This window comes from Coenobita brevimanus, chromosome 27 (genome assembly GCF_032717465.1).
Source record: "Coenobita brevimanus isolate Jiangsu-jjx chromosome 27, ASM3271746v2, whole genome shotgun sequence".
NCBI lineage: Eukaryota > Metazoa > Arthropoda > Malacostraca > Decapoda > Coenobitidae > Coenobita > Coenobita brevimanus.
Window position 1 is genome coordinate 13,236,593 of NC_136980.1, and position 72,089 is coordinate 13,308,681.

General features: G+C 42.9%; 1 protein-coding gene across 1 annotated transcript; it reads left to right on the forward strand.

Moving 5' to 3' along the window:
* Positions 1 to 31,827: 31,827 nt before the first annotated feature.
* On the forward strand, positions 31,828 to 39,470 carry LOC145394450 (uncharacterized). Its single transcript, XM_080268311.1, has 2 exons — positions 31,828 to 33,033; positions 39,327 to 39,470. Exons 1-2 carry the CDS (start codon positions 31,828 to 31,830, stop codon positions 39,468 to 39,470), a joined length of 1,350 nt encoding a protein of 449 aa, XP_080124437.1.
* The last annotated feature ends 32,619 nt before the right edge of the window (positions 39,471 to 72,089 follow it).

The window sequence follows — 72,089 nt, forward strand, 5'->3', positions numbered from 1 at the left end:
ATGGAGTAATACATGGCAAATGGAATTCAGTTTGGACACGTGTCATGTAATCAAGTTTGGTAATAGTGGAAAAAGACCTGATTGAGATTATACGTTAGGAAATAAAACCCTACACACATCAGAAAGAGAGAAGGACCTAGGTGTGATTATCAATAACAGACTATCTCCGGCTGACCACATCAGTGAGAAGGTACGAAACATGTACACACTGCTTGCAAATATGAGAATAGCATTCACATACATAAATGAAGACATGCTAAGAAGAATAATAACATCATTCATCAGACCAACCCTGGAGTATGCATCAGTAGCCTGGAGTCCTCATCTCAAAAAACACATAGACAAGATTGAAAAAGTTCAAAGGGCCTCTACAAGATGGATACCAAGCTTAAGGGATCTAAGCTACGAAGAAAGACTAAATAAACTGAATCTACCATCACTACAGGAGAGAAGGAAAAGAGGTGACATGATAATGCTATATAAATGCATATCAGGGAAGGAGAAAATAGACATAAATGATTACTTAAAAAATGGGGAAGCATCAGCAAGAGGACACTGCAAAAACTGCATAAGAAGAGAGGTGATAAAGACGTAAGGAAATTCAGTTTCCCAAACAGAGCAATTGATCAATGGAATGCACTACCGAATGAAATAATGTGTGCCAAAACAATTCACAAATTTAAGGATATGTACGATAAATATGGTTTAAGACACGGGACAGTACGAGCTTGACTCATTCCTGTAAAGATACATTTAGGTAAGAACAATTAGGTAAGAACACACACACACACAGAGGCGGGCAAAAACATTATAACCCCTCCTTGTAAAGGCAGGAGATAATAAACTGTTTACCTGATGAGCTAGTACACACATCCTCTTCAAAGTAGGCCCCCTCAGACCTGACACAGCCCAGCGTTCTTTCCACTGCCTGAAACATTTTTCAAAGTCGGTTTTCTGTATCTCCTTTAGGTGCTTCGTCGCATTCATGATCTCTACTCTCGGATGAACGTTGCTCAAGACATGCTGGAATGTGCAAATCGCTATCCAGACTTTCTGAAGACTGAAGTCACTGGAGATGAGACTTGAGTGTACGGGTACGACCCAGAAACCAAAGCACAGCCGTCCCGAGGGAAGCATGCAGGGTTGCCTCGGCCAAAAAAGGCACGACAGGTCATCAGCAAGGTGCAATGCACTCGCCCGTCCCATCAGAAGGTCACACTGTCAACAAACATGACTACCGAAGCGTTATCCGTCGTCTTCGTGACGCAGTTCAATGGAAGAGAACAGACCTTTGGAAAGCGGCAAGTTGACGCTGCACCTTGACAACGACCCTGCCCATCCTTTTCATCTGACTGAAGAATTTTTGGCCAAGCACAACATCCCGAAGGTCCGGCAGACTGCCTACTCACGAAACATGGCTCTGTGTGACTTTTGGTTATTCCCCAAACTCAAAACTCCTTTGAAAGCTTCCCAATTTGAGACGAGAAAAGAGATCATGATGAATGTGACGAAGCACTTAACAGGAGATACCGGAAACAGACTTTGAAAAATGTTTCAGGGATTGGAAGGAACGCTGGAATACTTGTGTCAAGTCAGAAGGGGCCTACTTTGAGGGAGATTGGTGTCCTAGCTCAACAGCTATGCTATTTATTTATTTTTTTTTAAAGCCTATGGTCGGATACTTTCTGAACAGACCTCGTTATTCATAGCTACATTAAAACTGGAAGAAGTCTGAGGAGAATGGCATTCTCATGCAAAGACGAACTTTAATAGGATGAATGAAAGAGCTGGAAGTAGGGAATAGTGAAGAATTAGCACTAAGCCATAATATGGTTATATGGCACTCTAGGAGTAGAGGGAAGGCGGGAACTAATAATAAAGAATTAGCAGCAAGTCATAATATGGTTATATGACACTGTAGGGGTAGAGGAAAAGTACAGGCCGGAAGTAAGAAGGAAATATCGAGAAGTAGGACAAAAGAGCAGAAGAGAAGAGTGAGGAAAGAACTGGAGACAAAAATGGCCCTTTTAATCGCCTCTTACGACAGACAGGGATACTTGGGAAGTATTCTTTCCCCGTCTTCCCTGGGAGGATAAAAGAGCAGCCCAGTGGTTGGGGCTGGAATACTGATGAGAGATGAGGCGCTGGACGCTGTGGTGTGGTAGTGATGGTGCTAATTGTAACTGTGGTAAGAATGGCGATAGTGACAGATGATTTTTTTTTTTTTTTATCCTATCGACCATTGGGACCGGAGCCCCTGGTCATTAAGGCAAAAATATATATATGCATATACATTGACACATATATACATATATATACGAACATATATATATACATACATACATACATACACACATCCATGCATATGAACATACACACTTTCATGCACACGTACATATATATATAATAATTTTTATTTTATTATTTTTTTTTGGATTTGTATTTTTATTTTTTTATATTTTTTTTATATTTTTAACCTTATATTACTTATAAACAAAAGTACCTAATCTAAAGAACCTAAAGCTAATCACCTAACAGACAAATCGCTAACCTACTGTACACTAAATCCTAAGAGACAAAAAACTAGACCTACACCAATGGTAAAAAAAGCCTCGACCAAGAGAGCACCATCGACTGCAGATATGTAATGCCTTTCTACATTACATACCTGCACTCATCACCTGGTGACTGTCAGTCGAGGCACAACCTAATATAGGAGACATCAATATATTAAAGGGAACCAGACGAGTCAGGAACATTTCCATATACGTCAGCTGTCGGCCCTAATTAGAATAACTTAAGCAAGGTGGTACAATGTATTTACATAATTTGTACAAAAAGTGAAGAACCTCGCCCAGCTGACCACCATCGACTGCAAGTGCCCAATACCTTCCTATATTGGACACTTGCACTCATCAGCTGGTAACTGTCAGGCGAGGAACTTGGCTTAATGTAGGAGACATCTAGATTAGAAATAGATCAATGGGAGGAGGAACTATTTCAAATATGTCAACTGTCAACCTTAATTAATATCACAGTATATACATATTCACCGTTGATAAAAACCATAACCACACAGTAAAAAAGTCACATCACTCTGATCAGTCCGGTCTCTTTCAAGAAAGCCATCAATTTATCAGTCATAATAATGTCCCCATCACCCAGGATGGTGGAAAGGGTGAAGGGGATGTCTGCTTCGCCGCAGTAATTTATAAGTGAAGCACGTTCACGAATAAATCGCCGACAGCTCAGGATGATATGACTGATAGATAACGCCGCATCACAGATGTCACAGTGCGGCGGGAATCGTTTTTCCATAGAAGGTTTCATATGTGTTAATATGGTGGCATTAAGTCGTAAGCGAGCCAACACTTTTTCTTCAAGGTGACTGGGACGGTTGGCAGTGTCCCAGCCGCCCAGATATGGCTTACAGGTTGGAATATTAAGTCTGGTCTACAGACCTTGCCACAGAAGATTTATTGATTTCTTTCCTAGAGAGAGACTCGACCGTAGATCACGAGGAACGTCCCAAGTCTCCTCGAGCTCTACATCCGACTTTGCAAGTAAGTCAGCCTGCTCATTGCCGTAGATACGACAATGACCAGGCACCCAGATCAGCTTGAATGACCTGTTGCATGAATGCAACTTATTAACGATCCGGCCCTGGATCTCGTGAGAGCCCGTAGTGCAAGATGCAATTGCCTGAAAGGCTGATTTTGAATCCGAAAATATGACAAATGAGTCATGCCTAGAATTGAGAGCATAGTCTATGGCTTTGTCAACAGCAAAAAGTTCGGAGGTAAACACAGATGTATGAGTCAGCAACCGATACCTAAGGGCACATTCAGTCGACCACACACTTGAACCCACACATTCACTCGACTTGGAGCCATTGGTGTACAAGTGGTGGGACCCCAAGTGACGAATGATGATGTTAGGAAACAAGTGGTGGACCTCCGCCTCCGGCACCTTGGTCTTAGGTGCTGGGAGCCATGTACCATCAAGAGTAAAGCCAGGTGGCTCGCAAGGCGCTATATTTTTTAACACCAACTTGTCACAGTCACTGGGGTCCACACCAAGCTCCTGAGTTAGTAAGTGGAGGCGAACATCAAGTGGCCGACACACCCCCTGCAGAAGGTGGTGGTATTGACGCAGGGGGGTACAGGCCACATTGCCGATATTACTTTTCCTAAATGTTTGAAGTCCATAGGACCAAGCCAGGTGGTCACGGCGAATACGGAGGGGAGGCACATTCGCCTCCACTTCCATACAAGCTACACGGGTACACCAGACGGCTCCCAGACTTATTCTCAAACATTTATTCTGTAGCACATCCAATCCTTTCAGCGTGGGATCGGATGCCGAGCCATACACCTGTGCACCATAGTCTACCTTTGATCGAATGAGGGACTTATACACCATTAATAAAGATTTTCTGTCGGCACCCCATGTAGTACCCGCTAGGTACTTGAGGACATTTACTGGTTTATTGCAATGAGCAAGCAAAGTATTAACATGAATTTTAAAGTTCAACCGACAATCAAAATGAATTCCCAGAAACTTTACAGAATTTTGAAAAGGTACCTCCTGATTATCCAAAGTTAAGCACAAATTAGGTACGTTACAATTAATGAAGACTACAGCGGCACACTTAGGGACGGAAAACTTAAATCCCCACTGCAAGGCCCATTGGTGGACGGAGTCAAGGGCTGCTTGAACCGCCCAGCCGAAAATTGTGCATTACAGGAAGAGTGCCATACTGCAGAATCGTCAGTGTGGAGCGAGTATTTAAGATTCCTCGGAATGGAAGCTGATGACAGAATATCATTGATCATAAGACTAAATAAAGTAGGACTAAGCACACTTCCCTGCGGCACCCCGTTTTCCTGGATAAATATATCCGATGTTACTTTACGGGGCAATTTGACAGAGAAAGTCCTGTCCCTCAAGAAATTTAAAATAAATATAGGCAAATTTCCTCTTAAACCATAAGCATAGAGCTTCATTAGTATACCGTGTCGCCATGTCATGCCATAGGCTTCATGGATGTCCAAGAACACCCCTATCATGAATTCTTTATTGCCAAATGCCTCTGCAATACAATGCTCCAAATTCATTAAATGATCTAGTGAACTTCTGTATTTACGAAAGCCACATTATTGATCATTTACCAAATTCTTCGACTCTAAAACAAAAAGAAGCCTATTATTTACCATACATTCCATGACCTTACATAGACATGAAGTCAACACAATAGGATGAAATGAAGAGGGATTCATAAGACAACCAGCCTCTTTGGGTATCGGTATGACATGCCCAAAGTGCCGTGAGTTTGGGAACGTTCGAGATGCCCAAATCTCATTGTACAATCCTAACATCTTAATCAGGTTGTCCTGATTAAGATGCTGGATCATACCGTACGTGATGGTGTCTGGTCCAGGGCTGGTGTCATTACAGGATTTAAGGGCAAGGAGCAGTTCATCTAGCGTAAACTCTTGGTTGTACGGGGAGTCTACATCTTCTGTGCCAAGGTCTATGATTTGTAGCTCAGCCATGCGTTTATGATGTTGGAAACGCGGATCATAATTGGCTGAGCTACTTACATGAGAAAAACTCCTGGCGAGGATGTTAGCAATGTCCACGTGCTTGTCATAGATGTTATTATTTACCTTCAGGGTTGTAATAGGTATGTATGGGCCTTTATTATTTAATATTCTTATAGTGGACCAGACTTTACGTAATGGTGTAGTACAAGTCACCGTGGACACAAAGAACCACCAGGAGTCATGTTTGGCCCTTCTTTTTATTCTCCTTGCCTTAGCCCGTGCTTGTTTGTATGCAATGAAATTTTCCTCTGTAGGCTGACTGTCAAAAATCCTGTATCTCCTATTGCATTTTCTTAATGCTTGTCGGCAATCCGGCGTCCGCCAATGTGCTCTATGCTTCGCATGAACTATAGAAGTCTTTGGTTTAGCAGCCTCAGCTGCGTGTAATATGGATTTTGTTATATTTTCGACCTTAACATCTATGGTCTCCCCAGATATATCTAAATTGGCGATCCTTGAGAACGATCCCCAATCTGTTTTCTTACAGTTAAATTTTGGAGGTGGAGGGTCCGAAACGATGTCACATGTATAAGAAAGACAGATGGGTAAATGATCACTTCCCAAGGAGTTGTCGTAAGGGTCCCATGAGAAATCATAGTGTATACCAGGGAAGGCCAAAGTCAATGGCCGAAAAGTTATCAGTACGATCATCTACACGAGTTGCTCTACCATCGTTCAGAAGGCAGAGGTTGGACCGTAGTATTAAGTCGGCTACTTGCTCCCCATGACCATCAATCCTCAAGCTACCCCATTGATAGTGAAGGGCGTTAAATCGCCCAACGCTAACTTATTCCCAGGCAGATGTTCAAATAGTGAATATAAAGCATCACTATCAATGAGGCCATGTGGAGGACAGTACAGAGAGCCAATTGACAGATACGTGTTATTAAGTTTTACTCTGCATGAGACAGCTTCCAGAGTAGAATTTAGAATCACTTCCGTTTGTGGGCGTGATTTGTGTGTGTATATGGCTACTCCATGACCTTCATGTCTTCTATTCGGGTGGTAGTGTTTTAACTGTGGAGGATCAGGATGATCCTCCAGGCGCGTCTCCTGTAAGGAAACAATGTCTGGCCTGTGTATAGAAAGCACGATTGCTCTATCTTATAATTTATTTCCAATACCTCTACAATTCCACTGTAATACAGTGAATGCGGCGGTTTAAGATTTACATTGGGGGCCAGTGTGCTTGGTCTTTTTTTGTCACACGCCAGCAGGCGAGCGACTACCAGGGGACCTATCCTGGTGCTTGTTTACGGAAACCTCCATATTGTCGTCTATTACTAGGTTCCCTGACTCCCCCGAGGAAGAGCTAACCTTCCTCTCCCTTGCTGGAGTGGGAACTGGAAGAACATGAGGATGAGACTGTTTTGTGAGGGTGGTCATGTTACTTTTACTAGACTTGTCAGACTTCGCTTTAGGCCATACGGATGGAGAGGCAGCAGCAGCCTGAGAATAGGTTGAAACCTTAGGGATGTCAGTGAGAGAGTTGGAGCAGACAGGAGGCCTAGATGGAGAGGTACAGTACTGTGAGTGGCAGGAGGGAGAAGGACAAGATCAGTCTGCGTCTCTACATAGCACATCACAGGACGGGACATTACCGCCGAAGCATAGGACCTATTCGGCGTGGGAGTTGCATGCAACTCCTTCACCTTTTTCCTAGCTTCGTAATAGGAAATGCCCTCAGTTGCCTTCACTGTGCAGACCTCCTTCTCCTCCTTCCACTTGGGACAGTCCCTAGAGGAAGTGGAGTGAGTGCCCTTGCAGTGAAAGCAACATCTCAGATGTACAATGGTCTGCATCATGACCTTGGCTTGCACACCTGCCACACACTGGCTGGGAACCCCAACAAGTCTTGGCACCATGCCCATATAACTGGTATTTCATACAATGGAAAGGGTTGGGGATATATTGCCGCAAATGAACAATTTCGTAGCCGATTTTTACATGGCTAGGCAGTGATACTTTACCAAAAGTCAAAACAAAAGTTGCAGTCTTTGTCCTGACACCTTCCGAAAATCTTGTTATGAAGTGGGCATCGATGACATCTTGTTGAGCGAGTTCCTCTATGATCTCTTCCTCACTCATCACCATGAAATCCCTGCAAGTGATAACACCCTTGCAGAAATTCATGGAAGTTGGGATCTTGGCTTCAACATCATAGATATGGAACTTGCGCAGCTTCAACAAGTCCTTAACCTAGGAAGAATTGCAAGTCTTTACGAGGAGGTCTCCATTTGCAAGTTTTTTTACTTGTTCCACCTCCTCAGCACAGCCATCAATAACCTTCTTCATCATGAAGGGATTGAGACTGTTCAAGGGAGTGGAACCTAGAGCATGGACGAGAACGAATTCAGCATTATGTACACTTATGTCACCGGGCAAACAAGTCTGGGGCCGTTCTGTCTGGAGGCTGTCAGTCCGTGGTTCAGTCGGGGGTCAGTCAGGACAGGGGGGGGAGGCAGTAGGGGCATCCGCCATAGTACCACTCATCCCTAACGGGGGAAGTGGGAAGGAGGAGAGAAAACAAGCAAGGGCCAATCAACCTGGAACCTATGTCTGAGGTTGCCCTCTCAAACCACTCAAGGGAGACCCGACCGTGTCAATTCACGCCCCAGAGCGATCAGTGATGGGGACCCTCCGTGGGCAATAAGCAAAGGCAAACTCAGTTTATTAGAACAGACACCTACTATTCAAAACTAACAGGGAGGGGGGGTATTTGAGAACTAGCTAATCCTAGACGTCACCAGAAGCGTGAAAAAAAAAAAAACTAATGCTGATGAGGCAGCCCTGAAAACTAGAGGAGAGAGTAGATGAAAACACGTCCACACCCTCCGCGACCATGCATCAAAGTCGACAGATGAGGGAGCGGTAATGATTATGGCTGCTGTGACTGTGACGGTGGTGGTAGTTTGGGTGATAGTGACAGCTGTGTTAATGACAGTGATTCTCGTAGTTCTGGAAGAGACAGCAGTTACTGTGGCCATGATAGTGTTGATTACGGTATTTGTGATAATGATGCTGATCATGGTGGCAATGGTAGTGGTGCAGTAGTAATGTTGAAGGCATTGCAAGTGAAAGTAATAATCAAGATCGACCACGCCGAATATCTGCCAGGGGTGACAATGATTTATATAATCTGGCAATACTGGTGATGATGGTATACAACTGTTCTTTACATCTGTGCTTATGAAACTCAAGGGGTTGTTTTTTTGTTCCGACACATGTACTTACCTTACCTAATTGTATCTTTACAGGAATGAGTCAAGCTCGTACTGTCCCGTGTCTTAAACCATATTTATCGTACATATCCTTAAATTTGTGAATTGTTTTGGCACACACTATTTCATTCGGTAGTGCATTCCATTGATCAATTGCTCTGTTTGGGAAACTGAATTTCCTTACGTCTTTATCACCTTTCTTCTTATGCAGTTTTTTGCAGTGTCCTCTTGCTGATGCTTCTCCATATGTTAAGTAATCATTTATGTCTATTTTCTCCTTTCCTGATATGCACTTATATAGTATTATCATGTCACCTCTTTTCCTTCTCTCCTGTAAAGTTGGTAGATTCAGTTTATTTAGTCTTTCTTCGTAGCTTAGGTCCCTTAAGCTTGGTATCCATCTTGTAGCGGCCCTTTGAACTTTTTCAATCTTGTCTATATGCTTTTTGAGATGAGGACTCCAGACTACTGATGCATATTCCAGGGTTGGTCTAATGAATGATGTTATTATCCTTCTTAGCATGTCTTCATTTATGTATGTGAATGGTATTCTCATATTTGCAAGCAGTGTATACATGTTCCGTACCTTCTCACTGATGTGGTCAACCGGAGATAGTCTGTTGTTGATAATCACACCTAGGTCTTTCTCTCTTTCTGATGTGTATAGGGTTTTATTTCCTAACTTATAATCCCAATCAGGTTTTTTTTCCACTTTTACCAAACTTGATTACATGACACGTGTCCACATTGAATTCCATTTGCCATGTACTACTTCATTCATGAAGTTTATTTAATTCTTCTTGTAGCTCTTTACAAGAGTCTGTGCTAGTAATTCTCCTTTGTATTTTTGCATCATCTGCAAACATATTCAGATAGCTCTCATTTCCAGTGTTACTGTTTATATCATTTATATACACTAAAAACATGATTGGTGCCAGCACTGAACCCTGTGGTACTCCACTAGTCACTTCTTTCCATGATGAGTAGTTTCCTCTTAGTACTGTCCTCATTTCTCTTTTTATGAGAAAGTCTTGCATCCAACAAAACAGTTTGCCTCGAATTCCTCCTTGATAGTACAGTTTCCATAAAAGTCTTTGGTGTGGTACTGTGTCAAAAGCTTTCTTGAAATCTAAATAGATACTGTCCACCCATCCTTCCCTTTCCTGTATTGTGTTTGTTACTCTGTCATAGTAGCTCAACAGATTAGTAACACATGATTTTCCTTTTCTGAAACCAAACTGTCTTTCTGTTATCATACTGTGTTCTTCTAGATGATTTACCCAAGCTTATCTTATAAGTTTTTCTAATACCTTGCTTACAACACTAGTCAGTGATACTGGTCGGTAGTTGAGTGGATTTTGTCTATTTCCTTTCTTGAATAAGGGGACAACATTTGCTTTTTTCCAAATATCAGGTAGTTTACCTTGACTCAAGGATTTCTTGAAAATTATAAATAATGGTTTACTTAACTCCTTTGCACATTCTCGTAATACCCAACATGAAATTTCATCAGGACCACTTGCTTTTCCTCTGTCTAATCTACTTAACTCCTCCTGTATTACTTTTTCTGCTATTTGTATATCTGGTAGTATGTGTGGACATGCGTGTTCCACATAGTCCCTCTCAAAAATTTTTTCTTCTGTAAAAACTAATTGGAAATTCTTATTTAGTGCTTCACAAATATCTTTCTCTTGTGTATAAGTGATTCCCTCGTGCGTAATGGATTGTATTATATCTTTTCCTTTGGTTTTGCTTCTGATATAGCTGTAAAACAGCTTTGGTTGATCACTACTTTTCTTTATTATATCCTCCTCAAACTGTTTTTGGGCTTCCCTCCTTATTCTTGTATAGTCATTTCTTGCCTGTCTGTAATTATTATACGCCCTTTCACTATTGTGTCTTCTGTATCTATTCCACAACAAATCTCTTCTTTCTTTTGATTTTGTACATTCTGTATTGAACCATTTCTGTATTTTCTTATCTGCTTCTTTGTGCTGTGGGATGTACTTCTGGACTCCTATTTCATAAAATTCACAAAAATTTTTATATACAGCATTTAAATCTTGTCCTCTAAGCTCATTTTCCCAATCAACTTCCAAGAAATACTTCTTTAGGCCTTGATAATTTCCCTTTTTATTGTTTAGGCTCTTTTTGTAACTGTCATTGCTGTTTACTGTGTCATATGCTATCCTGAAGTTGTAATTTAGTACTGCATGATCGCTTTTGCCGAGTGGAGGGTGATATATTAAACTGTCAATATCATTTTCTTGCTTAGTAAATATTAGATCTAGCACTGAAGGTACATCAAGTCCTCTTTTTCTGGTGGTTTCCCTCACATGTTGCGTTAAGAAAAACTCTTGTACGAGATCCAGGAGCTTTTGGTCCCAACAGCTTTCTTGGCTATTTATATCTAGAGTATTCTAATTCATATTTGTATTGAAGTCCCCAGTTAGTATAATTCTTACCGATTTCTCTTCCATTTTATGTAGCAATGCTCTTAAACTCTGAATTGTACTCTCTGCCAGGTCCTCATATTCGTCTCTTTCCCATGTGTTTGATCTGGGTGGCATGTACAAATTGGCTACAATTACTTTACCTTCAGATGTGTCGATCTCTACTGCAATCAGTTCTACTTGTGATGGTATATATAGTTTTTTTTTCCTTGACTTTTAGATTTTTCTTAGTTAATATTATAATTCCTCCTCCTTTTTTTAAATTTCTGTCTCCTCTCCATATATTGTATTCCTCTAAGTTTAGTATGTCATTGGATATCCTTGGTGTTAATTTTGTTTCCGTTAGGCATATTATTTGTGGTTCATTTTCTCTGACATAATCATTCATCTCTAGTAATTTAGATACCATTCCATCCACATTTGAGTACATCAACTTATCATCTTGTTTATATACTTGTCATGACATGGTTCTACTACCTTCCTCCTTTTTCTTCCATCCTGTTTGTGTACCACTTTCGTACCTGCAATCCTATTACTTTGTAAAAAAAATGTGTTCTTCTCCTCTTCTGATCTTCCCTCATTATTTGTTTTTGCTTCCTCCCTTTTCTCTTTCAGTAATTCCAGTTCCTCTTGTGTCAGGCATCTTTTTATCCATACATTTTTGAACTCCTCTTTTTCCATAGGATTCTTTGCATTTTTTAGTATCTCTTCCACAGTGTTTACACTCTGGAAAGTCACCTTTAGAGGTCTTGTCTTGCTTTTCTCGTATTTCCCTAACCTTTTGTGTTCCTATATGTCTTTACTACAGATTTCCTCTGATACTTCTTTCAGTAAGTTCATTACATTTGTCATCTCCTTTTTGTCTTTTGTGATCTTGTTTTTAACTTCTTCCTCTTCTATACCAGTGTGTGTGTGTGTGTGTGTGTGTGTGTGTGTGTGTGTGTGTGTGTGTGTGTGTGTGTGTGTGTGTGTGTTTGCGTGTGTGTGTGGACGCATTTCCAAACCACCCAGGAGGTAGCATCGTGGCTCGTTTTTATTCAGGTGGTGTCCCTGCCCTGACCTGACCTGCCAGAAAGGGTCAGGTCAGGGCAGGCATAGTCCACCGGGTGCAGGCAGTGTTGCCACTACTGCTACCCAACCTACTCTGACCTGATAAACCCAGCATTACAAAATTTAGCAGAAGCTTCTTATCTCAGAATGATGAAGTGACTTAACTGAAGTTCATTACCTTACCTTATAGTCGAGTTCCCGCCCTTATAAATTCTTTTATGAGGCCTTGCAGTGTTAACTACTGACATAAAGGGTCGCGTAATGCCAATTTTTAGGGGTTTTAGAGGGCCGGTAGCCATTTTCTGATTTTTTTTTTTTCGAGGGGGGGGGATACGGGGTCGAAATCAAAGACAAATCAGAGGAGAAAGGTTAAATTTGAACATAAATCTGAAAAACCACCTCTATTGACCGAATATGTCTTTTGTTATCTTCTCGCGGTTTAGTGGTTTACAACTTTTTTCCTCATTTCAGAGCGCAACAAGCCAGAGAGATCAGCATCCCAGCATCAGTCCTACGGCACCCCAGGCCATCGCACTCGTAATGGCTGCTGGAGAGGGGAAGTGGCTCTTGTGACTGTGGAGTGCCAAGAGAGCATTACAGACATTCAAGACCATGGCCATGCAGAAGATCGTCGCTACAAGCAAAGTGAAACGCAATGAACTGTACACAGCTCTGACAGGAAGTGATATTCTAGCTCACAAATCATGTTGCTGTAGCTATACATTGAGGAGTAAAAACAATGAACAGAGAAAAGGGAATAAATTCCCTGAGTTAGACCTGCATAGATCATATAGCCTTGCTAGGTGACGGAAGAGTGTTACCCCTTCCAGAAAGGCAGCTACCTGGGCACAGCATGAACTCTCGACCTTGTGGTCTCGAGTCAAGTGGTCTACCACTGAGCTGACCTGCCCCCTCCAGGAACAGAGAAAGAGAAAGACTGCATTGGTTGACACTGTTGTTTCCAAAAGATTGTTGAAGGCCTAATGCAGTTACCTTGATTTCAAGTAAGACTGTCTGTTGTGTGGGAGAGTGTAAGCCAAAAGACAGTAAGAACCCACACAGGTGGATGCAGGTCAGACAGTGTGCAACTGTCGATAGGGGTAGTGCTATCACGTTCAAGCAACGGTTGGAGAACCTCTGTGATGAGAGACAGGACCAGTGGGCTAATGAGGTAATGGCTAGACTCAGTGGGGTCATTGATCTGCATGCTGTTGACAGACAGTACCATGTCCCCTGTTGCAGTAGGTTCTGTATTCCCGTGACCCGCCCCTCCATCATGGCGTCTGTGGAGAAGGTGCTGAGGTCCATCATCTCGATGATTGCTGAGAACGTGACAGAGAAGTGGATGGCAAAGGAGCTGTAATCCATGTACCTCGCTGCCTTGGGCACTGTGTCAAGAAGACATTTCATAACCAGTGTCACAGCTGCACATCGAGGGCTGTGCAAGCGTAGTTGGATTTAAAACCAAATTAGGACAGTTTTTCAAAACTGTCACGATAAGCAAGTTTACTGCGTGACGAGCATAGGCACTGAAGTCTTAGTCCCCAGGCCTAGATGTCGCCATGACCTCTCTTTGGATCTTCCTCATCAGCTTCTCCAGTTTGTCTTCATCGCTCTTCATGTTGCTTATCTTGACAGTTTTGATAAACTGTCCGAGGTTGGCTTAAAATGCAACTAAACTGTTGCAGCCCTCGATGTGGAGCACAAGCAGCTTGTTGCCAAAGCAGGCTGTGACACTGGACATAAACTGTCGTCTTGACACAATGCCCGAGGCAGTGAGGTACATGGATTACAGCTGCTATGCCGTCCATGTCTCTGTCGCGTTCTCAGCAATCATCGAGATGACTGACCTCAGCGCCTCCTCCACAGGCACCATGATGGAGGGGCAGGTGATGGGAACACGGAACCTACTGCAACAGGGGATATTGTACTGTCCATTATCAGCATGCAGATCAATGACCCCAGTGAGTAACCATTACCTCATTAGCCCACTGGTCCTGTCTCTCATCATAGAGGTTCTCCAACCGTTGCTTGAATGTGATAGCACTACCCCTATCTACAGTTGTACACTGTCTGACCTGCACCCGCCTGTGTGGGTTCTTACTGTCTTTTGGCTTACACTCTTTCCCACACAACAGACAGTCTTACTTGAAATCAAGATCACTATATTAGGCCTTCAACATCCTTTTGGAAACACCAATGTCAACCAGCGTAGACTTTCTCTTTCTCTGTTCATGGGGGGAGGCAAGGTAACTCAGTGGTAGACCACTTGACTCTAGACCACAAGGTTGAGAGTTCATGCCGTGCCCAGGTAGCTGCCTTGCTGGGAGGGGTAGCACTATTCTGTCACCTAGCAAGGCTATAATTATGATCTATGCAGGTCTAACTCAGGGAATTTATTCCCATTTCTCTGTTCATTGTTTCTACTCCTCGATGTATAGCTACCATACAGTAACATGATTTGTGAGCTATAAATGTAATATCGTGACAGAGTTGTGTACAGTTCATCGCGTTTCACTTTGCTTGTAGCGACGATCTTCTGCACGGCCACGGTCTTGAATGTCTGTAACGCTCCCTTGGCACTACACAATCAGAAGAGCCACCGCCCCTCTCCAGCAGCCATGACGATTGCGATGGCCTGGGGTGCTGCAGGACTGATGCTGGGATGCTGATCATGCTGGCTCGTCGCGCTCTGAAGTGAGGAATAAAATTGTAAACCATGACGACTGTGGTGGCCTGGGGTGCCACAGTTCAGAACTGACGCTGGGATGCTAATCACACCGAATCATTGTGCTCTGAAATGATGAATAAAATTGTAAACCACTAAATCACGAGAAGATAACGAACAACATATTCAATCAATAGAGGTGGTTGTTCTGATTTCTGGTTAAATTTTCCCTTTGATCTCTGATCTTACCTTGACTTTGATCCCATATCCAAAAATTAACTCCAAAAATCAACTCCCCTCCCTCAAAACCTCTAAAAAATGTTATTACACGACCTTTATGTCATCGAGATCAAAAGTTGAACATTCAGGATTGCGGCGGCTGCCATCCTGAATTCTGAGAAATGCTCAGCGTTGCGCAAGTGGCAACCAAACTCATTTTGCTCTCATAACTACCGGTATATAGAACACATTTCCGTGAACAAAGTGTAGCTACAGTAGTTAAAATTGCAGGGTCAACATTTTTGGCAACTCGACTATTACATTTTCAGACTTAACTGAGAGTTCTTATCACTGACTAAGTGTTATGGCCGAGATGTGTTATTCTCCTCCCCCCATCTAAGCTAAAGCCGCATTTTGGCGGCCCAAGCTACAGCTTCGGATTCGAAGCTCGTCTAGGGGCGCTTGGTTTCTGTCCGCCAAAACAGAAAGCCGAAAAATTACACTTGCCGATTGCAGTGTAAACAGACCACAATCTCTTCGTAACATGAACTGGTCATTTTCCATAGAGCACAGGACAAGTATTTTACCACCATAAATGTGCATTTAGACCAAAAAACCCATGATGAAAACCCCGCTCACTTAAAAACTTATAAAAGGGTGGGGAAAAAAGTACACAACTGTGTTGAACTTAACAATTACCTGTTGCTTTACAATTTTTTTTTCCTTACTTTAAGCATGGATCTTCAACACAGGACAAGTATTTTACCACCATAAATGGGAATCTTTACTTTCAACCAGCCGGCCTTCTAGATTTTTCCACGCTACTTTTTGGCCTAAGCTACCAAAATTGGGGGGGGGGGTTTCTATATAACATTTCTGTTGCAAAATTTTTTTTACTGAACTTCTCCAGGTTAGGTTAAGATTGGTTGGTTGTTTTCAAGAGTAAAATAAAAATAATTTGCGACGGAGATGCCAGAAAAGTGCCTTAGAATGGTCGGAAATAGTGGAAAATGATAGTTAAAAGTTGTAAAATTGGGATGGTTGAAACTATAAATTTACCCTTAAATGTGCATTTGCAACCAAACAGTGTTAAGATGAAAACCCGCCTCACTTAAAAATTTCAAAAGAAAGAAAAAAATACACAACTTTTGAACTAAACAATTACCTGATGCTTTACCCAGTTTTTTTTTCTTTTACCATGTTAATAATTGGAGTGAATTCCCCTTCCTGTCCTTTTTTATATCTACCAAACTTTTGGTGTTTTCATTAGACGTCCACCCAGCTATAACAATGTTTCGCCTATTCTTACCTGTACTTTCATTCTAGAGATTACAGCAGACCTGCATTAGGCAAGACCATCACAGAGAGTTTCTACAAATCAAAATTGTTTTTCATTCCCCTGCAATAGTGGAAATATCTCGAGAATTAACCTGCTTGATGTGATATTAATTCACAATTCACAGTCTGCCCTTTTAATTATAGCAACTGAACCTCTATATGCGTATGTCATTGGTATTTGTCACCAGCAACCAGATGTAAGTATGGATAATTTCATTATATATTTACTTGTCATTGCTGGCCATTGTGAATTGCTACACCAGAGTCTTCTCCTTCTTGTTTGTCCACCAAGACTGCTCCCAATCACGCTTCGGTGAGATACGAAGACGCGCTTCGTTTCTATGGCCTTGGATTGGGCCGAGCTTCGTATCCTTTGGTCCGCCAAAACGGGGTAGCTTGGTTTCATCGTAGACCAGCTTCGAATCCGATCCGCCGCTTGGTCCGCCAAAATACAGCATAACCTAACTAGAAACCAGAAAATACTTACCTGCCCTTGGGTGATCCTTAGTCCTGTTGTTGTCCGTAAACTGTACTCACCTCCAGTTGTCCCTCTCACAAATCACATCAATTATAGACAACATGGAATTGGAAGTGTGGGCACTGAGAAGAAAGTGAGAGGCAATAGTGGCTAGGACAGCAATATTATTGTAATAGATATTTAACATTTCATCAACAGAAAACTAAACAGTAAAGTATATGCTAAGGAGAGTTGCATGTAGAAGGTGAGATTACTCTGGTAGGGACTTACTGAGAATGGACAATAGGCAACCAGTTAAGATGGCCTGACGGGAGTCAATGGGGGGATAGAGGGCACGAGCGAGACAAAGCTTCAGATGGAAAGATGCATGTCAAGCCAGATAATCTGGCAAGTGGATGGAGGACACGGCAGACAGAAGACAGTGGAGGAGGTGCACAATACCAACCAACCCAGACTGGGAATAAGGCCAAGAAGAATAACACGGAATTAGAAAGCAAACGGTGATAGTGCTGGCTTTGGTAGTGATGGTGAAAGTCGTTGTAGTGGCAGAGATGGTGATAATGTTAGCTGTGTTAATGATAATGACAGTGGTTATTGTGATAGTGATGATGAGTCTAGCTGGGGCAGTGATGGTGATGGCGATAGTTGTGGTAGCGATGGTGACTATAGTATTCGTGCTTGTGTTGGATGTGGTTGTGTTAGAGATGGTTATATTCGCATTTGAGGTAGTGCTACTATAGCGGTAGTCTTGCTAGTGATGGTGACTATAGTATTTGTGGTAGTGGTGGATGTGGTAGCTGTATCAGAGGTGGTTATATTCGCATCTGAGTTAGTGTTAGTGGTAGTGGTAGTCTTGGTAGTGATGGTGACTACAGTATTTGTGGCAATGGTGGATCTTGTAGTTGTGGTAAAGATCGGTATATTAGCATTTGTGGTAGTGCTACCATAGCGGTAGTGTTGGTAGTGATGGTGGCTGTAGTATCTGTGGTAGTGATGGGTGTGGTAGTTTTGGTAGTGGTGTTTATATTAGCATCTGAGGTAATGTTAGTGATAGTGGTAGTGATGGTAACTATAGTATTTGTGGTAGTGATGGTAACTATAGTATCTGTGGTAGTGATGGATGTGGTAGTTTTGGTAGCGGTGTTTATATTAGCATCTGAGGTAATGTTAGTGATAGTGGTAGTCTTGGTAATGAATATGATTATAGTGACTGTGGCAACTGTGACTGTAGCGGTGATAATGATGGTGTTTATGGTGGTAGCGAGAGTGATGAGTCTGACTGTTGTAGTATCAATGTTCATTGTATTAGTGGTGGTAGTAATGATTTACACAGGCCTAGCTGAAGCACTAACAATGATGTTTAAAGTTTTGCAATTGTTATTGTGCCAGGAATGGTGTGTGTGTGTGTGTGTGTGTGTGTGTGTGTGTGTGTGTGTGTGTGTGTGTGTGTGTGTGTGCTTTATTTCCCTTCAGGGCGTGGGCCATTTGAATTTTAACTGCTGTAATCTTTCAGAGTCAGTTTCTACTTATATTTAAACATATTATCAACCCAGAACATTAACTTTCAGGACATAAAGAATCCTAACTATTATCTTCTGGGATTCATCAGTCAATTTAATGTCTCCCAGGAGGGGCTTGCCCCCCTATATGGGCCACCAATGATATCCACAGGCAGTGCAGTCGGCCATGAATACTTTTTGACAGACATAAAGACACAAACAGAAACTCAAACTCCCTGCAAATACCTGAGGAAGGATTATCAAGGGTTTTAGCCAACTTTATTGAAAATAAACCTCCGTACCAGTTAAATATTATCACGAAAAACATTAAAACTGCAGAATATCTGAAGAGAAGGCTTTTTGGCTGCAAGAGAGGAAAATGTTTAGCGTAAGACTGGTGCCACAATATTGATGAGAGATGAGGTGTGGGACGCTGTGGTGTGGTAGTGATGGTGATAAGTGTAGCTGTGGTATGAATGGTGTTAGTGGCAGTTGAGGTAGTGAGGCTGTGGCAATGACAGTGGTGGTAGTGCTGGTGATAGTGATAACTGAGGTAATGACGGTGATTCTGGTAGTTTTGGTAGAGACAGTGATTACAAAAGCCTTGATAGTTTACGGTAATGATGCTGATCGTGGTTGCAATGGTAGTGGTGCAGTAGCAATGTTGAAGGCATTACAAGTGACAATAATGATCAAGACGGACCACGCTGAATATTTGCTGGAGGTGATAGTGGTTTGGATAACGTGGTAAGAGTGACCATGACAGTATTATACTGTTTTACATCTGTACTTGCGAAGCGAGAGCGATTGTTGTTTTGAGCTGTGTGTGTGTGTGTAAACTAACAAAATCGCTCAAACAGTTTGTATTTGATTATAATCTCACTTGGTGGAAAGGCGGAGGGCTACCCAATGATTAAACCTATTGTTTTGAGACAATAAGTCAAAGGACGAGGATGCAGGGCTAGGTCATAATCTGACCTGGCAAAATCAGCATAAAATATTTTATCCAGCTTAGACCAAACTTTGTGAAGGGATGAGGGTAAGACAAGAATGCAGTTATTCAATTTTGAAAACAATCAAAGGTCATGATCACACGGAAAGGGGAAAGGCCAAGGTCATATCGTAAGGTCAACTCAGACAGTTTTGATCGGATCTGAAACAAATTTATGGAAGGGTTAGCAAGAACGAAGGAGGTTAATTTTGAGAACAAACTGTCAAAGGTCAAGTCACAGTCCAAGGTCAAAATCTGACCCGTTTGTTTCTGTCTAACAAAGTAAAACTGTATTGATGTGATTTGCATCAAACTTGTTGGTTTAGTTGAGGATCACACATGAGGCTTATCTTTTGTTTGATAAAACCATAGATTAACCCTGCCGGGACGATTATCTGTAAGGTAGTTGACTTCCTCTGAGTCATTGTTTTATAACCAACGTAAACTGTACCTCATATGAGGCTTCAGGCTTGACCCGTGCGGACCATCATTGTGCCTCATTATATCGTCTGCAGCTCGGCAAGGGTTAAAGGACATGGCCACATGGCAAGACTGGCTTCAACAGATTTTATCCCAGGTGTACAAAATTGCTCCAGGGCTCAGGTTAAAGCATGCATGAAGATATTCGATTCTGAGAACAGTTTTACTCTAATAAGAGCCTTAGTTGGTAGAAGGATTAAAGGCCAGGCAAAAGTGGAGTGCTTCGAGTTTCAAAGTAATATTAAGTCAGAGGGTAAAGTAAAGTAGACCAAGGGGTGGGTGTGGGTGTTGCACTGTATATAATAATAATAATAATAATAATAATAATAACTTTATTTAGCCTCAGACATATTACAGTATATCAAGACATATCAACGTAATACAGATAACAAGGCTGAGCTCGTGAAATGTTTTCATTTTTTATGGGCTCCATGATAATATGTTTAGGAAATTTGGCAACTGTGTTCTGTACATTATTTAGGTTTCATAGAATTACTGAATCTAACATTGTGGGCGTTTTAGAAACTGACACTGACTTAGTAAAAAATTTCTGCATTTCCGCTTAAATGTCAAGAGGTTGTTGGCTACCTTTCAGTGTCTTCCGGCAACCTATTCTATAGATACTTCCAGAGTAAGTTACGAATCTGTTACTGAGGTTAGTATTTGGTCTTGGGGTCTAAGAAGGTTTTTATTCCTAGTGTTGTAACTGTGTATATTGTCAATTGTAAAAAGGTATTCATTTAGTACATTGCCTTGTTGATAAATTTCATGAAGTTTTAAAAAGTGTAATTCTTTAAATAAAGGAGCTGTGTGATCTAAAAATCCTACTTTAGATACAGTTCTGATGGCCTTCTCTTGTAGTAAGAATATTGGTTGTAAGTTTATTTCTGTGACTGAACCCCATATACTGTAACATTACAATATTGCTAATACGGATAAATCAAACTATTATATAAACAGAGTAATGCTCCTTTGGAAAACAGATGTTTTACTTTATATAAAATGCCTAAAGATTTTTCTTTCTTTTATGTACTTGATATGTTCAAAATTCCAATGAAGCCTATCATGAACATAAACTCCAAGGAATTTTGCAGAATTACATCTTTGTATTTTTTGTCATTACCTAATATAATAATAGTGTCATTTTCAGTATATATTTTACCAGTAAATATAATATAATGTGTCTTACTTATATTGAGAGACAGTTTATTTAGTAATAACCACTGTGATATTTTTAATAATTTATCAATACAATCATGGAGTATTTTTAAGTTTGAATCTGAACAGTAAATATTTGTATCGTCTGCTGATAATACAAACTTGAGCAGAGTAGAGCTATTTACCAGACCATTAATATGTATAGAATACAGTAATGGGCCAAGATTCGAACCTTCTGCTACACCTATTGAATTACTTTCCAAATCTGACTTCACTCTGCTCAGTTCTATATAATGTAGACGATTTGGCAAAAAACTTTTAAATCATTTCTATGCAGTTTCCCTACCCCTGTTTCAATGTAGGAACTAAACAACAGAGGAGGGGGTCCCTAGTTCCCTCACTCCGCCCCTTTTAGTCGCCTTTTACGACACGCAGGGAATACGGTGGCAGAATTCTTCCTAACACAACCTGGCCGTAGAGTGGTAGTACCACCCCTAGTGCGGCCAGATTGTGTCCCCCCCGCCACAGGGGGGAGTGTGTCGTCCTGTCCCGGTTACCTCCTTTTCTTTGGGGGAACAAGCCTAGGTATGTAGATAGAGACAGACAGATCCCTGACCCCATAAAAGAATAGTTTATTCATTAAAATTTTATGATCAATTGTACCGAATGCCTTTCTTAGATCTAGAAACACCTCAATAGTGAACTGACCTGTATCAGTAGACTGGACAACACACTTAATCAATTTTAAAATAGCAGTTTATGGCGGGTCACCCTATCGAAACCCATACTGCTCATCCATCAAGAGGCTATGTTCATTCAAGAAGGCTGACAAACGGTCATACTAGTCGCTCGATAACACTACCGAATGTAGGCAAGATGGAATTAGGACGATAATTTGATACCTGAAGAGGATCACCACCTCTGAAGATCGGTATACTTTTAGCTAATGTAAACCAGTAGGAAAAATACCCTTTAAAAATAATAGATTAATTAATTGCACTAGTTTAGGTGCTAATATATGTATTATTTATTATTTAGTGTTTTTATATGAATGTTGTCATATCCTGGACTGGTAATTATTAATTCATTAACAGTCTTTATTATTTCATTAGTTGACATGGGTGACAAATTAAAACTCGGATATTGGCCTCTTAAATATTGCAAAAGGGTACCATCACAGGTTGGTAAATCATTTACTAGGCTTTTTCCTACTGAAGAAAAATATTTGTTCATATAATTACATATCTTTAGAGGCTCTGACTCAGTAACGTTAGTGTTCATATAATTACATATCTTTAGAGGCTCTGACTCAGTATCGTTAGTGTTCATATAATTACATATCTTTAGAGGCTCTGACTCAGTATCGTTAGTGTTCATATAATTACATATCTTTAGAGGCTCTGACTCAGTATCGTTAGTGTTCATATAATTACATATCTTTAGAGGATCTGACTCAGTATCGTTAGTGGTCATATAATTACATATCTTTAGAGGCTCTGACTCAGTATCGTTAGTGTTCATATAATTACATATCTTTAGAGGCTCTGACTCAGTAACGTTAGTTTCCTTTATGGATTGAATCTCATTCTTTGTGTTAGCTTTACAACACAACAGTTCGTTCAACACTCTCCAATTCTCATTACTATCGCTCTTTGCCTTATTGAGCCTATTTTCATAATATTGCTTCTTTGCTGTTTCTAATTTCTGGTTAACCATATTCCTATAAGTACGATACTCGTCACCAAATGTCAGAGGCTTTTTAGTAAACTTAGTATACAATTTATGTCTAATTTTAATACATAGTTTCAACTCATCAGTCGCACAATTTTTTAAAAACAACATTTTGTTTGATCACTATCGTCTTCCAAGGAAAACAATCGTCCAGAACACCTTGGAGACAGTTTGAAAAAGATTCATAATTATAATTTATATCATTGGTTATTTGGAAATCTTCTATACCTTCATCCATTGTTGAACAAAAATCATCATAAATATATCTATAATTTCTAAATGTGAGTTTGACCTGATTATTTCTCTTATCCATGGCTTAACATTTATAAATGGTGTGAAGTGATCAGATATAGCTGACAACAGAATACCGCTGCATAACTCTGCTTGAATATCATTGCACCAGATATGGTCAATTAAAGAAGTGCTAGAAGTTTCAACTCTTGTCGGCTTGTTTATACATGGATAAAAACAATGACTATAAAACACATCAACAAATTCCTGAACAATTTTACTGTTGTCATATTTGAGCAAATTTAGGTTAAAATCACCCATGATATAGCAAGTCTTTTGAGCTGATTTAATATTACTTAATAATTCTGAAAGAAAAATAATGAACGAATTTATGTCTGAGTTTGGTCTATAAACAACGCCGACAAAACTGGTAGTTCTAATAAATTTACATTCAATAAAGAGGGATTCCAGGGAGTTATTTGCTACACACATGTTTGGAACAAGTCGATATCCAGAATCGTTGTTCACATACATGGCAACACCATCTCCTTGCCTGTTCCAATTATTAGTATATAATTTATATCCTGGTATAGAATACAAAAGCTCGATATCTGAGATCAGTCTCGTTTCACTAAAAGCAATGATCTGTACATTATTCATAACTGATGATAAGTGGTTTACTATGAATTTCTCTAAATTACCTGTATTTGGTATGCTTACAATATTGTGAAACCAACATTGTAGGTTCAGATTCGTTATGCAGAAATATTGCTTCAAAATCAGATATATCATAATAATCAGACGTTGCAAGAAGACTAACATTGCGAATAATATTAGCATCAGGACCATAATCACTTAAATGTTCACACGTTTCATTCAGCTTAAGAGGCTTAATTATCATTTTATCATATTGGTCAAAATAAAGGTAGTTATGATGTAATATAGTGCACTGAACTATGCAGCTGCTGATGGTGCTGATGACGCCGATTTTGGCTTTAGTGATGATGGCAGTAGTCGTAGTGACGACGACGATGACAACGATGGTGGTGGTGGTTCTGTTGGTGATTTACGGTAGATTAGTACTGATGTTAATATCCTTAGGTAGTCTCAGCCTCAACCTCCTTTGTAGCTTGTCATATTGCAGCATAATGCAGGAAAAAAAGGCAAAAGAAATACAATTAAAAAAGGGAGAACTAAGAAACAAAATGAATAACAAGGTGAACTTATGTGAACGAAAAAATGAGAGCATAGAGAATGTCAAAGAAGAGGAGACTGGAAGCAGAACGTAATAAAGAATGTAAACAAGATTGAAAACCAAGAAAATGCTTAACCCGTCCCATTCCGGCTGATTTCTCACCAACGACCCCTCCCCTCCCCGATCCTAGCCAATTTTCGAAAAATATATTTTTTTGTCTCAAACCTCTGCCTTTTATAAGAAACATTGGAAAATACCAAAATAAGTGCTTACATGAGCTTATAAGTGAGCTATACAGGTCTTCCTCCGAACACCTGGTACCGTCTTTTCTGGGTGCGCTCTGTTGCTGTCACGTTTTCTATGGTAGGGGTAGCTATTGCAAACGACTCAGACTAGGTAGATATTTGTTCATTTGGTACGAATTAATATGTAGTACAAGAATATATTGGTTTTCACACAATAATATAGGCGATAGAAGCATTGTTTCACTCACCAAACACATCAAAATCGCCAAATTCTTGCTTAGTTGACTCACTAGGACTGTTGTTTCCACTTTCATTCTATTTTTCAACTTGCATTATACTTTTCCACAAACATTGTACCATTTTCCACGTTATGTAACTGTTATCACATATTTGTAGGCCTTCCTATTATACTGAGCATTGTATATTGCATGCCCACACAGTATCAGTAATGTACTAAGGTGTGGTATCCTATTCCTTGAAACAGGGCTCTACACACAATCCAACGTTGCACACTCGTACATCATGTCTTTTCTCTGAGTGGTTGCTCTGACTTTGGAGTGACTGCATACGTGACAGCAGCACTGGGGTCTAGGACGGTTCACTTGGAGAGGGATGGTGATGGGGAAGTGGCCCAGAGAGGAGTAAGGGAGTCTGGCCTGCAGTGGCGGGGCGCGAGTGGTGGTAGGGCCTGTCTTCTGCATATTTCGAGATAATTTCCCAGGATGGTTCCCTCACAAACCCATCAAAGGTCTAAGAGGCACCCATAGTCAAGGCGTGGAGGTAGTGGGAATTGAGGACAGTGATGTGCAGGAAGTGGAAGAACAGCTTTTTGTACCACTTCATCGTGGTCCTGGCACAATCCACACTGGAAATCATGGAGTCAGATTGGTCAACTTGCCTCATATTGACATTGTAGTCAATTACTGACTCCAGTTTCCAAATGTGGGGCCTCCTCTCGCTGCGGTAATCCATGGAGTTGGTGTGGTTCATCAGGAGGCAGTGTACCATTGATAGCAGGAAGACTTCCCTGTCATGGTTCCAGATGGTGGCGAGGATGTTATTTGCCTTGAAAAATACCACCTCGTTCTTGTCAAGTTTCCTTTCAACCCTGACTACCTGTACCGTATATGCCAACAATTTTTTTTTTTTTTAATGTGCAACAGACTTTGGTGTCGTGAAGAAGGAGGTATCGAGCGAGAAGGGGGCTGGTGTACAATCTGTCCAGGTACAAGACGTGACCACAATGAAGGTACTCCTCAATCATGGTCTTAACCACGGCCCCAGAGAATCCTATACTCTGATCTGTTATGTCTGTCTGAACCGGTGTACAAGACTATGTCTTGCACATAACCAGTCTTACGGTTGCACATAACGAAGATCTTGAACCAACTTGGTGTCTCTTGTTGGGTATGTACTGGCGAAAAGAAATACTGCCTCTCCAAACACGAAACTCTCGTCTATGACAAGGTCCTTGTGAGGATAGAAGGATGAGTGGAATTTTTCCTGTGGGTGGTCAAATGCCATCCTTATTCTCCTCATTCTATCATTGTTATTAGCATTAGCAGGGTCCTCGGTATCGTAAAAGTGGAGGCGGCTCAAAATTTGTTGAAATCTATTACGACCAATTACCTTGCCAAAGAAAGCTGTGTTGGTCATTGTCACGAATTTGAGCGAGTGTATACATACAAATTCGTGACATTGTACTTTAGTGAGAAAACCACAAACTCTAATGGAATTCCCACTGGAGATCATTCAGTTCAACCGTTCTCGTATTCACTTCAATTGGGATGGTTTTCAGAACATTTGTCAATGTCTCACAAGTGACCATTCTTACCCACGACATTAGTGCTTTCACTGAGTGATTTATTGTAAGCCTACATTGTTCGCCCTCTTTCCGTTGACTGTTGAGTTAGGCCACGCCTACGTCTGGCAAACATGGCCAGCCCCTACCTCTTTTCCCCTTTTGAATTTAGTCAGCTTTGAGTCGCCTTGAGGATAGGACCGTTTGTGCTCAAGGTAGAGCAGCACTTACGTTGTACAGCGAGTTCCTGTACCTCCACCTAGTCGGTGAATTGGCAAAGCGGGCTTAGCGAATAGCAGCATTTTGATGTTCATCACAGGCGCCCAGACTACTCGTTTGGCTCCCCTCCACTGACCAGTATTTCTGTTCATTTTTTTTCTAGGCTTAAGTTAACCTGCCTCATCCCGACGTTTTCTGGGCAGTGGTACGCCCCAGTCCCGATATTTTTGGACCTTTTTTTTTTTTGGCTCAAACTTCCACTTTTGGTGAGAAACATCGAAAATTCATAGAGAAATCGCTCACCTGAGGTTTAAAATACTCGATCTAGGTACGAGTACCTCCTTACCTGACTGGGTTTTCTAACAGGCTGGCACCAAAGAAAACGAGTCCTATGGGAGAGTAACTATTTTATCCACTCATAAACAGTATTTATTTATTTACTTGGTACGAATTTATATTTAGTACAAGAGTATAATGGTTTTCAAAAAGCAAATTTGGCATTATAAGCATTGTTTCACTCACTAACTCATCACCATTCATGACCTTTTTTTCCCCACATTACCTGATCATCATTTCTGACTGTTTCTTCCTCTAATGCTATGTAAACTTTGTCCTCCACATTGTCATCGATTGGGGAATCACTCTGGCCCTGAATGTCTTTATTGGCCAGGTCACTAGTAACAGGTGAATTGCCGAGACAATGGCGTGCAGGGGGGGGGGAGAGGTTATGCGGTGTAAGGCATTGTCCCTGCTTGGCATCTTGTAGAGGAATAGAGGAAGGTGTCCCATGTATACGTGCCAAAAATCACTTTCGAAATCACTCGCGAAAATTGAAAATTGTGCAAATTAGGGACCTTGCAATGTTGCCGCATTAATTCACGTCTCCAGGATATGAGTGCACATCATGTGAGGACGTGAATTCATGTCTCCGGGACGCGGCGGGTTAAATTAGCTTTTGAATGAGTGAGTGAGTGTATTCTCCTTGTTATTTTGAATTCATTTTTGAGATTCATATAATGTAAATTTATTTCATTGTAATCAATTAATTTACAGGTCTTTTCTTTGAGCTTAATGTAATTAGACTTGTGTTTTATTTCTCCACATTAAGCTTATTTTAGTTGCAACTCCTAGTTTGCACAAACTCTTATAGTATTCATAACTGGTACTTAGGCCAATTCCTTTGTATCAAACTTAAATCCATTGTGCCAGACAGGAGCTAAGCACCAACAAGAACCTGTTTATTATTATTAGCATTAGTTATTGATTGTCAGGGGGGGGAGTCACTTTCTCGAGAGGCTAACAGTACTACAAACAGCACTCCCGAGTAATTAGTCTCTGCTGTGTACTGTTGAGAAAGTTTATAAATTCTCGTCTTAGAGAATTGGTGAAGTAAGCCGGCATAAAGTAAAACATACTGCTAGATTTTCAGAAATTAATTCCTTGTCTCTGTTTTCAAGTAACTTCTAGCAACCTTAATTCATAATTTCACATCCCCCCCGTGAGATCTGGCGACCTCGCCAGGATATTAACTCCTAGACTAAAGTTATTGAGATAATACTCACTCACTCACACCTAGGTATTTATTATTAAAGTCTGTTGGCACTATCTTACTGGTGGTTATTGATTCATTTCTATTAATTTTATGTAATAGTTTTCCCAGTCAGATGTTTTTTTTCTTATTTTTTTTCTTTACCAGTTTAACTAGATAAAACTGGTCAACACCAACCTGTCCCTATATTCTTTACTTTTGATTATTGGCATTTCTCTGCAAAATAGCAGTCAGAACTCAGTCTTTAGTCTACTCAGCCTTAGTTGAGTTAACATTATGGCTACTAATATGTATGTACAGGAAGCCAAAGATATGGGGCTCACTGACCCCGATCAGATAAAAGAATATGTGCTCTCTTGGTTTAGTTACGAGCAGCAACGTGAGAATGATGCCCTTGAAGAGTGTCAAATTCAACATGAATACTAGCGAGAACAATGCGAACACAAGTGAGAACAACGCGAAAGAGAATATGAATATGAACGAGAACAACGAGAGAGAGAACGAGACCACGAACGTGCCGAGTGCAAGGCACGTGAGAAACATGAATTTGAGATGCTGAAGTTCAAGCAAGACTCCTTGTCTTCAGACACATCTGGTGCAGCTAACCCAAGCTCCACTAGTGCTCTCCCTGCACATGTTCTGGCAACCCCACACATCAAGCTTCCTCCATACAAGGAAGGCGAGTGAATCAAGCCATTCATAGCTCGTTTCGAAGACATGGCTCAGCTGTACCAGCTGGATGAGGCAGCTAAGCGGCTCCAGTTTCTTAGCTTGTTTGAGGGCCCTGCCCTCGATATTCTCCACAGAATTCGTGAAGACAATCTTACTTATGAGATGATGAAGGCCACACTCATCAAAGCATACGGTCTCACAGTTGACGACGCCAGAAGTCAGTTTATGAGAGCGCGTTTACAAGAAAAGGAGACTGCTGTTCAGTTTCTTGATCAGCTCACTGCTTACTTAGTTGAGTGGATGGAGAAAGATTTAACTCCTCCCACACGAGAGGGGATAATTGACCTTATGCTGCACACGCAGCTAGAAAAGTCGTGGCCTGCTGAGCTTATGGCTCAGCTTAAGATCTGCCAGGTAAGGGATGCCAGCCAAATGGTGGAGAAGGCTGATGCATTCTTCACTGCGTATGGGTATCAAACTCATAAGCAACACACCTGGAACAGGAAAGCTGACAAATCTGGGAAACCGTCTCAGACTGAACCCGAGCATCAAGGCCGTTCTCAGAATAATGGCCAAGGTCCAAACAAACCGCAGAAGAAGGACCAGGGACAAAACACCCAGAAACCTGCTGGGAAGGGGTACAACAAGTACCCTAACCAGCAGCACTATCAGCCAGGCAATCAAAGGTCGGAACAATTCTTTTCAGCACCAGCCCCAGTGTATCGGAGGCAGGAGGCTAACGCAGCCTTCATTCCTCAACAGTGGTACGGTGGTGTCGTCCCTAGCAGTATAGGTACTTCCCCACAGTTCACTAGTTCCCCAGCGACAGTGAACTCTGCTCCACAGGTGGTCAACGCTCCATCTCCCCAGACAGTGAGTACGACCTCTCAGGCATCTAGTTCTCAGGGTACCATGTTTGCCACATCATTCATTCAGCAGCCTCATCAGTGGCTGTCTGCTTCCTCCACAGGCCCTCCTACAGGTAACAATGCCTTCCTTGTTCAGCCAGGGTTTGTGGGAGGCATTCCTGTGAAGGTCCTGAGAGACAATGGTTCCTCAGGTTGCTCTGTCAGGCAGAGTCTAGTTCGGCCTGAGAAGTACATAGGTCGACGGATCCAAGTTCAGTTTATTGATGGATCAGTGAGATTGTTCCCTGAAACACATATCCAGGTGGCATCTCCATTTTACACTGGTACAACACTTGCTGTTGTCATGCCAGAACCTTTATTTGACCTTATTATAGGCATAATAGCAGGTGCAAAGTATAGTTGCACCATAGATGACATTACTCAGACTTCGGCTGCAGTAACACGAGCCATTACCAAGGCTCCAGACCGTCACCCCGGTGACCACTGCATTGCCGCAAGATCTGATTTGTAGCCAAGATGTTGTCCAAGAACAACATTCTGACCCAACACCTGCTGCTGTGCAGAAGAAGCAAAAGGGTAGAGTGATAAAGTTTTCACGGGGAGGTCAGGCCAGGTTCCTTTGTAAACAAGGACGACTCTACCGTGAGTCACGAACATCCCAGGGTGAGGTTTGACTGCAGTTTGTCGTTCCCACTAAGTATCGCCAAGCAGTGTTAGAATGGGGTCATTGTTCAGCCTCAGGAGGTCATATGGGCAAAAGGAAAGCCCAAGGCTGACTTTTTCTAGCCAGGAATGGGATAAGAAATAGATAGTTTTGTGCGTTCCTGCAATGTGTGTCAACGTACCATGAGTCAGGGATGCGTCCTTCCTGTGCCATTTGAAACCACACCCGTAATCTCTGAGTCAGTTGAAAGAGAGGGCAGTGGTGATGTGGGTGCAGACCTGATGTCTCGCCCGTTGGCCTCACAGGACACATTATGTCCAGGGCCTGTACATACATGTATACCATAGGTTAAGGGGAAGTTCGAGACCCCCGTAAGGACAATCCGAGGCTGTGTTTGAATTACCTTGTGGAGTATCTTGAGCTGTGGGCCTCTCTGAGGATTCCCGGAGAATGCACATTATCCGCATGAGTGTTCACACCTCATCAGGTGTTAAAATGTGACCTTCTCAAGATTGCTTAGGGATTCTCAGCTTGCTGTTATTAATCGTAAGTGTAGAGTTAGGTTAACCAGTAACCTACCCGTACTCAGAGATTTGAGCAATCCAAGGACTGGCACATTTCCTGGTTAATAATGTAGGTTTAACCAGTAAACTGCCCGTTCTCAGAGATTTGAGCAATTCAAGGACTGGCATGTTTCCTGGTTAATACTGTAGGTTTAGCCAGTAAACTGCCCATTCTCAGAGATTTGGGCAATCCAAGGACTATAGTAGGACTCGCGTACGTTTGCGGCTGTGGTGTGGCCCGCACCTGTGTACAATGGTGCCACGTTTCCCCAACTTGCGATGTGAAACGGAAGCTATTTATGTACAAGGCATCACAAATTCGATAAATTCAGATGAATAAAACTTACACTTGTGTATTTTGATGGATGAATCAACAGTAATCTTATTATGCATAAAATATTTATACAGTAACACAGAAACATGGCATACATATTGTACAGTGTTGCTAAAAGAAATTGTGGTCACTTTTAACGGTTTTTAGTGTAGTTTTAGGGTGGGTAATAATATCACAGTTATGGATATAAGATAATGAGCCTGAAAAAAGAAGAAATATGCCAATATCCAAAGTAAAAGAAATAATTCATGTAATTCTTGTGAGTGGCAACACTTACACACCCAGTCTGGCCTAAGATAAAGTACGTACCCCTCCGTAGACCCAACCATAGCTTGTACAGGTGTTGCTAGGGAAAAATGCTCACATTTACTGGCTTTTACCATAATTTTAAGGGCGAGGAATAATCACATTTATAAACATAAGGTAATATGTAGGACAAAATAGTAGGCATATGCCAATACCGAAGTAAAAAAAAAAAAAAACATTATTCACTCGCGAGCGGCAACACTTCCACACCCAGTCGGTGGCCTTGACAGCATAGCTTCCTAGTGGTGACCTCGTGTCACTTCCTTTATGTCCTCTGCACAGACAGCATGGCAGCTCAATCAGCCCATTCCTCGCCTCTACACAGCCAGGCTAAAGAAATTGTCTTCAATGTAAGGCAGTATTTTCAGGAGGAGAAGGAGAAGGGAGTAGTTCTTCATGGCCTATCAAAGGTCGTCTCTCGTACAGCTGCAGCAACAAAGATTAGCGAGAGATCAGTTGAAAAAATCTCTAAAGATGCAAGAGAGAATGAGGAGATTCAATGTCCCAAGTTTAAGTCCCCCAAGAAAAGGAAACCTGTAGCACCAATGACCGATTTCTTTGATAACTTTAATGAAGGCGTGCTACGAAGAACAGTTCTGAGTTTTTATGAGAGGAGGGAAATCCCAACACTTGAAAAAATTTATGCAGAAATTAAGATCAATCTTTCGTATCCTGGCAGCCATGAGACATTAAGAAGAGTTCTGAAGAAAATCGGTTTTCGTTATTCAAATGTTGATGAACGGAGATTCCTAATGGAAAGAGATGATATAACTTATGCACGGTGCATTTTCTTGAAAGAAATGAAGGAGCTTAGAAGTTCAGGCCAAACCATTGTCTACTTAGACGAGACATGGATCAATCAAAATTACTCTGTGTCCAAATGCTGGATAGACAGCAATGCAAACAAGGCCATGGGAGTGAGGGTGCCCACAGGGAAGGGTTCCCGCTTGATTTTGCTGCACGCAGGAACCAAAGATGGATTTGTTCCTGGAGCAACCCTTGTTTTCCAAGCAAAGAATGTAGGAGACTATCATGAACAGATGAATGCGGACACCTTTGAAAAGTGGTTTAAGAATCAACTGTTACCCAACATTCCATCATCTTCTGTTATAGTGATGGATAATGCATCCTATCACTCCAGAAAAATTAATAAACCACCAACTACTGCAACCAAGAAAGCGGAGATCCGAGAATGGCTGGAGAAGAAGGGTGTTACAGTGCCAGACGGTCTCCTCAAAACGCAACTCCTGCACCTTGTGACTCGCCACATCGCAGCTGCCGATACAAACTACGTAATCGATAAGACGGCCTCAGAACATGGACATAGGATTGTACGCCTACCCCCTTACCACTGCCAATATAACCCAATCGAGCTAATTTGGGCACAGGTTAAAGGCTACGTGTCAAAGAGAAATACGTTCAGAATTGCAGATCTGAAGCCACTCGTCCATGAGTCACTCATTAACGTCACGGCAGACAACTGGAAGAATGCTGTGAGGCACGCAGAAAAACTGCAAGAGGATGATGAAAAGAGAGATGTGGTGATTGACCATTACATCGATTCTTTCACTATCACTCTCACATCTTCTGATGAGGATACATCATAACTCTTCTATCCTCTTTTTCGCACTTTTCTTCCTCATGTTTCTCTCCCTTCTTTTTCTTCTGTTTTTCTGCCTTCTGTGAGAGATAGAGAAATAGGCCTATTGGGGACACCTCTTAAAAAAAAGCACGCTAAGACAAATACCTCAAGCGTGGTGTGGAAATGATGTCAAATTTACAATATATACAATATTATGTAAAAGAAAATATCAAAAATGTCTCTTGCAATAAAAGAGAGAGAGAGAGAGAGAGAGAGAGAGAGAGAGAGAGGCAGGAGAGGGGCATGCATTGAATGCATTGTCGGCATCACTAAATATAACAAAACGAAATTAACAAATGAAAGCACAATTATAAATAACTTATAAAAGAATCAAAAGTACTCAGGGTGGCTCACATTTCCCGCCAGGAGAGAGAGAGAGAGAGAGAGAGAGAGAGATAACGGTATAGAAAACGTGGCAACACTGTACAGAGGTGCGGGCCACACCACAGCCGCAAACGTACGCGAGTCCTACTATAGCATGTTTCCTGCTTAATAATGTAGATTTAACCAGTAAACTGCCCGTTCTGAGAGATTTGGGCAATCCAAGGACTAGCATGTTTCCTGGTTAATAATGTAGGTTTAACCAGTAAACTACAGGGGTCCTCAGAGATTTGAGCAATCCAAGGACTACGTTTCCTGGTTAATAATGCATCCATTAACAAAATAATAGTGTACTTTTTGTAGCATATGTACTGATTGCTAGGCAGAGAGAGAAATTGCAATTTAATAAAAACTGTTTGTTAAACTGACACTTTTGATGCTCCACCTTGATTGCTTTCGCAGGTGCAGCTGGCAGGTTTAGCAATTTTGTCGTGCAGATCAGCTAATCGTCTCTGCCGCATGCTGCCGCCTCTTCTCCTCTGCCTCGTTGTCTCTATTTACTATTGATTTGTATTATATAATTTTACATGGAGGCACAGTTACACCACAACTGTCACACCTACACCGTGTGTTAAATACATCACACTACATAACAATTAGTTGTTAATGTAAATGTAGCAAACTTTTTGCTCAGTTTGACCTGAGTACAGGATTTTTTACTGTCATCTAGGAATTTTTTCCTCAAGCTTGCTTCTATTAACGTAAATACGAGGTTTTTCACTCATTGGCGACTGTGATTTTCTCCTGTAGCAGGATAGTACACACACCACAGTGTGAATCTTGTGTGACTGAGTTAGGATTTATATGTATGTATATCGTAAATTTTTTCTGAAGAAAAATTTAATTTTGATGCGGCGTAATGTCACGAATTTGCGCGAGTGTATTCATACAAATTCGTGACATTGTACTTTAGTGAGAAAAACATGAACACTAGTGGATTTCCCACTGGGCATCACTCAGTTCATCCGTCCTCGTATTCACTTTGATCGGGATGGTTTTCAGAATATTTGTCACTGTTTCACAAGTGACCATTCTTACCCACGACATTAATGCTTTCACTGAGTGATTTATTGCGAGCGTATATTGTTCACCCTCTTTCCATTGACCGTTGAGTTAGGCCATGCCTACATCCGGCAAACACGGCCAGCCCCTACCTCTTTTCCTTGTTTGAATTTAGTCAGCTTTGAGTCGCCTCTAGGATAGGACCTTTTGTGCCCAGCCTAGAGCAGCGCCTCTGTTGGACAGCGAATTCCTGAATCTCCACCTAGACAGTGATGTGGCGAAGTGAGCTTAGCGAATAGCAGCGTTTTGATGTTCATCACAGGCGCCCAGACTACTTGTTCGGCTCCCCTCCACTGACCAGCATTTCTGTTCGTTTTTTTTCTAGGCTTAAGTTAAATTAGCTTTTGAATGAGCGAGTGAGTGTATTCTCCTTGTTATTTTGAATTCATTTTTGAGATTCATATAACGTAAATTTATTTCATTGTAATCAATAAATTTACAGTTCTTTTCTTTGACCTTAATGTAATTAGACTCGTGTCTTTTAACTTTGGGGGATGAAGTACGTGAAAGGGTACAGCAGGGAAGGAAGGTTGTTGGTACACTGAAAGCAGTGATGAGAAATAGGGAGGTGAGTATGGAAGTTAAGAAGTCACTGCATGATGGTATTGTGATCCCTACCCTGACGTATGGAAGCGAGGCGTGGACCTTGCAAGAGGGGAACAAGTCAAGAGTGAGAGCAGTGGAAATGAGTTACTTGAGAGGAGCATGTGGAGTGATGTGGAGGGACAGGTTGACGAATGAAGAAGTGAAGGAACGTTGTGGGGTAGATGTGGATGTGGTTGAGAAGATTAGGAGAAATACACTGAGGTGGTTTGGACATGTGGAGAGAATGGAGAATGAAAGACTGACTAAGAGGGTGTATGTAGGTGAGGTGGAGGGAGGGAGAGGGAGGGGTAGACCGAGGATGAGGTGGAGGGATGGAGTTGAGAGGTGTATGAGGGAGGGGGGGTGAGTTGGGGGGAGGGTAGTCAAATGGTAGGTGACAGAGTGACTTGGAGGCGTTTTGTCTGCGGCCACCCCTTGCGGGATTAGGGCGTCGGGCTATAGATAGATAGTTTTATTTCTCCACATTAAGCTTATTTTAGTTGCAGCTCCTAGCTTGCACAAACTTTTTACAATATTCATAACTGGTATTAGGCCAGTTCTTTTGTATCAAACTTAAATCCATTGTGCCAGCCAGGAGTTAAGCACCGGCAAGAACCTGTTTATTATTATTAGCATTAGTTATTTATTGTCAGGGGTGGAGTCACTTTCTCGAAAGGCTAACAGTACTACAAACAGCACTCCTGAGTAATTAGTCTCTGCTGTGTACTGTTGAGAAAGTTTATAAATTCTCGTCTTTAGAGAATCGGCAAAGTAAACCGGTATAAAGTAACACTTACTGCTAGATTTTCACAAGTTAATTCCTTGTCTCTGTTTTCAAGTAGCATCTAGCATTCTTAATTCATAATTTCACATCCCCTCCATGACAGTCATAGGGTCCGTAGACCAGTATGCCAGAATTTGGTTTTTATTTACAATACCCATCAAGAGAACCAGGGCAAGAAAGAGGAACATCTCATGTGTGGTTACTGGGTAGTCATACTGTTGGGAGTGCCTGCTCATTGTTCTTTCATGCTTGCTTTCACAGTGCTCGATGCTACTGAAAGTGTTGGTCTGCTTCACAACTTGTTCCACAAACTCCTTGCTGAAGTATATGTGGAAGAAATCCAACTTGGTGGAGCTCTGCATGGAGGCCAGGTGCTGTACATCCAGACCGCCATTCTTTTGTCTCCATCATTGCCTACATTGGGGTAAGGAGGAGAGGGTAGTGGGGGTGGTTGGGGAGGTGGAAAGAAGTGCCCTTCCCCACATGCAGTCCTATTCCCTCTCATTTTTCCTTTTCCCTTTCCCTTCCCTTTGCTTCCTTTCCCCACATTATGGGGTTGTGGGAAGGAAGCGTGGGAAGCTTGCTGGGAGAAAGAGGCGTGGCTGCTCCCCACCTGCTTGCTCCCCTGGTGCACCACATGGTCACCCAGGAGCAGCCTCCCTGCCACCATCACTTTCCCTTTCATTACTCATGCCTGCCCCACCACTTGCCCCATTAGGTCCCCATGGCGAAATCCTCTCCCTCCCCAACCACGAGGGAACACCACGACCAGCGGCTCCGTCCTCGTCCTCGTCAGACCCTGTGTTCGTAGGCTGGAGAGAGGTGTGTGCACATGGTTGGGGTTGGTTGGGGTCCAGGCAGGCCTTCCCTAGCCCTGCGGTACATTACATACTGCACCTTCCTTGGCGATGGTACCTCTTCATCAATATTGCTTGTTTCTTCCTCTGGCGCCATGTAAGCTTTGTCCTCCACATCATCATCAACTGGGGAATCACTCTCACACGTGAAGGTATCAAGGGCGGCTTGAATTCGTCGTTGAAGAGACCGCGGCGTAACATGTCTTTACAGGCCAGGTCACCGCTAACAGGTGAGTTGGCGAGACAATGGCATATGGGGGTCAAGCGGGGTCAGGCAGCGTTGCCGCCTGGTGGCTGGTAGAGGAAGGTCTCCCGCATATGCCTACTAAAAATCACCCATGAAACTTGAAAAATGTGCAAATGACGGACGTTGCACTTGCAGAATGTAGTGGCACGTAGTTGGGATTGAGTACAAACAAAAGTTGTGGTGTACCCATACATTGTCGGGATGCCGTGGGTTAAAGTAATTGAAATGGAGAAAGGAGGAAAGATAAGGAGAAAGAACAAAGGAGTGAACAAAAACCAAAGGGAGAAAAAAACAAAAAGAAAAAAATGGTAAAGGATTAGAAAAAAAAAATGGTCCACCAGAAGAACAGGAAGAGGAATAATATAAAGGGAGAAATCAAACTCAATATAAACAGAAGGGTCAATATAAAATTGGAAACAAGTACGAAAGAAGAGAAAATATGGAAACATGGGAGATAGGAAGCAAAAAATAAAAATGAATAGGGAATGCAATGAACATAAAAAAAAAAAAAGATAAGATTTATATTAAAGCAAAATTAAAAAGAAAGAACGAGAGAAAGCAAAAAAAAAAAAATTAACGGGAAACAAAAGGAGGAGAAACTACCAAAGAGAAAAAAAAAAGAAAGGGCAGATTTGAAAAACAAAATGAAAAAAATAAACGCTGCAGCAGGTCAGACACAGTAAAAGTGGAGACACCTTTGTCAGAATCTCAGGCCGCTCCATCTGGCTTCACCTTGGCTCCTACTGCTCTTGCAGCTTATTTTCTGTAATATACTGAAGATACGAGAGAGAAGGAAAAAATGAAAAACGAAAGACAACAGGCAGAAAGATTGGGAAATAATGAAAGAATGAAAGGAAGACCTAGAATAAACTGTTTGGATCAAAAGATAACAGAGAAGGAACCAAGAAAGAAGAAAATGAAGGGGAAAGAAACAAGTGTTATTTGGATGAAAATGAACAGGACTAGAAAAGGAATGAAACAAAACCAGAAAGAAGATAAGGAAGAAAATAAGAAAGACTGAAGCTAAGGTATAAATGGTAATGGTGTTAAGTGGATAGCTTTATCAGAGTGCCAGGCCGCTGACCTTACTTCATCTCGCCTCCAACCTCTACTGTAGTTTGTGATGCTGTAATATAGCTGACTTAGATCTAATGTAACTAATGGTGGTAGTGGATGTGACTGATGATATCTGTGGTGGTGGTGGAGGTTTATGTTGATGGTGTTGGTGATATAGGTTAGTTTTGATAAGAATTATGATAACTATATGAAAAATAATGATGATGATGGAGCTCATAATGATGGTGGTGGTGGTGTTTGTGGTGGTATGATGATAGTGATGTCCAGTAGGTTAACACTGGTAATAACTTTCCTCAGCCTCGCCTGGTACTTCTCGTGTACCTTGTGATGCTGTAACATAGTGGAGGAAGGAGTGGTGAAGCAAGAGAAAGAAAAAAAGGGGGTGAAATGAGAAAGAAAACAAATAATAAGATAATTAAGTACAGTAACAGCAAGATAAAGAGAAAGTACAGAAGGATTAAATGACAAAGAACTGGAGATAGAGGTATAATAATTGAAACACAAAAAAATTATAGTATAAGTAATAAAGAATAAAAAATTTGTAGAGAAACTGAAAGACAAGGAAAAATGATGAGTAGAAAAGAAAATGCAAAGGAAAAAAAGAACAGAAAAAAAAAAAGAGGAGACAATGAGAGAGGGAGAAAAAAGGAGGGGATTAGGAATGATGGGTCGAACTCAAGACATATGTTAGAATCGGGGACCGCTCCACCTTACTTCGTGCTGGCTCCTCCTTCTCTTGTGACTTTATTTCTGTAATATAGCGACGAAAGAGACGAGGGAGATAGACAAAGAAAACCAAGAAGTGAGAACAGAGACATTAAGAAAAAATATAGGAAAAGGAGAAAGGAAGAATGAATAACAGAAAAATAAATCAAAATGAGAGAAGGAGAAAGATGGAAACAACAAAAAAGGAAAACGTGGCAATAAAGTTGTTTATTAATAGACAGAAAAAAAAAGAGCGGCAAGGATGAAACAAAACGTACAATAAACGAGCAGGAAAGCAAGAGGGGAAACAAGGAAAACTATAAACTACTTAGAGAACGCACACCTCCGCCAAGGCCATTGTACTTTTGGATTAGAAACCAACCTCCGGTCATCACCGTTGACGGAGGTAATTAATTCTATGGGCATAATCTACCCTCATTTCACAGTCTCCCAGAAGGCATGCCCCCTCCCACGCCACCGAAATTATGGTTTTTATTCCTGCATCCAAGTCCGGATCCACCTCAGAAACTAAACAACTGTTCCTTGAACCAGTGTCCACCTATCCACCAGATTTCATCGAAATCCTATAACAATTTGGTGAGATATCTTGTCCTCAGACAGACAGACAAACTCAGATGGTCAGACAGACACGGGTGAATGCATAACATTGCCGAGGTAATGAGATATAAATGACATAGGTGTTAACTCAGTACACCTGCAGTAAAGTCCCAGGCCGCTCCACCTTACTTCATCTCACCTCCTACCTCTCTTGTAGCTTGTGCTGCTGTAATATAATGGAGGAAGAAAGGAGCAAGAAAGAAAAAGAAAGGAAGTAGGTAGCAGAAAGAAAATTTGGTAAAACATCAGAAAAAAAGAATACAAAGAGAAAGAAAATGAGAAGATAAAGATTGTCAGCTAGATATCATAAGCAATAAATTAAAGAGGTAAAAACACGAAATAAAAGAGAAAAGAATAAAAACATGTGGAAGAATGGAGGGATGAGAGAGGCGCCGAGAGGAAGATAGGAAACAAAATGAAAATAAGCAGAAAAAGGAATGAACGACAACAACAAAAACGACCTGGCAAAATGTTGTAGGGTTTAACTCTAGACACCTTTGTTAGACTGCAGGCCGTTCCACCTTCCGTCACTTTGACTCCAGCTTTTATTCATGTTTATTTACTTCCGCCAGGAGGTATATGTTTTACCCCGCTTTAGTTTGTTTGTTTGTTTTTCTGTCTGTCTGTCTGTTAGCAGGAGTACTAAGAATGTTATGAATGGATTTTTATGAAACTTTTTAGAGGGGTGGGGTATGGTCCAATGAACAATCAGATACATTTTTGTTGTGATCTGGAAATATTTGTTTGTTTCTTTACACTGTATCTCCAAAAGTTCTCAATGAATTTCAATGAAATTTTGTGGAAGAGTGGGCTCATGGGCCAAGAAAGAATCAGTTAAATTTAGTGGTGGATCCGGATTCGACATTGTCGGAGGTATGCGCTCTCTGAGTTCTGCTCCAGCTGTTGTAATATAATGAATAGTGACACACACACACACACACACACACACACACACACAGAAAGAGAGAGAGAGAGAGAGAGAGAGAGAGAGAGAGAAAGGACAAAAAAGAAAGAACAAAAAAGGAAGAAAACGGAGAGAAAGATGTAAATTTAGAAGCAAAGAAGATAAAGAAGGCAAGATTGAAACAAAACATAAATTAACGGAAGGAAGAAAGAAATAAAGAAAGAGAGAGGAAAAGAAGGGCAATGAATTATGTGTGGTAAAAATAATAACTGGGATCACCTGCAGTAGAGTCCCAGGCCGCTCCACCTTACTTCATCTCCCCACCTACCTTTACAACCTTGTGATGTGCTAATATAGTGGACAGAGAAAGAAAGAAAGAAAGAAAGAAAGAAAGGATGTAAAAAAGGAGTGAGAATAAAGAACAGAAGAATAATATGAAGGAAAGGAAAATATGCACACGATGGGATTGAAAAAATAAAGAAAATAAAGAAAAGGAGATAGAAAGAAGATGGATAGAAAACAAGACCATTAAGACAGAGACAAAAAACGAGAAAGAAGGAAACAGAAAAGAAAGAAAAAGATAAAAGGAAGAAAAGAAAAGGAGGGACTGTGATGTGGGTGAACTGGGTGCAGGTGTAGTACAATGCCAGGCCGGTGCACCTTACTTCATCTACCCTCCTACCTCTCCTGTAGCTTGTGATGCTGTAATATACCTACCTATCTTGGTGTTTATGACTTAATACTCTGCACACTTTAACTTGGCCTATAATTGCCATCTATCCATCTTGAATGCTGAGCCGTAACAGGATATTAACACTAGGATATGCTGCTATACTCTGCCTACTTCAGCTGGACATAAAATTACCATCTTTACATTAATACTAGACTATGGTATTAATTATATGTACAATATTATGGAAAATATGAGGTGAGGTAATAATGTAGCTGATGATTTCTTATAAACTGGACGTTGTGTTATTTTCAACCATGCTTATTCCTATGTAAACGTTAGTGTAGGTAATATATAACCTTGAATAACTATGTATAGCTGTGACAAGTCCTACGTGACTTTATTCGCTGAGCCAGGTCTCGCCACTCGCCTGGATTTTGCTGAATGTGTGTCTCTTGAAGCTGGGGCGTGGAGGGCCTCGTTTCTCAGGTCAGTTCTAACCAGGCACCACCCAGGGCGCAACTGTGTTCCATCCAGTCAGAATATAGAAGAAAACTAGCGACAGACTTTGAGCTTACCCTTCTTTCTATGACTGTTTCAGTACAAGATGAAAGGAAATTTAAAGTAGTGACGAAAATGGAAGACGGAAGGTAGAAAAAGGGAAAAGGGGGAGAAAACAGGAAGAAACAAATAAAAATGTAAAAAAAAAAAAAAAACGAAAGAAAATAGGAAAGACAAGAAGGTAAAATGAAAGACAAGCATTTTTTTTTTTTTTATGAGAGGAAGAAGGAACCAAAGGCAACGAGCCCGCAAAACTGTTCCTTCCAAGAGAAAAACAAAATAAAAGAGAGAGCCAAATTCAAGATCCGATCATTTCTAGATGCCTGGACACACTGCGTTTGAAAGACTTGAGATCATAGGAAGCAGGAAATACAGACACAGGGAGACAGTTTCAGAGTTGACCTGTTGCATAAATGAAGGACTGGGAGTAGCGGTTAACTTTTGCATTAAAAAATTGGACAGAAAAGGGATGAGAGTTTGCTGCTAGACGTGTGCTACGCGCGCATCGTAGAGGTGGAGAAATGCCAGCAGACAGTTCAGAGGACCAGTGACCATTGAAGTAGCGATAGAAAAGAGATAAAGAGGCAACAGTGCAGCGAAGAGACAGAGGTTGAAGGGAGTCAGTAAGAGGAGGAGAGTTAATGAGACGAAAAGCCTTTGACTCCACCCTATTGAGAAGAGCTGTATGTGGGGAGCCTCCCCACACATGAGAGTTGTACTCCACACAGGGGCGGATAAAACCCCTGTATAGAGTCAACAATTGTGCAGGGGTAAAGAAGGAATGGAGTCGGCTTAGCACACCCAATCTCTTGGAAGCAGATTTTACAAGAGATGTAATATGATCTCTCCAAGATAAGTCCCGAGTAAAAGAAACCCCAAGCATGTTCGAGGATGATGCAGGATTAAGCTGAATATTATAAAACATTAGTGGGTACTCCTGTGGAAGATTTTGTCGGGTTGATAGGTGCAAAAAATGAGTCTTTGATGCATTAAAAACGACCAGATTAATTTTACCATAGTCAGAGGTACGAGCCAAACCAGACATTAGGTGCGCCATAGCCTCATCACTTGTTTGTTCAAGTAACTGCTGAGATGGACGTTGAGGGAATCGAATGGAAAGGTGAAGGGTGGAGTCATCAGCGTCTGAGTGGATAGGGTTAGATGTAAAGCTTAGAAGGTCATTGATGAATTAAAGGAAGAGAGTTGGTGATAGGACAGAGCCCTGAGGAACACCACTGTTAATAGATCTAGGAGGAGAACGATGGCCGTCTACAACAGTGGCTATAGAACTACCAGAAAGGAAGCTAGGGATGAAGGCACAGATAGAAGGATAGAAACAGTAAGAAGGCAGTTTGGAAATTAAAGATTTGTGCCAGACTTGATCGAAAGCCTTTGACATGTCAAGTGCAATGGCAAAGCTACCGCCAAAGTCCCGAAAGGAGGATGACCAGGAGTCTGAAAGGTAGGTGAGAAGATAGCCAGTGAAGCGTGCCTGACGGAACCCATACTGACGATCAGAAAGAAGGTTGTGATAGGAAAGATGCTTTAAAATTATTCTTTTAAGAATAGACACGAAAACTTTTGAGATACAGGATGTTAAAGCAATTGGACGATAGTTAGAGGGTTGGGAGTGGTAACCCTTCTTTGGGACTGGCTGAATGAGAGCAAACTTCCAGCAAGAAGGAAAGGTACAAGTTGACAGACAAAGGCGAAAGAGTTTGCCTAGGCAGGGAGTAAGCACAGAAGCACAGTTCTTGAGAACAACAGGAGGGACTCCATCAGGCCCATATGCCTTATTAGTACTGAGGCCTGTGATGGCAGAAAATACATCAGCTGAAGCAATTTTAATGTCAGCCATGAGGAAGTCAGAGGGAGGAAATGATGGAGGAACAGCATCAGAATCGTCTACGGTGGAATTGGAGGAGAAAGTCGGAGCGAAGAGATCTGCTTTATCAGTAGAAGAAATAGCTACAGAGCCATCAGAGTAGAAAAGAGGAGGGAAGGATGATGAGGTAAAGTTGTTAGAAAGGTTTTTGGCAAGGTGCCAGAAGGAGCGGGAAGAATTTGAGTTAGAGAGTTGAGAGCATTTAGTACGGATGAAATTATTTTTAGCAGAGTGAAGAACAGACTTAGCATGATTCCGGGCAGAAACGTATAAAAGATGTGATTCAGGGGTGGGTTGCCTCCAGCACCTTTTATAGGCCCTCTCCTTGTTGTGGACAGCATTAGAACAAGCGTGTTTAAACCAAGGCTTTCGTGCATTAGTCAAAGGATATGAGAAAGGAATGTATGTTTCCATGCCCGAGAGAATAACCTCCGTAATGCGCAAGGCACACCCAGATGGCTCCCGGGCATGGAAGCAATAATTATTCCAGGGAAAATCAAAGAAGTACTGCCTGAGGGCCTCCCAATCCGCAGCTCCAAAAAAGTGCCACAAACGACGTTTCTTTGGAGGTTCTGCAGGCCATACTGGAGCGATAGGACAGGTTAAGGTGATAAGGTTGTGATCGGAGGAGCCCAATGGAGAGAAAAGATCAACAATGTAAGCCGAAGGATTAGTAGTAAGGAAGAGGTCAAGTATGTTGGAACTCCCTCTAAGGCAGTCAGGGATATGGGTAGGGTGCTGTACAAGCTGCTCTAGGTCATTAAGGATAGAAAAGGTGTAGGCTTGTTCACCAGGTGGATCAGTGGAAGGGGAGAAGAGCCAAAGGTGGTGGTGAACATTGAAATCTTCTAGAATGGAGATTTCTGAGAAAGGAGAAATGGATAGAATGTGTTCCTTCGTAGAAGTAAGATAGTCAAAGAATTTTTGATAGTAAGTAGAATTAGGAGATAAGTAAACAGCACAGATATATTTAGTTAGAGAATGACATGAAAGCCGAAGCCAGAGTGTATAGAAATCAGAAGAATCGAGTTCAGGAACACGAGAGCAAGATAAGTTGTTGCATATACTGTATATACACAACAGCCATCTTTGGCTTTGAATTAAGTATAGAGAAAGTAGGAGGATACAGAAAAGGGTCTGCTGTCAGTTGCCTCAGACAGCTGAGTCTCAGTTAGAAAAAGAAGGTGAGGTTTAGAGAAGGAGAGGTGGTGCTCAACAGAGCGAAAGTTAGAGGAAAGGACACGAATGTTTCAGAAATGAAGAAGAAGAGAGTCAGACAGTGGTTCCAGGCATCTTGAGTTGTCACCGGGAAAGGGGCAGAAGGTGGGGGCATTTATGGTCCTCCCCCTGGGGACTCCAAGGCTACGTTATTGGACGCCATTTTTTCTAAAATTTTGGAAAAGGAAGTGTGGTGTGTACTGTGCATGTAGATTTGGTGTTGATAGAGAGACTTGTATTGGAGAGCATGCTGGCCTACTGTCTGTGTTACTGAGACACTGAAAAAGTTCAGCAATGAGAGATGGTCGGGAGCTAGTCCCGAGGGCTGATGAAAAACATTAAGAGACTAGAAAGCACTCATAGAGTGTCTGCCTCCGCCAGTGCCACTGCCTTTAAAAAGGATCCGGATCCTGGTCCGTGCAGATGTTGTATGGAATACATAGGATCTGGATCAGCCACAAAATTTAATAATTGTTCCTTGACGGATGACCCATCTTTCCGCAAAATTTTATTGAAATTCGTTGATAACTTTTGTAGACATATACAGAGGATCCGGATCCGATTCGCCCCAAAATTTAATCAGAACTTTCTTGGGCCATGGCCCACCCTTCCACTAAATTTCATTGAAATTCACTGAGCACTTTTAGAGATGTTGTCTGGAAAATCAGACAGACAGATGACACTGCCATAGGTAGAGCGCTTGCCGGGTGGATCCTCCTCCCTCTTCCTCCCCCATCCTTCTCTCCCTCCCCCCTCCTTTTCCCCCTCCCCCTCTCCTTCCCCCCTCCCCCTCCTTCCTCCCTCTCCACTCACTACCCCCTTTCCCCTCTTCCCCCACCACCTATTCCCTCTTTCCCCTCTTCCCTCCCTCTTCCGCCCCCTCTTCCCCTTTTCTTCCCTTCTCCTCATCCCCTCTTTCCCCCCTTCTTCCCTCTCCCCTTTCCCCACCCCCCATCTTCCTCCCGTTATTCCACCTTCTCTTCCCTCCCCCCATCTTCCTCCCGTTATTCCACCCTCTCTTCCCTCCTCCCACCCTTCTTGCCCATGTTGTGCTTCCTGCTCTCTCTCTCTCTTGATCACCATCAAACCAGTCAACGATGTAAACAAATAACGTCCAATCCTTGTGCTACTGGTTCTAAAGGCTGACAGGACCATCTGCCTTCGTATAGACCACTGGGAGGTAAATGTAGTGAACATACCGGACTTGTTTCCTGTCCAGGAAAAATGGCATCGTTGATGACATGGGCAAGACTCACTATGTTTCCAAGCTCGGCCTGCTTCAGGGTTATTACCAGGTTCCCATGACCGAGTGAGACCTGCCTGTCTGTCTTCATCACTCCTGATGTCCTCTTTTGTCATCCTACCCTTTGGAATGAGGAATGCACCAGCCACCTTACAGAAGCTCATGAGTCCCCAAACCTGTGTGCTGCAGGGCATCCGAATCTACCAAGGTGACCTAGTGGTCTGGAGGAACTCAGGGGAAGACAATGTCGTCCCGTTTTGGGCACTGCTCACTACACCACCACAATGAAAAACTGCAGGAAATCACAAAAGATGAAGTGAGAAACTGTGTGGAGCTTTGATAAGTTATAGTGCGGAAGGAACTGTTAATTCTTAAGTGGTTGTGAAATTATATTAATATTAACCTTGTCTATCAGGAACAAGTCCTTCATAATTTACCATAAATATTCCAAATGATAATATTCAGTCTGAGTGAGATCCCCTGTGCGGTTACTAAATACAATAACTAGTCTAACCTTTAATGCTACGCTAACAAGCTAATGCCAGACGATAATATTTCGCTTGAGTAAGAGGCCATAAGCTGAAGGAACTGGAAATTATCTAATTTAACCATACTCATTTTGGAGTATCACTAAGCCAACACAAACATAGGTAGTATTCCATGACTATATTTTTGTTGTGAAACATTAGTAATTCTTTTATTGTCCTGAGGTAGTACAGGTGCAGCACGAGTTTTCCAGCATGCTTGGTTCCACAGCCTTGCCAGATGAACTATTTTGCCAAACTTCCCGTGGCCACATGTGCCACATCTAATAATTCAACAGGGACCAACGAAGATCACGTATAATATTTCAACAATACACCTCTGACCCATTATCCTTCAGTGCATCCCACTCAAGTTCTAAATAAAGTTCTTTATGGAACAACTGAGCCTCGTTCATTATGAAACTACCAGATATATCCACTTCATCCGACTCTGTCGAAACCATTCCATCATCACTCTATCATGCTCAGTAATCTTACTTTCTTAGTTTTTCTAAGCCTCATTTGCTTCTTGGAATCATTGTCTGCAAAGAGTTTCTGTTTTTTTTTCCTCTCTCTTTGATTTTTTTTTTTTTTTTACATAAGCAGTCGATGAACCAATGCCACTTGTGTCACACAACTTCCTCATGGGAACACCACGGTCCAGTTTTTTCAACAGTACTTTATTCTGGTTCATTGTTTTTGGTTTTAGCATAATAAAAATGTCTTACCCCATTAAATTCCCCCCACCCCCAAGAAACTGTAAAAACACTACCGTGACCAGACAGTCGAGTGTAAATATACCTGAAGATCTGGGCGGCAAGTGCGGTAGGTCACTGGATTGCAATATATCAGTTGCTTTGGTGCGACTGACTGCCACATGCAAACAACCCAGAAACCTAATAACGCTTTATGCACATCACACCCACTTTTAAAGTGTTTCAGTTGATATTACTGATGGAAATATTCTTTATTTGACTGTATTAGTAATTAAAAATAAATGGATGTGGTGATATAATATTTTAGGAGTAACATAAAAATTACGATAAATTTGATGTGTGGAATTCGCAAAAACAGACAATGGCTCACAAAGTTAGGAGAAATATGAGAAGATGGTCGTCTGGATCACCAACAAGTGTAGCAGAATCGGTGTAAACATTGCTGATCCACTCCCTCCAGTCTTTTGGAGGTTATTATTCGGGTAATAGGTAAAAAAACTGAGTGTAAACTTGTGGCCCTGGACCAATTCACAATTACTCCCATTTATTGCTTTATTTGGTTATTGAGGGGTTTCGTCATTGCAGTGGTTTGGGTGGACCAGTTAACCATGATCAGTGAGGTTTGACTATTGGAATAGACTGGTGTTTACTCTTCACACCACCACTGACACTTACGGTACATCTTTCTTAGAAGTAATAGCTACGGTTAAATAGAAGTAAAATGAGATAAGAATAAGACAAAATACGGGGCTCACCACCAAAACATACAGTGTAAGCAATCAAAGTGATCACGCGCTAAACTCAATACTATTTGTGGCTGCCCGGTAAACTAGTCTAGTGGGCACGGGAGTTTCAAGTGCCCTCTCGTAATCTTGTCCGGACTGAAAGAGGTACAGGACCGTACGAAGCCTGAACATTGGTGTTGTAGCTGTATAATTATGTGAAATAAAGCAATGTTTTGCATTTCCTTCTCTACCTTTGCAAACATGATCCACTACCATCGTGAACGATTAGATAATATATACCTTTAATTTTAGGTATGTTCCAGTCTCTCCTAAGAGTATGATCCGTAGCAGTCACATTTCTATCCAGGTCCCTAGTTATTCTGCTGAGTGAACAGGGACATAAGGGAAACAAAGGTGTTCAACAGTTTGGTCAGTTCAAGGTTTGAACTTGGGTTCTCGTAGTTGCCAGCTGAACATGAAAGAGTGCACCATTGGCTCTGTCTGGGATGACGTCATGTTTATCAGGCAGTGATGTGTGAAAGAATGAAATATTATTTTAACCTTTGACTTCGAGGTGGCTCTCCTTAACTGGCTTATATCTCATGCCGGTAATTAAAACAGATAGCAGGTGGTAGTAACGTTCGTTCGTTCAAAGATTCCCTGCACCTATAGTTCAGGCCGTGCCATACATTAGCCCAGTCAGTGGGGTATGCGCTGGTTAAAAAACAGTAAATGGGGAGGACAGGACCTGGGGATTGCCCAGCACACACGTCGTGTCTCCTAACTGGCTTTGTGGTGTGTGTGGTGGTAGTAACGATAGGTTTGCTTTAAATGCAGTCACAAAATTAGCACCACCATTTTTTGTAAGAATTATGCTTAAATCGATGCAATGCAGTTTAAATTTGGCAAACTTTATTTTTTTGTAATTATTAGTATTACAGTTTTCTTTTTTTTTTTTTTTTGTTCACCGGATGTCATTAAGATTATGTTGACTGCCGAGAACCCTCCATTTTCCACACCGCCATCCTCGCTGCCTCCACCATCCAATCCCTGCTTGGGGTTGATGATAGTTGAATTACTGCAGACATAATGAGAAGCAGAGAAACGTTGAATTCTATCCTTTCTATGGTACACTTAAAATGTGATTGTAATTTCAACTGACATCCAATATTTTCAGGCCCTAATCACATGGTTAAAGATTACAGGAGTTCATTATGTTTGATAATTAATGTGTGATTTGGTATCGCGATTCTCATACGCGGGTTGTTTCATTATGTTAGTATTAGCGGCGATATTTTTTTATTAACTCAGTGGATTTCGTGCAAGATCAGTTTACCACTTCAGCCCGAGAACGTCTTTTTCATACTGTGTTTGCGCACCTACAACAGATGATTATTTTCAACCTGGATGAGACTGCATGGTACTGAGATGTAGTCTTCATTAACTCGTTAATTTCTTTGACCATTTCCAAAGCCGAATAAAATCAGCAACTGGTAGCTGGCATCAAAAGGTGTCATAATAGTAAAGAGATTAATTAATGTTTTATCGAAATTCATATCTCCAACCAGATCCCTACTGCTGCCAAAGATCGATGTCGCGTTCTTTCAAACTGCAGTCCAATATTATACCACTTGACCGCAACCTCTCACAGTGTTATCTACTGTGGGACAAGCCACAGCTACTGGGGATTGACGATGCTTGCGAGTTTTGGTCTACCAGTAAGTTGAATATATCAACATTGATCATTTTCGTACTATCAACATTAATACCAATTAAACACAGAAATGTACCATGATACATGACTTTGACATAATATGAAGTACTTTCTGCACAATATTATGCTTTGATTTAGCCACAAATAAGTTAAATAATTAAACACCGTAAAATTGTCGAAGGACAGTTTTGATAAGGGAAAACTTGCCATAGCCACTGCTTACGAGAAGCCAAGCTATAAAGAGACATTGAGGTCAAGGTCACTGATACTGTGCATGCCACTGTAGGCCATCACCATCTATACGTCCACTTAGTTTGGTGGCTCTCGCTCTAGTTCTTCATGGAAAATCAAGTGAGGTCCGAAATATCCAGAAAATTAATCTTAGAGAATAATCAGTCGATTGGAACCATACACCTTTCTGCGGTGTGCCCCTCTTAAGGTTTTGTTGTAGTAAAATTTAAGTTTCCTAGCTTAAGTGGTTCTTGAGATAGCGTGCTGACTCGCTTTTCTGTGTTCTTGATAATATATGGAGAACTGGTTGATAGTTTGCCAACATATTTAGCCAAAAGAAACAGACAGCAGTCCGACTAAGTCGACCAAGTTTGAAGGCTGTAGGCCAAATAACCTTTGACATACCACAATTTTTAAATGAGTAATAATAATGATAATATAATAATCATAATTAATAATAATAATAATAATAATGATGATGATAACGATAATGCTGTAAAATTGCCCAAGGACAATTTTGATAATGAAAAACTTTCCTCAGCCATTGCCTACTAGAAGCCAAGCTATAAAGGGACCATAAGGTCAAGGTCACTTATGTATTCCATCTCCCCTTAGGTCATTAAGATCCACCAAGTTTGGTGGCTCTAGCTTTATTCTTTCAAGTAAAATCAGATGACTTCTCTGCCTTCCACACTAGTCCAAAATTTTGGATCATAAACGATATCAGAGAAGAATGATCTAATCTGGACCATATTATGCACTGCATTCTGGCCATGCCCCAGGTATATGCCATAAAAGTTTCAGTCCTCTAACTCACTTAGTTCTTGAGCTTTAGGGTCACTTCTTGTTTGTTTGTTCTGGATCTTATCCGGGTTCCGGTAGTCGGATCAGGATGATATATGATCGGATCACGTGGCCAACCAGTACTATATTATGGCAAAGAATGAAGGCTGTGCATTCGTAAAAAATACGATACGATATGCACATATAAAGTTTTAGGACCAGGAAGACTACACTTGACTACACGGTAAAATATATATATAGTTGCACAATCGGGAGAAAAGTATATAAAGTGAAAAGTATATCTATAAAAAAAAAAAAAAACGAGAAAAGCAGTGAAACGGTCAAAGGTCCCTACAGTGACGGGGTGGGTTCTCTCCACCCTCTGAAGGGCGACGCAAGAGACCACGTCACTGCCCCGTGAGGGTCAAGCCTAACCCTAGCCCTAACAGAAATGCCGCCCTCACTGCCTCCTATAACCAGGCCCTAAAGGCCCCCCTTCATGGAAATGCCCCAGCGACACTCCTTCAGGGTTCGATGTCGTACTACGGTGAGGGACACTAATGGCAGACCGTGAAAAAACAAGAAAAAAACTCCCAAGAGCAAGAGCAGAGCTCTTTGAAAACAGGGAGAAATCGCTGTGCAGTGATGAAAAAACACAGTCACACAGCTCAAGCAGCACTGGCAAAGGCGTAATCACAGCTCCAGTGGCGAGCAATGGTGATGAATTAGAAGCAAGCCTCGAAGACAACACCACAACTAGCCAGCGTGGAGAGAGACAAGGGACTGAGCAAGGGCTGAAGAGCTGGGAGAGAGGTGTGAACGGCACGACAGAAGGGACAGTAGAACCTACATTTCACTTACTCAGTAATATACTGTATATATTTCTGCATTTTGTCTGAAGAATACTATATATTGTGAAACAGTGTATCTATAGCTCCTGTGCCTGTGTGGTCGACCATGGAGGCACCCCCCCCCCCTCGGCCCCCTGGGACGACTCGCCCCCTACACCAGACGACCTCTACTAAGCGTGGCACCTGTGCCACCATGCCACGCCCATCCAGGGCCTCTAACACGAACCACCGCCCCCCCACCACTGCCGCCAAGACTCGCTCACGCATCCCCGCGCCCACCCCCCCCACTGGCTTCCTCCACCCAGTCGTCCCACCCAGCGGCTCATGCGGACTCTCATTCTTCTGCTGGCCTTGCCAGCAAGCGTGCAAGACGTCCCTCGGACTCAGGCTCTGACTCCTCTGCTGGGGAATCCCCTAGTGCCCCTGCTGGCCACACTCTGGCCCTGCACTCTTCTGCCACTGCCCACTCATCCTCCCAACGCCCTCAGAAGTCCGCTGGGATCCATGAAGGCATGGAGACCGCGCCTAAGCAAGCCTCTACACCCATCCCAAGCACCTCCGCTGACGAAACCGCAACACCTACAACTGCTGGCGACGATGAGGGCTTTACTCTTGTAACAAAAAAGAAGGGTAGGAAGGCTTCAGAAAACCCACCCCCCACTGCACGCAGCACCCAGCCCCCACAAAGGGCTGCTCCCCCCTCTCGCCCATCAGTCACGGTTACGTCCCGCCCTTGCCCTCGGCCTCAATTCCCGATATTTCGGGTCCCCATGCAAGAGGGCTACCCCTCATCCTACAATGCTGTTGTAGTGCTGGAACGGCATCTCCCAGGTCTTCACTGCTCCAACGAGATGAGCCCGATCGGGCACTCTCTTGTCATCCCGCGGGATGACGAGTCCTACAACCGACTCCACACACTATGCCAGGACGAAGCCCTACCACTGAAGATCATAGCGTTAACTCCAGGGCAGCAAACTACCAAAGCCATAGTCATGGGCTACCCCCGCCACATGCCAACAAGCCTGCTACTCTCCCACAAACAGGTAGAGTCAGCCAAGATATGCCAGAAGGCAAGAAGCCGGGAGGAGACGCGGCAAGTACTAATCACCCTGCGGGGCCCTCTCATCCCAGAACTAGACCTGGGAAGCTGGGGCACATTTCATCTGGGGCCATACACACCGGAGCCGCTCCGCTGCCACAGATGCCACAGGTACGGCCACCACAAGGCGACCTGTACTCGCCCCCACATCTGCGGCATCTGTGGCAGGGAACACAATACAGACATCTGCCTCAAAAAGCTCAAAGCAGGTGAAACAGTCCCGGCACGCTGCCCCAACTGTGCTGGAAAACACCAGGCATGGCACCCAAGCTGCCCCACAAGACAGGCTCTTGTAAACCACGGACGTCTCCATCAGGTCTTCTGGGTGTAAGAACAACAGAAGACGAGCCCCAACCCTGCCCCCCCAGGAACCTTCATCTGGGGCACCCAAAAGAAGCCTGGGAACCCCCTGCGGTCGAGGACTTCCCTCCCCTGCCCACGACAAGTCCTCCCACTCTCCCCAGCCCCGTCTCTGCGAGCGCAATGCAGCCCCCACACATTCCTCCCCCCCAGCCTGCCCCGCCAACCATAACCCACCGCCAACTCGTCCGTTCTGGCATTTCAACCAGGAGAGCTCCAGTGCATCCTGAAGGAGATGGCCGAGCAGCTGATCGAAGCAATTGCACAAATTCTCGGGAAGGACTTCAATCCATCTCCACTCGGGTCAATGGTCGACATCCTCACAGACAAAGTTATCGAGAGCAAAAACAAGCATCACCAGCCAACCTCCAAGCCCCCCACCTCCATCCCTCAGCCACCACCAACCCGTCCTGCTCCTCGCAACTGCCCTCAGCCCACCAACGCTTCCATGCCCCTACAGGCCACGCCAAGAGCACAGGGAGAAGAGGCTCCTCTCCCCCCACCCTTGCAGGAACTGGACCAGTCATCCATCCTCCTAACGATCAAGCAGCACCCTGCCTCCGAGTCTTGCAGTGGAACTGCCCTGGGGCGAGGAAAAAACTTGCCCACCTCCAAGAAGTAGCCACAAAGGAGGACATCCACCTCATCCTCCTACAGGAGACCCTCCTCACCGAGGACTCCACTTTTAGACTCGAAGGCTTCAAGGGCCATTTCCTCCCCCAGATCCCGGGTGCCACTCGGGGATGTGCCATCCTTGTAAGGAGCCACATCCCACACACCGCCACACTCCTACCTGTTACTTGCGGGGAGGGCATCGAGGTGCAGGGCATCACCCTGCAACTCGGTTCTTCCTCCCTGCATGTCTTCAACCTATACAGAAGTCATGAAGCACCCTGGATCTGGGAGAGATATTTGCCCTTGCTGCCACTGAACCCACCTACATAGGTGGTGACTTTAACACAAGCCACCCTATCCTCTCCTCGCCTCTCCCTGCCAACGAAGCCGGGAGACACTTCGCCGATTTCCTCGAGGACATACCGGGCGTGTCTTTGTTAAACGACCCCTCCGAACCCACCCACTTTCGGAGTGGCAGACTGGACCTCACGTTCATCTCATCGCCTCTCACCAGCAACTCTACGTGGTCCCTGCACCCGTTCCTCACTAGTGACCTCTATGGCCTAGTGACTGAACTGCAGGTTGCAGCACCCTCACCCCCGCCGCCCCCCCCAGCTCGCTGGAATCTGCGTCGGGCTCGCTGGTCAGAGTACGCTGAGACAAATGAGGCCCTACTTGATGGTTACACGCCCCCTCTTGCCCTTGATGACAATGCCGAGAACGTCGCACAGATTCTCAAGTGCGCTGCTGCAGATAGTATTCCCCTCTATAAGCCTCCGTGCTCTCCTGTCAAGGACCACTGGTTCTATGACGAGAGAGTCCGGGAGCTCAACCACCGTCTCAACTCTGCCCGCAAGGCTCACAGGAGAGGGCCCACTGACATCACCAGGCAATACTTAGCTCACAAGAAAAGCGACGTTTTAAGGACGAGGCTTGGATAAGGTGGTGCAGATCCCTCGATTCACACTCCTCACTGAAGATGTGGACGAGGATCAGACGCATTTGCCACAACAAGCCAACCAACCCCCCCTCTCACCCTGACCCCGCAGGAGAGGCTTACTGCCTCGCTGTCCTCTTTGCTGAGAGAACCTCACCCACCAACCTTCCCCAGACCATTAGGGATGTGCAGTCGCACTTGGGGACGCCCAGAAGGGCCTCCATCGAGGCCACCTGCTCACGCCCTGATGATACTGACCATCCCTTCACGCTAGAGGAACTGAATCAGGCTCTTCTCGGCAGAGGGGACACCGCACCTGATTCTGATGGAATCACTTACTCACTCCTTGCAAGGTCGGGGCCCCGGGGGAAAGCTGCATTACTCAACCTATTCAACCGCTCCTGGGAGGAAGAAAAGCTCCCCAAATCACGGAAGACTGCAATTATCCAACCCATACCGAAACCCAAAGACCCTGCCACCATGAGACCTATATCGCTTCTCTGCTGTATTGCCAATACAGCTGAGAGGCTAGTCCACTCTCGCCTCCCTTGGAAGCTAGGCTCGCTGCATCCGAGGCTCTTTGCTTACATTCAGGGCAGAAGTGCCTCACAGTGCCTTGCCTCATTTCTGGGCGAGCTGAGAAGTGCCAGGGGCACCGCCGTTTTCCTTGATTTGGAAAAACCCTTTGAGTTAGCTAACCCTGAAGCCATACTTGCAGCTCTTGCTAAGAAGGGAGTCCGTGGCAGACTCCTCTCCTGGATCAAAGACTTCTTTACCGATCGAGCTGCATGTGTGCGTTTTCAGGGTCAACTATCCCCTTCCTACCAACACACCAATGGAACTCCCCAGGGAAATGTATTCAGTCCTTTCTTGTTCAACACTTCAATGGAAAGCTTGCTGTCGATAGACTTCGGCCACAATATAACGTTGTTCTGTTATGCAGATGACCTGGCACTAATCTTCTCCTGCAGAATGACGCACAACCGAGCCATGGCCACCTTAACCTGCCTCCAAGATAGATGTTGCGAACTTGGCCTCAAGATCAATCTCAAGAAGACAAAATACATGCACTTTGGCATGTGCCCTCCCAAACGCCCTCTTCTTCTCGGGGGACATCAGTTGGACCTCGTTTGTAGTCATCAATACTTGGGAGTGTGGTTTGACAGAAACCTGTCCTTTGCCACCCACATTCGTTATCTGCGGGAGAGAGCCGCCCCCAGGATCAATGCACTCAGAGCACTCTCCAATCGCACTCTGGGAGCTTCGACTCATGTCCTCCGAACCTTTTACACCCATACCATCCGCTCCTTTGTTGACTATTGTGCCATCTGCCTTGTAGAGTTCTCCGGTGCGCAAGTACGTGCACTTGAGGCCCTCCAAAACAGGGCACTTTGTGTCATCCTGGGAGCCCCACAGTGGACACAGCTCGAAAACCTCAGGGTTGAGAGCGTCTTTCCATCCCTCCAACACAGGATTTGGAGTCTATTGACAGCAACTGCTGCACAACTCTGCCTGCACAGACCCTCACTGCCCGTCTCGAGCTGTCTTGCTCAGGCCATCGCAAGACCACCCGACCCACACCCAAGAAAGGACTGGGTACACCTCCTCACCAACATCGTCCACAAACTGGATCTCCCGCACACCTTCAATAAAGGTCCAGACAGCCCCCACGATGCCTACTGTCCCCCCCCGCCCTGGCGGCCCCCCACTATCCAGAGCATAACCCCCACATCCAACAGTCCCAGAGCTTCCCATCCAGCTCTCCTCCGACAATACGCCATCATGAGGATCTCTTCCCTCCGGACTCCCAACACTCGGGAGTACTACACTGATGGATCGGTCTCACCTGACGGATCTGCAGGTGCCGCATTTGCAGCGAAGATCATGTCGAGACCTGGCGACTCCCTCCGGGAGCCACCACATAATTATGAAACTGAACTCGTCGCCATTCTTGGCGCCCTCCGACATGCATTACCGCTCCAACAAACGCACATCGTCATCCATACAGATTCGCTTTCGTCTATACAAGGTCTCCGAGCATGTCACTTCGCTGACAGTGTGAACCTGTTGACCGAAATTCATGATGTGGCCGATTCCATCTTTCGCCGGGGAGGCGAGATCCTCCTGCATTAACTGCCTAGCTATGTTGGCATTTCAGGCAATGAACGTCTGACTCAGCAGCCAGATCAGGGACCTCCTTATCGTAGACCACATTCCCCCTCATGCCCAGCCTCTCCCAAATAAAGTGAGCTGCAAGACAAAGAGTGCACGAGCTCACCATTACAGAACATGAAAACCTCGTAGCTGAGGGCTCGTACTCTGCCACCTGGCTCGTTAGAGCCACTGCATATAGGCCACTTACGCCCTCACCGCTCACACCCAATTCGCTTGTTGCCCGACTCCACCAACTAAGACTTGGCTACTCATGCCACTCACAAATTACCCGCCTGAACCCAACACCTTGTTCACACTGCCACCTTCTTGATGAGTGGCCATTACTCCACTACATTCTTGACTGCCCTGCCACTGCAACTCTCCACTCAGCCATCAGTGGCAATGTCATCAGACACATCTCTCGTGCCTTCACTGCAGCAGAAATCATCCTACTCTCTCCTACCTCTTTACTTCTACACGTAGTTTCCACTTACCCTCCACCTTCTTAACAACATTTCCCCTGAGCGTGAACGCCACCACCCACATAATCTTTTTCCATTTCATACAATGCTCATCTCTGACGGGCTCTTCTGCCCGTGTCCACTCTTCATGCGAAGGTGGACGAATCTACATCATCACCATCATCATCATGAAGGCTGTAGCTTACAAGGTATGCGAATGGCAACGGTATAGATCTTCCCGAGAGAAATAATATAACCGACAAAAAGAAGAAAACTTCACAAAGGGATGTGAGAAGTTTCAATAATATTGACAAGATTATACAATTTCCCACAGGGAGTTAGGAAGTCTTAATATATTCAGTCCATTTATTCTTCCATCCATCCAATCATCTGTCCATCATCTGATTATTTTATTAAGAAGATAATAATAATAATAATAATAATAATAATCATCATCATCATCATCATCATCATAATCATAATAATAATAATAAGAAGAAGGAGGAGGAGGAGGAGGAGGAGGCGGAGGAGAAAAATAATAATTACAAGACTAACCGTCAGACACAGTTAATGATCTACTTATGAGAATACTGATGTACTTATTTTTTTACTTTTTCTTTTTTTTTCAATAACTATAAAACCGTTGGTCAGACTGTCACCAAAAGGTATACAGACGTAGTCGAGGATCATGGTAAACTTCAGCTGCCAAGAAGTGCCTCATTTATGTTTTTTTTTTTTCTTTTTTCCTGCTTGTAGGACCAGTTGAAAAGTGGGGCGTCCGAATTTCGCAAAGTCATTCATAAACTTCCTTCAACTTTTTCCATAATTATAAATATTTGGAATATAATTTTATCACAAGATTTCCTTCCATGTTCATGTATATACTGTAAAATAGTTTTGGAGTAAAGTTGGTTTGAAAATTCATGATTTTGTGAGTTACTTGAGAGGAGCATGTGGAGTGACGTGGAGGGACAGGTTGACGAATGAAGAAGTGAAGGAACGCTGTGGGGTAGATGTGGATGTGGTTGAGAAGATTAGGAGAAATACACTGAGGTGGTTTGGACATGTGAAGAGAATGGAGAATGAAAGGCTGACTAAGAGAGTGTATGTAGGTGAGATGGAGGGGGGGGAAAGGGAGAGGTAGACCGAGGATGAGGTGGAGGGATGGAGTTGAGAGGTCTATGAGGGAGGGGGGGATGAGTTGGGGGGAGGGTAGTCAAATGGTGGGTGACAGAGCGACTTGGAGGCGTTTTGTCTGCGGCCACCCTTTGCGGGATTAGGGCGTCGGGCTATAGATAGATAGATAGATAGTGACTTTTTGGACTTTTGACCTTTAAAAGTAGGTCAAGGGCATTGAAAGTGGGTCATTGGGTCAGGGTGCTGTACATCTTCAATAAATTAGATAAAAATCAGAGATGAGAAGTGACACAATAATAATAGTAACTCAAAGACTGTAAATGTCAGCGACAGTTACTGATCTCCGCCTATTTGAATATTGTTCAGCTTAGTTTTTTTTTTTTTTTTTTTTTTTTTTTGGTAATAACTCATTAAAACGTTGGTCAAACTGCCACCCAATAATACACAGACCTGGTCCAGGACCGGAGAAAAATCTAGGGCCAAGAAGTTCCTCATTTATGTTCTGATTTCCCTGTATGGGAAAGCAACTGAAAAGTGGGGTGTCTGAAATGGCATAATGTCATGCATGATGACTTTCACATTTTTTCCATACAAATATTAGGAAAATAATTTTATCACAGGATTTCCTTCCATGTTCATGTATGAGGTGCTACCCAAAGGTTCCCAAAATTTGAAAGCAGGGGAGAAACTGTTTGTCTCACAGTGTGTGGATGCTATGCGTCAGTGCACACACCCTTCTTTTGTTAGTGTGTTCAGTGATGTGCAGGGTGAATGCGTTTGCTGCATGTGTGTGTGTGTGTGTGTGTGTGTGTGTGTGTGTGTGTGTGTGTGTGTGTGTGTGTGTGTGTGTGTGTGTGTGTGTGTGTGTGTGTGTGTGTGTGTGTGTGTGTGTGTTTACCATTGTGTTTAGGTTAGTTTTGTGATATTTGTGATCTCAAAAATGGAGACTGTAAAACAGCAACGTGTGTGCATCAAGTTCTGTGTCAAACTAGGAAAGAACAAGTCAGAAACTTCCTAATGTTAAAACAATCTTTTGGTGACAGTACTTTGGGGGTTACACAAACTTACGTCTGGTTTAAGTGCTTTAAAACGGATGAATGTCAACAGATGACTATGCACGTTCTGGTCGCCCTTCCACCAGTTCAGCCCCTGATAATGTGAACAGATTCGTGCAACCATTCTCAAAGATTGCAGGAGGACAATCCACGATGTTTGTGACATTGTTTGCCTATTGTAGGGAACTTGCCAACGCATTTTGTCAGGCGACCTTGACATGAGGCGAAAAGCCACTAAGTTTGTCTAGAGGTTCCTGACTGATGACCAAAAGCAGCATCGCGTTGAGTCTGTTTGGAGCTCAAGGAAATGACCAGAAACGACCCTAACTTCTCAAGTGTGGTTACTGGTGATAAAAGTTTCAGCAGCGTTCTTCTTGAGTTTCACACAAAAACTGATGCACAAACGTTGCTCCTTCACATCATTCATTTTTTAGATCACAAAATTCGCAAAGCAACCCAAACACAACGATAAGAAACACAAACACATGCAGCAAACGCATCCACCATGCACAACCCCACTTGAAACATTAACAACATAGGGTGTCAGGCACAACAACCTTGCCCAACTACATTTATGTTCAATTGTTTTCAAATTATTATGCTCTGAAAATCCGTGATCTTGCGTTTGACTTTTCAAGGTCACTCAGGGTCAAAGGTCATGGTGCCAAATGAAAGCCCATATGTGAAATCCAATATGCTGATAATAGTAAATATCTCTATTTGTCAACCTGATTCGAGTTATAACTCCCTGAATATCCGTGACACTGAGTTTGATCTTTCAAGGTCACTTAAGGTCAAAGATCATGGTACCAATGAAAAAAATCCCCTGAGACTTCCTATAGATTTATAATGGTAAATATCTACCTGAACCAGTTTCTCGTTACAGCCTCCTGAATATCCGTGACATGAGTTTGACCATTCAAAGTAATTCACGATCAAACGCCTTGGTGCCAAATGAAAGTCCATATGATAGTTCCTGTATGCTGATAATAGTAACTATCTCTATCTTCAACTGGTTCCAAGTTGTTGTCCTCTGAATATCCGTGACTTTATTTTGACCTCGATTACCTCGAACATTTAATCGCTTTCTTTTGGGACCAGTGCCAACATATCCTGCATGTTTCATATAATTTCATTCAGTCGTTATTCCGTAATGTTTCTAACAAACTAAGAAACAAAGGAACTCGACCAAAAACAATACCTCAACTGACTCCATCCAGGCGAGGTAACAAAGGGTGCATGCACCGCCACCTAGCATCCACACACCATATGACAAGCGGTTTTCACTCTGCTTTAAAATTTCAGTAACTTTTGGGTAGCACCTTATATCTATAATAGTTCTGGAGTATATTAAAGTTGAAAATTCATTATTTTTGGACATTTATGGACCTGCGACCGTCAAAAGTAGGTCAAGGTTACTATGACTTTTTTTTTTTTTTTTTTTAAATAAAAACTCAAAGTCCGTTGGTCAAGATGCCACTAAAATGTACACAGACTTGTCCAGGATCAGACAACACCTTTAGGGCCAAGAAGTGCCTCATGTTCGTTTTGTTTTTCCTGTATGGAACAGCATTTTAAAAAATGGGGTGCCCTAAATAATGTAATGTCACACATGAATGACCTTCAAATAGTTCCATACAAATGTTTGGAATATAATTTTGTCAGGGATTTCCTTCCATGTACGCATATCTATAATAGTTTGGAGTAAATTCAAGTTGAAAATTCATGATTTTTTAATATTTTGGGGCCCCTGGACATGAAAAGGTCAAAGTCGCTGAAACTGGGTCAGTGCAATAGGGTCATGCTGCAGTACATCCTTAATAAGTATGATGAAAATCGGAGATGAAAATTGGCTTAATAATAATAATAATAGATGCAAAGGTCTCCACCTATGGTAATAGGCAGAGATCAGTAATAATAATAATAATAATAATAATAATAATGATAACTAGAACACCTAAAATCGACCAAGGGGAGATTTGAAAATCTTTCCACGGACACGGTCTACTTGAAGCCGAGCTATAAAGGACCTTGAGGTCAAGGTCATTGATCTTGTGCATGTCACCTTACGTCATCACGGTCTGTAAGTCCACGAAGTTTGGTGGGCTTTCATCCTTCATGGAACATTGGGTGACATCTGGAGTGTCTAGCAAAGTTATTATTATTATTATTATTTACACCAGGCAAGCCTTCTTAGGTCATGGTCCACTAAGTTTGGTGGCTCATTCACGGAAAATTAAGTGACCCAAGCTAGGTCAAGGTCAGTAATGTTCTACACCACCTTAGGTCATCACGCTCTAAAAGTCTGCCAAGTTTGGCGACTCTGGCTTTAATCCGTCATGGAAAAAAAGATGACATCCGGAATATCTGGAAAAGTTCCAATTATTTACCCCAGGCGATCTGAGAGAATAATCAACAGATCGGAACCATGCTCATTTCTCCACTGGGTCCGTCTTAAACCTATACTACAGTAAAATTCCAGCTTACAAGCTTAAGCGGGTCTTGAGATAGCCTGGCTGACTCATTTTTCTCTGTTCCGGATAATATTCGGAGATCCGGTTGACGAATTGCCACCATATTTGGCCAAAAGAAGCATACAGCTGTCCGACTAAGTCGACCACGTTTGAAGGCTCTAGACTAGATAGCCTGTGAAATATCGAATAATAATAGTAGCAGCAGTAGTAGTAGTGGTAGTAGTACTAGTACTAGTAGTAGTAGTAGTAGTAGTAATAATAATAATAATAATAATAGCAACATTGACAAAAACAAGACAACTTCCTGCAGGGATGTGGAGTAGACTGTAGCACCAGTCGAGCAGGGCAGTACTCCCGAGGTGGATGGAAAGCTGATGACAGGGAGTGCTGGAGCTCCCGTTTTATCAGCCCTTAGGGCTAGTTCTTGACCATCCCCCTTTGCTGAAATTTTTCAGTGTCTCAGTTACACAGAGAGTAGGCCAGCATGCTCTCCAGTACAATTTTCTCTAATTATCTACACCAAACTACATGCACAGTACACACTACACTTCCTTTTCCAAAAATCAAAAATCATGGTGTCACAACACACAGCCTCGGAGTCCCCGGGGGGGGGGGGGGGCCATAAATGCCCCAACCATCCACCCCTCTCCCGATGACGACTCGAGGTGCCTGGAACCACTGTCTGACTCTCTTCTTCTTCATTTCTGCAACATTCGCGGCCTTTCCTCTACCTTTCGCTCTGTTGAGCACCACCTCTCCTCCTCTAAACCTCACCTTCTTTTTCTAACGGAGACTCAATTGTCTGAGGCAACTGACAGCAAACCCTTTTCTGTATCCTCCTACTTTCTCTATACTCATTTCAAAGCCAAAGGTGGCTGTTGTGTATATATACGCAATGACTTATCTTGCTCTCGTGTTCCTGAACTCGATTCTTCTGAATTCTCTACACTCTGGCTTCGGCTTTCCTGTCATTCTCTGACTAAATATATCTGTGCTGTTTACTTATCCCCTAATTCTACTGACTATCAAAAATTCTTCGACTATCTTACTTCTACGATGGAACACATTCTATCCATTTCTCCTTTCTCTGAAATCTCCATTCTAGGAGATTTCAATGTTCACCACCATCTTTGGCTCTCCTCACCTTTCAAGGATCCACCTGGTGAACAAGCCTACATCTTTTCTATCCTTAATGACCTAGAACAGCTTGTACAGCACCCTACCCGTATCCCTGACCACCTTGGAGAGAGCTCCAACATACTTGACCTCTTCCTCACAACAAATCCTTCTGCTTACTCTGTTAATCTTTTCTCTCCATTGGGCTCCTCCGATCACAACCTTATTACCTTAACCTGTCCTATCACTCCGGTACGGCCTGTGGACCCTCCAGGGAAATGTCGTCTGTGACATTTTGGAGCCGCGGACTGGGAGGCCCTCAGGCAGTACTTCTTTGATTTTCCCTGGAATGATTATTGCTTCTGTGGCCCGGAGCCATCTGAGTGTGCCTTGCGCATTACGGAGGTTATTCTCTCGGGCATGGAAGCATACATTCCTTTCTCATATCCATTGACTAACGCAAGAAAGCCTTGGTTTAATCACACTTGTTCTAATGCTGTCCGCGACAAGGAGAGGGCCTACAAAAGGTACCGGAGCCAACCCACCCCTGAATCACATCATCTTTACGTTTCTGCCCGGAATCGTGCTAAGTCTGTTCTTCGCTCTATGTCACGGGGTTTTTAAAATATCACTGTGTTTTTAAAATAAATGCTTAAATATTATTTAATTGATAATAATGTTCAACAATATTGAAGAGCAGAGACAATGATTGTCTTGCTAAATCAAGCAACGATTCTCTAAGAACGAGAATTTATAAACTTTCTCAACAGTACACAGCAGAGACTAATTACTCACAAATGCTGAATTAGTACTGTTAGCCTCTGGAGAAAGTTACTTCACCCCTGACAATAAATAACTAATACTAATAATAATATCAGGTCCTTGCTGATGCTTAACTCCTGGCACAACGGATTTTAAGTTAATACAACAAGACTGGTCTAAGTACCAGTTATGAATAGTAAAACGTCTATGCAAGCTAGGAGCTATGTGGGAAATAAGCTTAATTGGAGAAATGAAACAAGAGTTTACATTACATTAAGCTCAAGAAAAAGAACTGTTAAATTTATTGATTACAAAAAAATAAATTTAACGTTACACTTCAAAATCAAATAAAGAGATCGCACTCACTCACTCACACTAAAGCTAAATACTTATGCCTAGGAAAAAAACCTTAACTAAACTCTTAAGACTAGAAAAAACACAAAAAGGAAATACTAGTCGATGAATGCTGTGTATCACCCAGGGGCTGGGAGTACTGGCCAACTGTACTAGTGGAGCTTGGGTGCTAGCTGACCTCTCACACTTCTTGAGCACAGGACCTTTCTCCGTCACAACAAACACGCAACTGCCCAAGTCGTGGGAACAAAAGGGGGAGCAGTAGGCGGCATTTTCTAACGGTCAAGGCAAGCAGGGGCGAACAAAAAGAAACAATAGTATCGCTCAGTACAGCACTTAGTGACGTGCATTAAATCGGTCACTTTTGAAAACAGTGACGAATGTTTTGAAAAGTATACCCCGAAATGGAAAGAGAAACGGTTAACTGAGCGATACACAGTGAGTTTTCCACTAATAGTTCGTGGCTTCTCACAAAAGGGGAATATCGCGAATTTGATTCGTGACACTCTATTAAAAATAATTTCATCCATACTAAATGCTCTCAACTCTCCAACTCGAATTCTTCCCGTTCCTTCTGGCACCTTGCCAAAAATCTTTCTAACAACTTTACCTCATCATCCTTCCCTCCTCTTTTCTACTCTGATGGTTCTGTAGCTATTTCTTCTACTGATAAAGCAGATCTTTTCGCACAGACTTTCTCCTCCAATTCCACCTTGGACGATTCCGGTGCTGTTCCTCCATCACTTCCCCCCTCTGACTTCCTCATAGCTGACATTAAAATTTCTTCAGATGATGTATTTTCTGCCATCACAGGCCTCAGTACTAACAAGGCATATGGGCCTGATGGGGTCCCTCCTGTTGTTCTCAAGAACTGTGCTTCTGTGCTTACACCCTGCCTAGGCAAACTCTTTCGCCTTTGTCTGTCAACTTGTACCTTTCCTTCTTGCTGGAAGTTTGCTCTCATTCAGCCAGTCCCAAAGAAGGGTGACCACTCCCAACCCTCCAACTATCGTCCAATTGCTTTAACGTCCTGTATTTCAAAAGTTTTCGAGTCAATTCTCAATAGAAAAATTTTAAGGCATCTTTCCTATCACAACCTTCTTTCCGATCGTCAGTATGGGTTCCGTTAGGGATGCTTCACTGGCGATCTTCTCACCTACCTTTCAGACTCCTGGTCATCCTCCTTTCGGGACTTTGGCGAAAGCTTTGCCATTGCACTTGACATCTCAAAGGCTTTCGATCGAGTCTGGCATAAATCTTTAATTTCCAAACTGCCTTCCTACGGTTTCTATCCTTCTATCTGTGCCTTGATCGCTAGCTTCCTTTCTGGTCGTTCTATAGCCGCTGTTATAGACGGCCATCGTTCTTCTCCTAGATCTATCAACAGTGGTGTTCCTCAGGGCTCTGTCCTATCACCAACTCTCTTCCATTTATTCATCAATGATCTTCAAAGCTGTACATCTAACCCTATCCACTCATACGCCGATGACTCCACCCTTCACCTTTCCATTCGGTTCCTGCAACGCCCATCTCAACAGTTGCTTCAACAAACAAGGGATGAGGCTATGGCGCACCTAATGTCTGGTTTGGCTCGTATCTCTGACTGGGATAAAAATAATATGGTTGTTTTTAATGCATCTAAGACTCAGTTCTTACACCTATCAACCCGACAAAATCTTCCACAGGTATACCCATTAATGTTTAATAATATTCAGCTTAATCCTGCATCATCCTTGAACATGCTTGGGGTTTCATTTACTCGGGACTTATCTTGGAAAGATCATATTACATCTCTTGTAAAATCTGCTTCCAAGAGATTGGGTGTGCTAAGCCGACTCCGCTCTTTCTTTACCCCTGCACAATTGTTGACTCTATACAGGGGTTTTATCCGCCCCTGTGTGGAGTACAACTCTCATGTGTGGGGAGGCTCCCCACATACAGCCCTTCTCAATAGGGTGGAGTCAAAGACTTTTCGTCTCATTAACTCTCCTCCTCTTACTGACTCCCTTCAACCTCTGTCTCTTCGCCGCACTGTTGCATCTTTATCTCTTTTCCATCGCTACTTTAATGGTCACTGCTCCTCTGAACTGTCTGCTTGCATTCCTCCACCTCTACGACGGGCACGTAGCACCCGTCTGGCAGCAAACTCTCATCCCTTTTCTGTCCAACTCTCTAATGCAAGAGTTAACCGTTACTCCCAGTCTTTCATTTATGCAACAGGTCAGCTCTGGAACTGTCTCCCTCTGTCTGTATTTTCTGCTGCCTATGATCTCCAGTCTTTCAAACGTAGTGTGTCCAGGCATCTCAAAATGATCGGATCTTGAATTTGGCTCTCTATTGTATTTTGTTTTTCTGTTTGAGGGAACTGTTACTGCGGGCTCATGGCCTTTGGTTCCTTCTTCCTCGCATAAAAAAAAAAAAAAAAGTTTTAAGGATCGTTTCAAACACTGTAAAGATGGACGGTCCTCGATGTTGTGCTTTCCGTATTTACGGCTTAGTGGAAACATACCATTGTTAAGTAAGTACTTTATATATTATGTCAAAATATTTCCACACAATATTTTCATTTTTTAAAAAGTGAGTTACGATATTACGAAAAGTATCATAGTTTATATTTTTAACCTCCTTTTGGGCCAAATTTCGCAGTGGCTACTGGGTAATACCTGGTGGACCAGTGCTCCTGCACACCTGTGGGCCTGTATCCAGCGGTGTGTAGACTCACGTTTTTCCATTTGCTGTCGAATAACTTGCTAGCGGCCTTTGAGAGTCTCGAGGCAATATTTTTTGCCGACCAGCACTCGGACTCCCTTTTTCACAAGGGCAGAGATACAAATTTTTATCTTTGAAAATGCAGCTCGACTGTGCGCCACACCAGCATAAGGGAGAATTGAGTGTAGGTAGAATGAGTGAAGGTAGAGTGATATAACGTCGTGAAGATGCATAATGGGATGAGAGAGAGAGAGAGAGAGAGAGAGAGAGAGAGAGAGAGAGAGAGAGAGAGAGAGAGAATGAAGTCAAATTAAAATCTGGGTGAAGAAATCAGCCAAAATAAGGAACTTGATAAAAGAAGGAATGTTTGGTGAGCTACGTCCAGATGACAAACTGAGCAACAAAAAATCCAGAAAAATGGAATCGCACTCAAAAGCTGGGTAGATTAAGATGAGTGGGTATTAACCTTCAGAACTCTACACATCTCCCTCTCTATATTATATCCTCTTGTCCTGTCCCTCTTCCCCCTCCCCCCGTCTGCTCCTTCCTGTCTCTCCCCTGCATCCCCACAGCACCTACCATTATCTCTTATCCTCCTTCCTCTTGCCCGGCTATCACATCTCTGTCTCTCTCAGGTTGCCTGTCATCCTCTCTCTCTCTCTCTCTCTCTCTCTCTCTCTCTCTCTCTCATCTTCCTCCATCCTCTTACCCCCTCACTCCTTTCCTTCTCCTCCCTCTCCTCTTATCATATCCCCCTCCTCAGTCCCACATCCTTTTTCTAACCTCCTCCCTCTGTTCTTTTCCTCCCTTTTGCCTTTCCCTATCATCACACTTTACTCTTTTAACCGCATCATTTCCTCCTCTCTTCTTTCCGCCATTCCTTCCCTTATCCCTTTCCTTCTCCTTCCCTTATCGTCTTTTTTCTTTCTGTCCCCTCCTCCTCCTTCCCTCCCCCTCAATCACAATAATTCTTCGCATCACCTCATCTTGGCGCGGCTTCTCTCGCACTTCTCACCAACCCAAGGCTCACAGTACCACCACCCTTCCTTCCATCCTCCCTTGTCCCAATTTTCTATTTTCCCCAACGTCTTCGGCGAAACCCAAACTCCTCTCTACCTCCCACTCCTTCCTTCCCCACTCAGTTTTTCCTTCATTTCACACACTTCTACTCTCCATACCGTCCCACGAAATGTGTCCCTACAGCTTTACGTCCCATTTCTTCCCTACCCTCACTCTTCCCTCATTCCCTTCCTCCTTACTTAATCCACTGTTCATACTCAAATTCTCCACATCACTCCACCCCCACTTACCCCCTCTCCCACCACTTTGTATATTCACTAACTCTTCCCTCACCCTACTAAATTTTACCTCTTATTGTAGCCCCACTCACTCCACTTATTTCACTTATGCAGTCACGTACTCACACCAAAGTGCTTCCCACTCCCTCAGTCAGTCACTCACTCCAAAGTGCTTTCCACTCCCTCACTCAGTCACTTACTACATAGTGCTTCCCACTCCCTCAGTCAGTCACTCACTCCAAAGTGCTTCCCACTCCCTCACTGAGTCACTTACTCCATAGTGCTTCCCACTCCCTCACTTAGTCACTTATTCCAAAGTGCTTCCCACTCCCTCACTTAGTCATTCACTCCATAGTGCTTCCCACTCCCTCACTTAGTCACTTATTCCAAAGTGCTTCCCACTCCCTCACTCAGTCACTTACTCCATAGTGCTTCCCACTTCCTCACTTAGTCACTTATTCCAAAGTGCTTCCCACTCCCTCACTCAGTCACTCACTCCAAAGTGCTTCCCACTCCCTCACTCAGTCACTCCAAAGTGCTTCCCACTTCCTCACTCAGTCATTCACTCCCTGCTTCCCTTACTTCCCACTCGCCCGCTCACTCACTCACACCGCCACTCCTTCAGTCATTCACTCACTCACTGTCCGTCACTCATTCGCTTATTAACTCACTGCCCGTTCACTCACCAACTCTCCAATCATTCACTACCTTACTCTCCATTCACTCAATCACCACTTATTTATTCTTTGCCTTGTTATCTCATTCCCTCCTCGGTCACACACTCTCTCAGCCAATCACTCACTTCGAACTCACTCATTTGCTAATTTAAAGAAACTCTCCCCACTCACTCATTCAATGCCTCAAACTCCACTCACGCCTTCACTGTCTCAGTTTTCACTCAGTCACTGACTCACTCATATTCTTGCACCGTTTGGAAATGTGGTCCAGCCTGACTGAAAAATGTCTGGCTGGGCTTAACCCTGCGTTAGTCCCCTGGCGTGTTGGAACACCGTTATGGTCAGACTCAAATATGAAGTCCGTTTGGGTGGGGCCCGCGTTGGAATTCCCCTCTCCACAGCTCTGCCATACCTATAAGGGAAGTGACCGGTCACCTGTAGTCTAAGGTGGTGACATACATAGTGTCCTTGACCTCTGGCAACGTTGGAAAGCAACGTTGTCACGTGGTGTGGAATTTATACAAATCATTGCTATTTTCCTAAAAAGCGACACATTCATAGCACTATATAGCCTTATTTAATATATTTAATAAGTACAGAATATTTAATATACAATTTTAAATAGTAAATAGCTGACATATGACAGAGAGAGAGATAGGTACTGGGGTTGATGCGGCAGAGCTGTAGAGAGGGAAATCCCCTCTCAGGCCCCCCCCAAACGGACTTCATATTTGAGTCTGACCATAGTACCCTGGGGTGTTTTGACACCCCACCCCCCAAAATTCATGTATTGCTGCTAATTTTTCTAATATATTCATATAGCTTTTTGAATATACTCCTCCAGTTACTCATGAACAGGTTAATTTCATTGTAGCTGATATTTATGAATATATGTGCAAGAAAAACAAGGAAAAAGACAAAATAATTGTAATAATGCCTTGAGAGCCACAATTCATGAAAACCCGTCACAAGAGCAAATATATACTGCATATATACTGTGTAATAAATTTATATGAATTAATTTATATTGAAAAAGAGAAATAGAAACAAAAATATGAAATGTTGAAAACATACCTTGGGTGACTACACACCCCAAAGGACAAAAATGCTTCTATTCTTCACACCACCAGGGGCAGGAGTGTGAAACTCTCAGTGGTCCCTCCCCTCACGTATTCAGGAAGGTACTGGAGAGAAGAGGAATGTCAGTGTTGCCAACTCAAAATTGTGAGCATACAGTTTTTGGGGGGATGTTCAAACACCCCAGGGTACTAATGTAGCGTTAATGACCCAGACCGTAACAGGTTCAAGAGCATGTTGTGGGAAGCCTTGGCTGTCGGCTATTACGCTATAATGTGAAGTAAGATGTGGGAGTTATTTTGTATACATAATGAGTCTTATACATTATAGTATATTGCCTTCTATTACTTGTACACCCGCGACCCAGAGTTTCAGTACCCCCCTGGTCAGAAGAAAGTCGAAGTAGCCAGGCAAGCGGACAAACCTGAGTGATACTTTCCTACGGAGGGCCAGGCAGGTGGAACTTGGAAGCCACACTCCCAACCACCACCACGATCACCACCACCTCCACCCTCCCAGACAAAACATGTTACCATTACTATGGAATATGAAACAAAACATCGCTATAATATGCGGCATTGTAAGAGTGATTGTAATAATTTGTCATTTAATGTGTAACGTTAACCTACCCGCATGTAATGTCATATAGAGAATGTGTAACTGATTGAATATAATTAAAATCTGACGGCGCAACTGCCAGGGTTATATGCCACCGGACAATAAGGTAAAATACGCCGCAAATAAATGGTGCTTATTCAAAATAATGTTAATGCCTATTAGTAAAAATTGAAACACTACAAATAACAAAGGAATAGTTAATAATATATCAGTTACTTATGGAACTGAAAGGAGGCCCGCTTCCTGGAGAAAACTAAAAAGATCTATCTATCTATTGCCAGACGCCATAATCCCGTAAGGGGTGGCCATTTGACTTTGAGTTATTTGTTTTGCGGGGAGGGGCACTAACCCTCCACCAGACCACTTGTTGACACATAGGGAGCATGAATGATTTGGTTATATGGTTACCACTCAGCATTGCAAACGGTGTCTTGGCTTACAGGAAACCATTTGGGTTGTCACTCAATGTAAAGCCACCTGTAAAGGAAAGAAAAACAATAAGAAGTGACAGGAAAGATGGGAGAAATAGGAAGACAGGAGGGTAGGCACAGAAAAAAAATAAAGGCTAAGGAAGAAGTAGGCAGCACTACATCAAGTGAGTGGATGATGGTCGCCACCACCTACCACTATCTAAACTAAAACCATCAGTAAAATCGCCGAAGGCTCAACCAGTCATCAAGGAAGGATTGTAGGCACCATCTGCCCCTATATACCTACAGAGGAATCTGTGATGGTGATTCCCCAGACTTGGACACTTCACCAGCAAGTGACAGACAGTAAGGGGAACAAAGCAGTCATCACAGTACAGCTGAGTCCCACCCTCATCAGGAACCCATGCGTAAGCCAAGAGTGTCCAATGCGAAGCCTGGCAAGAGCCACCTGCTATTGCCGAGGCATGGAGGGGAGAACCCTTGGCACAACCACTTTCTGAAAAATTTCTTTTAGCTTATTATACACCATCCCACTGTCTCTGCCAACATGTATGAATCGCGTACTGCAAGGAAGGTGTTACATCAGAAGCAGGAAGCAGGTAGTTGGTAGGGGGCCGTTGAGAAGGCGCGGTTTTAGCTAAAATCTCTGTGCTTTCATTGACCACTGCACCAACATGCACGGGAACCCAACAGAAATCCACATGAAGGCCATGACGTCCAAGAAGAAAAAGCCACTCTAAAGCTGATAAAACCAGTGGATAGATGCATCAAAAGACTCCAGTGCAGAGCGAGCACTAGGGGAGTCACTAAAAGTCACAAAAACAGATTGGGGGAGAGTAAAAGTGATTTTGAGAGCATATAAAATTGCAGTCAGTTCTGCCGTATACTGGAAGGCTACCCCCAAACTGAAGGAAGGGAAGACAACACCAGAGCCTACTCCAGTATCAGTTTTAGATCCATCAGTATGCACAGGGACAGAACCCTCATGAGTGGAGGCATGCTCTAAATTGAGAAAGATGGCCACCTGACAGGGAAGTAAGCCCTTTTCCAAAAATGGACATACAGAATGTCACACGAGGGAGTAGCCAAAACCTACCCTTGGGATCCAGTGGGGACAAACTGCCACTCTCGGAGCAGAGAGGGCTAACATAACAGATCAGACCCTGTAACCAAAGGGCTTTGGGAAACTAGGAATGGTGTAATATACAGACGATTGGGAATCCTGGAGATGA

Bases quoted from the DNA above. Each gene is read 5' to 3' on its own strand.
- LOC145394450 (XM_080268311.1), top strand. From the start codon at position 31,828: ATGGCAGCTCAATCAGCCCATTCCTCGCCTCTACACAGCCAGGCTAAA. The intron at 33,034-39,326 runs GTGAGGCACGCA...CTCATTTCACAG, and splicing joins CAGACAACTGGAAGAATGCT to TCTCCCAGAAGGCATGCCCC.